Below are 72,089 nucleotides of genomic sequence, written 5' to 3'. Positions count from 1 at the left end.
CCAGCTCAGGCACTAGATGTGTGGATGAAGGAGCCTGTAGATGATTCTGATTCTCAGCTGTTTGCACCACTCTCCACCATTTGAGTCTTTTTATAAGAGCCTGTGGACATAGTGTCATGGAGGCCAGCAGTCCCTTCTGTGCCCTTCCCAATCCCTGATCCAAAGAATCTGTGACCTTAATAAGTTGGTGGTTGTTTTGTGCAATAATTTTGGGGTAGTTTGTTATATAGCGATGGATAACTAATGTCCTAACCCATCTTGATTGACCACATTCATCATTCATTCATTCATTCACTCACAAATTTTCATTGATAAAATAATATGTGCAAAATGCTAGGGATGCAAAATTGAATAAAAGTTTTTACCTATACAGTAAGGGAATGGGATTGTATGGTCTTTTAAAACTGTTCAGCTCTGAAATTCTATGACTGATGTGTTCACCACATTCCCTTGTACTCAGTCTGCTTGACATGTAAATTCTTGTGGATTCTCCACTGTGCTTTGCCCACCTAACCTGGGGTTGAGCTGGGAAGGCTATAGAACACATTCATATCTCTAACACCACTCTACAGCAATCAAACTAGATGAGACTGGTTTTGATTGGTACCACTCGTGGACCTCTCAACACCTCCCACTAACCACCAACTTTCTGAAGTTTTCCCAGGTCTTGAGAATTGATTCCCACCCTCGGGCACAACCAATTCAGTCTTTTATTATTATTTTAGTGCCACTGGCAAGAGGCTTCTTCCCACATTTTAATCAGGATAGTGAAGAGAAGGTATTTTAGGGGCTCTAGCTGTTTTTTTTTTTTAGCTGTTAGGTCCTGAGTGGTGAAAATGGTTAATGGATCGGATGCTGACTCAAAGGTTGGAAATTTGCATCCACTCAGAGGCACCTCAGAAGAAAGATCTACTTCTGAAAAATCAGTAATTGAAAACCCTATGGAGCATAGTTCTACTCCGACACACATGGAGCCTCCATGAATCAGAATCAACTCAATCGCAACTGGTTAGCTGTGAGGTGGAGGGAGGTGCCATCTCTATAAGAGAAAAGTTGAAGTCATAAGGGAAGCAGGGCAAGAGTTGGAGAGACTGAAATGCTGTAAAGACCTAGTGCCCTTCACAAATATGGCCTCCATTGCTCTTTATTTGAGGCAGGAAAGAATCTGAGTACTTTTGCTTCAAACACTAAGACGGCAATTTCAGTCACCTTGAATGGGAGCTTTGTCTTGGTTTCAATAATTTATTGCTACATACCAATCCACCCCAAACATGTTGGCTCAAAAGAGCAACTGTTCGTTATCGCTCATGACTGCGTGAGTTAACTGGGTTGCACTTCTGTTGGCTATGCTTGCATTTTTCATGCGGTTGCAGTCAAATGGTGGCCTGGACACTGGGACAGTTAGGCCTCTCCCTGTCCATGTGGTCTCAATGTCTCTCCTTCTCCACATGGCCTTTCCACATGGTCTTTCCATGTGGTTTTTCTACCAGGGTAGCTGGACTTTTTTTTCATGACTTTTCTGGGCTCTCCAAAGTGAACATTCCAAGAAATAAAGGCTGAAATTTCAAGAATTCCTTTGACCTTACCTTGGAAGTCATATAGCATCCCTTCTTCCACATCGTATTAGCCATTGTGATTCCCAAGGCCAGCTCAGATTCAAGGCGAAGGGGGCAAGAAGACTCCATTTCTCAGTGGGAAAACTTTTAGCATCTCACCCATTCTCTTCCTATGACTCCTGCCTGACTGTGAGAGAGCTCTGTCTCTGTCTGGACTACCAACAGCACAGCTCTACCCAGGGGATCTTTCATCACCAACTTAGTGATCATCTCTCCTCCCTACACTGAGCCCTGTCACTGTCCTCATTATTTTCCTAGTTTCTGATTTGAGCTAGCTATTAAGAGAAAATGGCTGTCTTAGTTACCTAGTGCTGCCATAACAGAAATACCAAAAGTGGATGGCTTTAATAAAGAGAAGTTTATTCTCTCATAGATGAGGAAGCTAGAAATCCAAATTCAGGGTGCCAGCTCCAAGGGAAGGATTTCTGTCTCTGTTGGTTCTGGGAGAAGGTCCTTGTCATCAACCTTTCACTGGTCTAGGAGCTTCTCAGCACAGGGACCTGGATCCAAAGTACACACTTAGCTCCTGGCTCTTCTTGCTTGGTGATAATGAGGTCCCCCTCCTCTCTGCTTGATTCTCTCTTTTATAGCTCAAAAGAGATTGATTCAATATACAACCTAACCCTGCAGATTGAGTCCAGCCTCATTAACATAACTGCCTCTAATCCTGCCTCATTAACATCATAGAGGTTAGGATTTACAGCACATAGGATAATCACATCAGATCATAAAATGGAGGGCAACCACACAATTCTAGGAATCATGGCCTAGCCAAGTTGATACACATTTTTGGGGGGATACAATTCAATCCATAACAATGGCCCATAATCATTACATTTCTTATAGTGCCTTACCATTTTCAGCCTCATGCCTCAGTGGTTAAGAGCTGTATGGCTGCTAATCAAAATGCTGGCAGTTCAAATCCACCAGCTACTCCTTGGAAACCCTATGGTGCAGTTCTACTGTGTCCAATAAGGTTATGAGTTGTAATTGACTCGATGGCAACAAATTTTATGTACTATCTCACTTAATCTTTTCTGTTATTCTATTTGCTAGCTGTACAATCTCAGACAATTCACTTCTTGGGCTTTAACTTGTTTATGTTTAAAATAGGAGTTATGATTATACCTGATTATCTAATTCACAGTTGTACTTTAATTTATTTATTCATTCAACAAAACTGTGTTGAGATTCTACTAGGTGCTGGGCCCTGATTTAGGCATTAGCAAAACAATGTTGAATGAGACAGATATGCATTCCTGGAACTCATATTCTATTGGACATTAAACAGATAATGTAATAACCAATTGTGACCCGTGTTACAAAGAGAGAAACCAAAGGACTGGGTAGAAGAATGGCAGAGCTGGCACAAGTCCCTTTAAATAGGATAGACAGGGAAGGCTTTTCTGTGGAGATGCTATTTAAGCACGGACCTAGAGAATAAGGGGCTAGTCCTTGAAGAGATGTGAAAAAAGCATCTCAGTTTCAGGGAATAGCATGTTCAAAGCCCCTGAAGCAATAAAGAGCTTGATGTGTGTGAGGAACTGAAGGGTCAATGTAACTGGAACATAGTGAGGGAGAGAGGAACTAGCTCAGGCATGACTACATAGGATCTTAGGCCTTGGTAAGGAATTCGACTGTTATTCTCATTGCAGGAGTATGACACATCCAGATCCGTGTTTTAAGATGACCAGTCCAGTTATGGAGAAAGTGAAGTCAAAAGTAGAATGGGAACAGCTCAGTGGCCCTAGGCAGAGATGATGGTTACTGGACCAAAGTAGTGATAGGGGAGATACAGATCTATTTTAAAGGAGAATCGTATAATTTCTTCCTAGAATGACTATTGGGTTTAAGGAAAAGAGAGGAATAAAAATTATCCCTCCTTACTTGATAAAGGTAGAAAACAAAGACATACACGTGTGAGGTATGGGTGTATGTGTGTGTGGGAAGGAATAAAGACTCTGATTTTGGACATACTATGCTTGAGATTTCCTTGAGACATCAAACAGGAATATTAAGTTAATTTTGGGATATTTGAACCTGGATGGCACAGGAAGGTTCTAGACTGGAGAAAGTTGTGTATCACTGGCTTAAGGATCATATTAGAATACATGGTTTTACGGTTGTTAGCTGTCATTGAGTTGGCGCCGATTCATGGCGACCGTATGCGTAGGTGAATGAAAAGTTTCCCCGTCCTGCACCATCTTCATGATCCGTTGCAGACCAAACTATTATGACCCATAGGGTTTTCATTGGCTGATTTTCAAAAGTAGGCTGCCAGGCCTTTCTTCCTAGCCTGTCTTAGTCTGGAAGCTCTGCTACAACCTCTCCAGCATCATAACAACACACAAGCCTCCACTGGCAGACGGGCGGCAGCTGTGCGTGAGCTGCACCTGTTGGGAATTGAACCTGGGTTTCTCACACGGAGGTCAAGAATTCTACCACTAACCCACCTTGGGAATGGTAACGGTGTACTCCTCAGAGTAGTCACCTTTATATATTGCATTATTTTCCCATGGCTGTTGTAACACATTAAAAAAAAAAAAAAAACACATTAACACGGATTTATTCTCTCACAGTTTTGGAGGCCAGAAGTTCAACATCAGTTTCACTGCGCAGAAATCAGGGTATCAGCAGGGCTGCGCTCCCCCTGGAGGCTCTGGGGAGAACCTGTTCCCTGCCTCTTCCAGCTTCCGGTGGCTGCCATCTTCCTTTTCCTGTGACCACGTCACCTGGATCCGCGCCTCTGTCTTCACATCACCTTCTCTTCCGTGCATGTAATTTCCCCTCCTTCTCTCTTCGAAGGACACTGGTGATTGGATTTAGGGCTCACCCGGATGATCCAGGATAATCTCCCCCTGTTAAAATCCTTAATTTAGTCACGACTGCAAAGACCCCCCCCCCTTTTTTTTCCCCTTGTAAGCTGACATTTATGTGTTCCAGGATTAAACCCTTTGCCATCGAGTCGATTCCGACTCATAGCGACCCTATGCACAGCAGAATGAAACACTGCCTGTCCTGAGCCATCCTTACAATCGTTGTTATGCTTGAGCTCGTTGTTGCAAAACGCTGTGTCAATCCACCTCGTTGAGGATCTTCCTCTTTTCCGCTGACCCTGTACTCTGCCAAGCATGGTGTCCTTCTCCAGCGACTGATCCCCCTGACAACATGTCCAAAGTATGTAAGACGTGGTCTCACCATCCTTGTTTCTAAGGAGCATTCTGGTTGTACATCTTCTAAGACAGATTTGTTTGTTCTTTTGGCAGTCCATGGTATGCATTTGGACTAGGACTATTCCTAGTTGTGTGACCATAGGCCTGTTTCTTAATTATCAGAACTCCAGTTTATTCATCAATAAAGTGAGAATAACTCTAATAACTCATTCTCAGCATTGTTGTTTAGGTTAAATGAGATCATGCATGTAATGTACTTGGTACATTCCTTGTTGTATAATATACCCTGGGCATCTGTTAGCTCCCTCCCTTCTTTTCAGGTTGGAACGGCAGATGTTGGAGGATATTGGTGGTGTCCCCTGTCCCTCACATCTCTCCCCAGAGGTGATCTGATTTGTTTAACTCTGTCTAAGGTTGATCTTAGACTTCAGGTTGGGGTCTTTTTTGGAAGAGACTTAGATGAAAAACACAATGATTGAAAACCCATGACAGGTTATCCAAAGTGACCTGCTGGCTTTCCACCAAGAGCTTCCGGGTGAGGAAAGGAGCTGGAGACTTGGGGGGCAGCCCATCTGGTGAGAATGGAGGGTGGCAGGAGGACCCGGTCCTGCAGGTTCCCTCTGCTAACAAGCGATGCGGCTGCCTGGAGCTCTGGCAGGTCGGTGCCAGCCTCACTGCAGACTCCTCCTGGGGGAGGGAGATGCTGTGAATTTGCCTGCTTGCTGAGTTTGGCTTTCTGCTCTCATCTTTCCATAGCAACAAGGGAAAGGGGGCCAGAACGTGGCATTCTCGGCCTGGAGAAGCGTGGGCTGTGCTGTGTGTAGGCAGCATGGCTAGAAGGGAAAACCTGAATAACAGCAGTCCTGATTCCAACCCAGCCCTTGACATCTGCCCATCACTTGGAAGCGTTCTCTTGTCATCCTCTGAGGGCGGTGTGGTCTGCCTGATTGTGCAGAAGACAGAGTTGAAACAGAAAAATTAACAAGGCATATGCCCCAAAGCACACAGATAGCTAATAGATTTGGGGCGAAAACAGGTTTCTGGCTCTGGTGGGGGAGGGGCACAGTGGGGAGTGACTTACCCATCAGCACTTCGCAAGGTGGTTCCCCTGGGCTCCTAGTCTGCATTCACTTCAGAGTCTACCCTCTGCTCTTATTGAGACTGCAGGGCAGTGACAACTGTCAGTGTGATACTGAGAAGCTTTTATGGGATCTGCACAATTTCAGATAATCCCAGGAATCCTGACGACATCTGCCCACCCTGGGTTCAACTCCCGTGCCGTGATTGAAAACCCATGAGAGGCTATCCCAAGTAAACTGCTGGCTTCCTTTTGTGGCATAAGTTTTTATTTTGGGTTCTACCAGTAAATATTTTACTAAGAGGTTCTGTGCTCTAAGGTAATGTTGCAAGAAGCCATCCTGCAGGGGGAAGTTTACCAGATCCTGGCCTCCTCCTCACCTACTTCGTTACACAACGTCACTGTCTGCCTTCCCTGTGTCACCCGGACTCTTCCCTTCCACTCCCCAGATCCTGGGCCTGTATTGGGGAGCACTTGAGTTTGGCGTAAAGACTTCAACAAAGGCCTTCTGTTACAGCTTATAGCTGCAGCTCCAGCCTGCTGAAAGCTGACCCTGCATCCTTTAGTTTGAGGTCTGGATCCAGCAAGCTGCCCCCTAAGCACTAAGTTCCCTCGGGTTCAAAGTTACCTAGTGACTGGTCCTCAACTGCTCCAAAGAAAGCAGGAAAGAGAGGAAGGATTGGGGGAAGAGATGTGAAGGAGGAAGAGGGGGAGGGAGAGAGTGAGAAAATGAATATTGTGAGCAGTGTCCTGGAACTCAACCAGTCAGCCATGCAGTGTTGGCTGAGACCTGCGCCGTGCCACGTGACCTTTCCAGAACCACGTGACTTCTCTCTGACTTGGTTTATTTATGATTTCAATTACATATTAAATTTTTACAGGGACTTCTCTTAAAAATGCAAGGTCCTGTACCAGGAACGATTACAATGTATAAATAATTTCTTCAAAGAGCATTTAAAAATACTCCAGTGTGGCAAATTATTACTAAAAGGGGTGGTTTGGAATGAGAGAGGAAAGAATAATAGAAAAATAGAGACAATAGAGTCCTAGAGATGGTAGGTAATTGTTTAGATAATCTCATCCAGTTTCTACTCTGCTGGTGCCAGTTCCCCTCTGACAGGTGGTCAGTCTGTCACTGCTTATCAGCCTTCTTGCTGGGGGAGCTCAGTGTCGCCACAATATTAGATTGTTGAACAGCTTTAAGGCCAGCAAATGCTTCCCTTTGTTGACTCCCAAGCTTTCCTGCACTTTCTATCTAGATTTCCTATTCTTCTTATTTGGACTCCACAGAGAAACAATTTTCTCCTTTTTTACAGGACAAAACCTCAGATATTTAAAGGCACCTGACATGCTATCCTCTGAACCTTCTGTACACAAGAAGTATGTCGTATAGGAAAGGAAATAGTCACAATGCCTCTCTAACTTTGGACCTCGTTTTCCAGTGCCCAAAGCAAGGTTCTGGTTGCTTTCTGGAGTATCATATTTATCTTTCTGGCATAAGATAACAAAGAGACTTGTCACTGAGAAACAGTCCAAGGAGATCAGGTAAGTTTCACCCACACAGAATACGGCTCCAAGGTATAAAAAAGAGGGAAGAAACCTCCAGAATACGGGATGTTGTGTCCCAGTGAGAATCCCAATGAGCTGAAGACTTGGAAATGTAGAATCACAATGTGGGAAAGAACCCCTGGAGCAATCTTGACTGATCTCCCACTAGATTCAGGGTTCATTCTGCAATAGTTCTGACAAGGGGCTCTCCACTCATTCTTGATGAAGCGTTGGTGATTGGGTGGTAGAATTCTCACCTTCCATGCGGGAGCCCTATGTTCAATTCCAGGCCAGTGCAACTCATGAGCTGCCATCACTCAACTGTCAGCAGAGGCTTGTGTGTTGCCGTGATGCTGAACAGGTTTCGGTGGAATTTCCAGACTAAGACAGACCAGAAAAAAGGCCTGGCTATCTACTTTCAAAAATCAGCCAGTGAAAACCCTATGGAACACAACAGTCCAATCCACAACGGATCATGAGGATGGCACAGGGCCTGGCAGCGTTTCCTTCCATTGTACATTGAGTCTTCATGACTTGGGGATGACTTGACAGCAGCTAACAACTTCTACTTGAATATCTCCAAGGACCGGTAATTAATTATTTACGAGGCAGTTTGTGTGTCCACCTCCATTGATGGCCAGCTTTATTTCTTTGAAAGCTATTTTTTATATCCTGCTGAAATCTGCTTGTAAATCGCTGCATGTTCTAGGTTAGCTTTTCCTGGCGTTTGTGCTCCTCTAGCAAAGCCTTTGGCTTCAGTTGCTCCAGCTGACAGAGTTGTGGGTGGAACAAATGCTACAGAGATTAGCCTTCTGTGCAGGGTCCCCTTCTCTGTAGTCAAAGGTCATCGAGTAGAAGGTGTAGGGAGGCAGATTTCAGTTCTACATAAGGGCAAGGCAAGAATACTCACGTGTACTGGGCGCCTTCCACATGCTAGGCTTGTGTAAGCACGTCCCACCTTTCTCTTTTTAAAGACCTTATTTTATTCTACATTTTCAGGTTGTCTCGGTTTCATGAAATAAATCTGAGTTTCTCATAATTGGAAGCCTGAAGCCTGGGTAGATTTTTCTTAAAACTCCGTCTGCTTTCTAATTAGTGAAGATTCCTTTAAGATTTTCACATTAATTGCTCATCAATCTTAATGTTTGGTGTTGTGAATTTTTCTTTGTGCCTGTGAATACGTAGGCATTTTAGTTGGGAGAGGTTGCTAGAAGCTAGGGACTGCTAGCCGTGGGCCACTTTCAATTAGGTATTATTTTATCTCTCGTTTTATTATTGTTGACGTTAGGTGCTGTCAAGCTGGCGGTGACTCATAGTGACCCTGTGTACAATAGAACCTAAAACCACTCATCCTGTGGCATCCTCACAATCGTTGCTATTTTTTTTTTTTAATAACTTTTATTAAGCTTCAAGTGAACGTTTACAAATCCAATCAGTCCGTCACATATAAGTTTACATACATCTCACTCCCTACTCCCACTTGCTCTCCCCCTCTTGAGTCAGCCCTTTCAGTCTCTCCTTTCTTGACAATTTTGCCGGCTTCCCTCTCTCTCTATCCTCCCATCCCCCCTCCAGACAAGAGTTGCCAACACAATCTCAAGTATCCACCTGATATAATTAGCTCACTCTTCATCAGCATCTCTCTCCCACCCGCTGACCAGTCCCTTTCATGTCTCATGAGTTGTCTTCGGGGATGGTTCCTGTCCTGTGTCAACTGAAGGTCTGGGGAGCATGGCTGCCGGGATTCCTCTAGTCTCAGTCAGACCATTAAGTTTGGTCTTTTTATGAGAATTTGGGGTCTGTATCCCACTGATCTCCTGCTCCCTCAGGGGTCCTCTGCTGTGCTCCCTGTCAGGGCAGTCATCGATTGTGGCCGGGCACCAACTAGTTCTTCTGGTCTCAGGATGATGTAGGTCTCTGGTTCATGTGGCCCTTTCTGTCTCTTGGGCTCTTAGTTGTCGTGTGGCCTTGGTGTTCTTCATTTTCCTTTGCTCCAGGTGGGTTGAGACCAATTGCTGCATCTTAGATGGCCGCTTGTTAGCATTTAAGACCCCAGACGCCACATTTCAAAGTGGGATGCAGAATGATTTCATAATAGAATTATTTTGCCAATTGACTTAGAAGTCCCTGCAAACCATGTTCCCCAGACCCCCGCACTTGCTCCGCTGACCTTTGAAGCATTCATTTTATCCCAGAAACTTCTTTGCTTTTGGTCCAGTCCAATTGAGCTGACCTTCCATGTATTGAGTGTTGTCTTTCCCTTCACCTAAAGCAGTTCTTATCTACTGATTAATCAATAAAAAACCCTCTCCCACCCTCCCTCCCTCCCCACCTCGTAACCACAAAAGTATGTGTTCTTCTCAGGTTTACTATTTCTCAAGAACTTATAATAGCGGTCTTATACAATATTTGTCCTTTTGCCTCTGACTCATTTCGCTCAGCATAATGCCTTCCAGGTTCCTCCATGTTATGAAATGTTTCAGAGATTCGTCACTGTTCTTTATCGATGCGTAGTATTCCATTGTGTGAATATACCACAATTTATTTACCCATTCATCCGTTGATGGACACCTTGGTTGCTTCCAACTTTTTGCTATTGTAAACAGAGCTGCAATAAACATGGGTGTGCATGTATCTGTTTGTATGAAGGCTCTTGTATCTCTAGGGTATATTCCTAGGAGTGGGATTTCTGGGTTGTATGGTAGTTCTATTTCTAACTGTTTAAAATAACGCCAGATAGATTTCCAAAGTGGTTGTACCATTTTACATTCCCACCAGCAGTGTATGAGAGTTCCAATCTCTCCGCAGCCTCTCCAACATTTATTATTTTGTGTTTTTTGGATTAATGCCAGCCTTGCTGGTGTGAGATGGAATCTCATCGTAGTTTTAATTTGCATTTCTCTAATGGCTAATGATCGAGAGCATTTTCTCATGTATCTGTTGGCTGCCTGAATATCTTCTTTAGTGAAATGTGTGTTCATATCCTTTGCCCACTTCTTGATTGGGTTGTTTGTCTTTTTGTGGTTGAGTTTTGACAGAATCATGTAGATTTTAGAGATCAGGCGCTGGTCGGAGATGTCATAGCTGAAAATTCTTTCCCAGTCTGTAGGTGGTCTTTTTACTCTTTTGGAGAAGTCTTTAGATGAGCATAGGTGTTTGATTTTTAGGAGCTCCCAGTTATCGGGTTTCTCTTCATCATTTTTGGTAATGTTTTGTATTCTGTTTATACCTTGTATTAGGGCTCCTAGGGTTGTCCCAATTTTTTCTTCCATGATCTTTATCGTTTTAGTCTTTATGTTTAGGTCTTTGATCCACTTGGAGTTAGTTTTTGTGCATGGTGTGAGGTATGGGTCCTGTTTCATTTTTTTGCAAATGGATATCCAGTTATGCCAGCACCATTTGTTAAAAAGGCTATCTTTTCCCCAGTTAATTGACACTGGTCCTTTGTCAAATATCAGCTGCTCATACGTGGATGGATCTATGTCTGGGTTCTCAGTTCTGTTCCATTGGTCTATGTGTCTGTTGTTGTACCAATACCAGGCTGTTTTGACTACTGTGGCTGTATAATAGGTTCTGAAGTCAGGTAAGGTGAGGCCTCCCACTTTCTTCTTCTTTTTCAGTAGTGCTTTGCTTATCCGGGGCTTCTTTCCCTTCCATATGAAGTTGGTGATTTGTTTCTCTATCCCCTTAAAATATGACATTGGAATTTGGATCGGAAGCGCGTTAAATGTATAGATGGCTTTTGGTAGAATAGACATTTTTACTATGTTAAGTCTTCCTATCCATGAGCAAGGTATGTTTTTCCACTTAAGTATGTCCTTTTGAATTTCTTGTAGTAGAGCTTTGTAGTTTTCTTTGTATAGGTCTGTTACATCCTTGGTAAGATTTATTCCTAAGTATCTTATCTTCTTGGGGGCTACTGTGAATGGTATTGATTTGGTGATTTCCTCTTCGGTGTTCTTTTTGTTGATGTAGAGGAATCCAAGTGATTTTTGTATGTTTATTTTATAATCTGAGACTCTGCCAAACTCTTCTATTAGTTTCAGTAGTTTTCTGGAGGATTCCTTAGGGTTTTCTGTGTATATAATCATGTCATCTGCAAATAGTGATAACTTTACTTCTTCCTTGCCAATCCAGATACCTTTTATTTCTTTGTCTAGCCTAATTGCCCTGGCTAAGACTTCCAACACGATGTTGAATAAGAGCGGTGATAAAGGGCATCCTTGTCTGGTTCCCGTTCTCAAGGGAAATGCTTTCAGGTTCTCTCCATTTAGAGTGATATTGGCTGTTGGCTTTGCATAGATGCCCTTTATTATGTTGAGGAATTTTCCTTCAATTCCTATTTTGGTAAGAGTTTTTATCATAAATGGGTGTTGGACTTTGTCAAATGCCTTTTCTGCATCAATTGATAAGATCATGTGGTTTTTGTCTTTTGTTTTATTTATGTGATGGATTACATTAATGGTTTTTCTGATATTAAACCAGCCTTGCATACCTGGTATAAATCCCACTTGATCAGGGTGAATGATTTTTTTGATGTGTTGTTGGATTCTATTGGCTAGAATTTTGTTGAGGATTTTTGCATCAATGTTCATGAGGGATATAGGTCTATAATTTTCTTTTTTTGTAATGTCTTTACCTGGTTTTGGTATCAGGGAGATGGTGGCTTCATAGAATGAGTTGGGTAGTATTCCGTCATTTCCTATGCTTTGGAATACCTTTAGTAGTAGTGGTGTTAACTCTTCTCTGAAAGTTTGGTAGAACTCTGCAGTGAAGAAGTCCGGGCCAGGGCTTTTTTTTGTTGGGAGTTTTTTGATTACCGTTTCAATCTCTTTTTTTGTTATGGGTCTATTTAGTTGTTCTACTTCTGAATGTGTTAGTTTAGGTAGGTAGTGTTTTTCCAGGAATTCATCCATTTCTTCTAGGTTTTCAAATTTGTTGGAGTACAATTTTTCATAATAATCTGAAATGATTCTTTTAATTTCATTTGGTTCTGTTGTGATGTGGTCCTTCTCGTTTCTTATTCGGGTTATTTGTTTCCTTTCCTGTATTTCTTTAGTCAGTCTAGCCAATGGTTTATCAATTTTGTTAATTTTTTCAAAGAACCAGCTTTTGGCTTTGTTAATTCTTTCAATTGTTTTTCTGTTCTCTAATTCGTTTAGTTCAGCCCTAATTTTTATTATTTGTTTTCTTCTGGTGCCTGATGGATTCTTTTGTTGCTCACTTTCTATTTGTTCAAGTTGTAGGGACAGTTCTCTGATTTTGGCTCTTTCTTCTTTTTGTATGTGTGCATTTATTGATATAAATTGACCTCTGAGCACTGCTTTTGCTGTGTCCCAGAGGTTTTGATAGGAAGTATTTTCATTCTCGTTGCTTTCTATGAATTTCCTTATTCCCTCCTTAATGTCTTCTATAACCCAGTCTTTTTTCAGAAGGGTGTTGTTCATTTTCCAAGTATTTTATTTCTTTTCCCTAGTTTTTCTGTTATTGATCTCTAGTTTTATTGCCTTGTGGTCTGAGAAGATGCTTTGTAATATTTCGATGTTTTGGACTCTGCAAAGGTTTGTTTTATGACCTAATATGTGGTCTATTCTAGAGAATGTTCCATGTGCGCTAGAAAAAAAAGTATATTTTGCAGCAGTTGGGTGGAGAGTTCTGTATAAGTCAATGAGGTCAAGTTGGTTGATTGTTGTAATTAGATCTTCCGTGTCTCTGTTGAGCTTCTTACTGGATGTCCTGTCCTTCTCCGAAAGTGGTGTGTTGAAGTCGCCTACTATAATTGTGGAGGTATCTATCTCGCTTTTCAATTCTGTTAAAATTTGATTTATGTATCTTGCAGCCCTGTCATTGGGTGCATAAATATTTAATATGGTTATGTCTTCCTGATCAATTGTCCCTTTTATCATTATATAGTGTCCTTCTTTATCCTTTGTGGTAGATTTAAGTCTAAAGTCTATTTTGTCAGAAATTAATATTGCTACTCCTCTTCTTTTTTGCTTATTGTTTGCTTGATATACTTTTTTCCATCCTTTGAGTTTTAGTTTGTTTGTGTCTCTAAGTCTAAGGTCTGTCTCTTGTAGGCAGCATATAGATGGATCGTGTTTCTTTATCCAGTCTGTGACTCTCTGTCTCTTTATTGGTGCATTTAGTCCATTTACATTCAGGGTAATTATAGATAAATAAGTTTTTAGTGCTGTCATTTTGATGCCTTTTTATGTGTGTTGTTGACAATTTCATTTTTCCACATACTTTTTTGTGCTGAGGCGTTTTTCTTAGTAAATTGTGAGATCCTCATTTTCATAGTGCTTGACTTTATGTTAGTTGAGTCGTTACGTTTTCTTGGTTTTTATCTTGAGTTATAGAGTTGTTATACCTTTTTGTGGTTACCTTATTATTTACCCCTATTTTTCTAAGTAAAAACCTAACTTGTATTGTTCTATTTCGCCTTGTATCACTCTCCATATGGCAGTTCAATGCCTCCTGTATTTAGTCCCTCTTTTTGATTATTGTGATCTTTTACCTATTGACTTCCATGATTCCCTGTTATGTGTATTTTTTTTTTAATTAATCTTAATTTGTTTTTGTGATTTCCCTATTTGAGTTGATATCAGGACATTCTGTTTTGTGACCTTGTGTTGTGCTGATATCTGATATTATTGGTTCTCTGACCAAACAATATCCTTTAGTATTTCTTGTAGCTTTGGTTTGGTTTTTGCAAATTCTCTAAACTTGTGTTTGTCTGTAAATATCTTAATTTCGCCTTCATATTTCAGAGAGAGTTTTGCTGGATATATGATCCTTGGCTGGCAGTTTTTCTCCTTCAGTGTTCTGTATATGTCATCCCATTCCCTTCTTGCCTGCATGGTTTCTGCTGAGTAGTCAGAACATATTCTTACTGATTCTCCCTTGAAGGAAACCTTTCTTTTCTCCCTGGCTGCTTTTAAAATTTTCTGTTTATCTTTGGTTTTGGTGAGTTTGATGATAATATGTCTTGGTGTTTTTCTTTTTGTATCAATCTTAAATGGGGTTCGATGAGCATCTTGGATAGCTATCCTTTCGTCTTTCATGATGTCAGGGAAGTTTTCTGTCAGGAGTTCTTCAACTATTTTCTCTGTGTTTTCTGTCCCCCCTCCCTGTTCTGGGACTCCAATCACCCGCAGGTTATCCTTCTTGATAGAGTCCCACATAATTCTTAGGGTTTCTTCATTTTTTTTAATTCTTTTATCTGATTTTTTTTCAGCTATGTTGGTGTTGATTCCCTGGTCCTCCAGATGTCCCAGTCTGCATTCTAATTGCTCGAGTCTGCTCCTCTGACTTCCGAGTGCATTGTCTAATTCTGTTATTTTATTGTTAATCTTTTGGATTTCTACATGTTGTCTCTCTATGGATTCTCACAACTTATTAATTTTTCCAGTATGTTCTTGAATAATCTTTTTGAGTTCTTCAACAGTTTTATCAGTGTGTCCCTTGGCTTTTTCTGCAGTTATCCTAATTTCATTTGTGATATCATTAAGCATTCTGTAAATTAGTTTTTTATATTCTGTATCTGATAATTCCAAGATTGTATCTTCATTTGGGAAAGATTTTGATTCTTTTGTTTGGGGGGTTGGAGAAGCTGTCATGGTCTGCTTCTTTAAGTGGTTTGATATGGATTGTTGTCTCCGAGCCATCACTGGGAAACTAGTTTTTCCAGAAAATCCGCTAAAAAAAAAATGCAGTCAGATCCCTATCAGAGTTCTCCCTCTGGCTCAGGCTTTTCAGATGTTAATGAAGCCGCCTGGGGAGGGTGGGGGAGGGAACAGAGAGATAGGAGAGTAGCATCTCAGAATATAGCCAGAGTTGCTTGTCTTGCTTGGAATGACTATTATATCTGAGACTCCCGCGGGGCGCTTCGCCTATGTGTGCTGGCTGTGTGGAGATTGCCCCCAGGGGGTCTGGCCCGCTGGAGTCACGGTCAGATCCTCCGCTTCCAGCCCCACGCCCAGCATCAAGGCTCCCCTACTGGGACGGTGCACTCTCGACTCCAAAATCAGTCGCTGCCTCCCGGGGACTTCTCGTCCCTCCAGCCGCGTGGCCATGCCGCCCCCGAGAACCAGTTGGGCCTCCTCCCGGGGTTAGTTCAGATGGGTGGAGCAGGTCCCCGTGCTTGTGCTGTGACCGAGTGTCCTGGCTGGGACGCTGTTCTCCCCGCTCCAATACCAGTCGCCGCCTCCCAGGGACTTCTCCTACCGGCTGCGTCCCACGCCGCCCGCGTGACCCGGCTGGTCCCCTTCCCGGGGTTAGTTCAGGGGGGTGGAGCAACTCTCCGTGTTTATGCCGTACCTGCGTCCAGTCCAAATCCATGCGGAACGGTTCCCCGGCTCGGACGCTGCTCTTTCTGCTCCAAGAGCAGTCACTGCCTCCCAGGGACTTCTCCTACCGGCTGCGTCCCACCCCGCCCGTGGAACCGGCTGGTCCCCCTCCTGGGGTTACTTCAGGGGGGTGGAGCCGCTCTCTGTGCTTGTGCCGTACCTGACTGGTACGCTGGCTCCAGGCTCTGGAAACAATCGCTGCTTCCCCGTATTAGTTCGTTCTCCGTCTCTAAGTCTGAGTTTGTTGTTCAGGGTTCGTAGATTGTTATGTATGTGATCGATTCACTTGTTTTTCCGTGTCTTTGTTGTAAGAGGGATCCGAGGTAGCATCTGCCTAGTCCTCCGTCTTGGCTCCGCCCCTCTCGTTGCTATGTTTTTTTAACCCATTCTTACAGCCACTGTGTCAATCTATCTCATTGAGGATCTTTGTCTTTTTTGCTGACCCTCTACCAAGCATAATGTCCTTCTCTAGGGACTGGTCCCTCTTGATAACATGTCCAAAGTATATAGGACAAAGTCTCTCCATACTTGCTTCCAAGGAGCATTCTGGCTGTACTTCTACCAAGAGAGATGTATGTGTTCTTACTTCTGGCAGTCCCTGGTATATCCAGTATTCTTTATCAGCAGCATAATTCAAAGGTGTCAATTCTTCCTCTGTTTTCTTTATTCATTGTCCAACTTTCACATGCATATGAGGCAATTGAAGATACCATGGCTTGGGTCAGGCTCACCCTCATCCTCAAGGTGACATCTTTGCTTTTTAACACTTTAAAGAGGCCTTTTGCAGCAGACCTGCCCAGTGCAAGAGGTCATTTGATTTGTTGACTGCTGCTTTCATGGGCATTGATTGTGGATCTGAGTAAAATGAAATCCTTGAAAACGTCAATATTTTCTCTGTTCATCGTAATGTTGCTTATGGGTCTAGTTGTGAGGATCTTTGTTTTCTTTATGTTGAGGTATAATCCACAATGAAAAACGTAGTCTTTGATCTTCGTCAGTAAGTACTTCAAGTCTTCTTCACTTTCAGTAAGCAAGGTTGTGTCATCTGCATATTGTAGGTTGTTAACGAGTCTTCCTCCAATCCTGATGCTGCGTTCTTCTTCATATAGTCCAGCTTCTCAGATTATTTGCTCAGCATACAGATTGAATAAGTGTGGAGAAAGGATACAACCCTGACACACACACACCTTTCCTTACTTTAAACCACATACACCAAAACCAAACCCGTTGCTGTTGAGTCAATTCCAGCTCATAGTGACCCTATAGGGCAGAGTAGAACTGCCCCATATGGTTTCCAAGGAGCGTCTAGTGGTTCAAACTGCTGACCTTTCAGTTAGCAGTCATAGCTCTTAACCACTATGCCACCAGAGTTTCCTTAAACCACATAATATCCCCTTATTCAGTTAGAAAGACTGCTTCTTAATCTATGTACAGGTTCAGTATGAGCACAATTAAGTGTTCTGAATTTCTCATGCTTTGCAATGTTATACGTAATTTTTATGTTCCACACAGTGGAATGCCTTTGCATAGTCATTAAAACACAGGTAAACATCTTTCTGATATTCTCTGCTTTCAGTCAGGATCCATCTGACATCAGCAATGATGTCACTCATTCCACGTCCTTTCCTGAATCCGCCTTGAATTTCTTGCAGTTCCCTGTTAATGTACTGGTAAAACCGTTTTTTTTTTTTTAAGTATCTTCAGTAAAATTTTACTTGTGTGTGATATTAATATTAATGATATCATTCAATAATTTCCACATTTGGTTGGATCACCTTTCTTTGGAATGGGCACAAATATGGATCTCTTCTAGTCGATTGGCTAGGTAGCTGTCTTCTAAATTTCTTGGCATAGATGAGTGAATACTTCCAGAGTTGCATCTGTTTGTTGAAACATTTCAATTGATACTCCATCAATTACTGGAGCCTTATTTTTCACCAGTGCCTTCAGTGTAGTTTGCAGTTCTTCATTCAGTATCATGCCTAGGCTATCGATCTTCAAGCATTCCATTCCGTTTTTGATGACTTCCAATTTTCCTAGAGTCATACTTTGTATATTCCACATTCTGGTTATCAATGGATGTTTGCAGCAGTTTTTTTTTTTCTCATTTTGAGTCATGCCACATCAGCAAATGAAGGTCCTGAAAGCTTGACTTTATCCACATCATTAAGGTCGACTCTAGTTCAAGGAGGCAGTTCTTCCCTGGTAGTATTTTGAGTGCCTCCTAACCTGAGAGGCTTATTTTCTGGCACTATATCAGACTGTGTCTGCTACTGTTTGTCAGGTTTTCACTGACCCTTTTTTTTTTTTTTTTCAGAAGTAGATAACCAGGTCCTTCTTCCTAGTCTGTGTTAGTCTGAGCTCCACTGAAGCTTTTCCACCATGGGTGACCCTATTGTTATTTGAAATACTGGTGGCATAGCTTCCAGAATCACAACAACATGCAAGCCACCACAGTAGGACAAACTGACAGATGAGTGGTGGCTCTTTTCATTACTTACGAGAAACCTATGAAGCGGGTTAATAACACAGTTTAATGTATGATGAAGAAAAGCTCAGAGCAGTTGAATATATTGATCAGGTCACATAGTAAATAGTGGCCCCAGGTTTCAGATCTGTCTGATTTCAAAGTCCGTGCTTTTCTCACTCCACAATGTGCTAATAATGAGAACCATTCTATCTCACTTTACAATGTGCTAATAATGAGAACCATTCTATCTGACTCCACAATGTGCTAATAATGAGAACCATTCTGAAAAGGGTCGAACGGCCTTGAGGGGTTGTGAGCTCTATCTCAGTGGAGGTGGGGTCTGGACCAGGAGAATGAAATATCCTTTGGAGCCTTGGACCCATTACTTCTCCCTCACCTCAGGGTTCTCATTCTGTGACTTCTTGCATGTGAATTTGCGACTTTTCCATCATGTGCACCCTGGTGGCATAGTGGCTAAGAGCTCGCCTGCTAACCAAAAGGTCAGTAGTTGTAATCCATCAGCCACTCCTTGTAAACCCTATGGGGCAGTTCTGCTCTGTTCTATAGGGTGGCTATGAGTCAGAACCGACTCAGTGGCACCTAACAACAACAACAACAGTTACTCAGAGAATGCCACAGATGGAAGGAGTCAATGAGACAGTCTAAAGCAAGCCTCTTGTTTTTAACTTGTTTTAAAGTTAATATTTATTTTAAAGTGATACATGCACATGTTTAAAAAAAACAGAGTTGTATATGTTGTGGAAAACATTAGTTCCTCACTCCTGATACTACCTTTTGGGGGACTAGCCACAGAGCAATATTCCTGACCTCTCGTCAGCCCTCACTCACTCCTCTCCGAACTGGATGATAATTTTATTTGGTTGATGAGCTTGAGATGAGGCCCTGGGCAGGTAAGCTTCAACTCTGCCCTCCTCTTTCCTCCTGGAAGCCTGCTTTCTATGATTGGCATATATTTTGATTTGCTTCTCTGTGACATGAGTTTGATAGGAGCAGGTCACTATGTTGGGAAGCCTGGGGTGTTCCAGGTTGTTTGTTCAGTTCTGGGTTCAGAATCAGAGTCTATGGTTGTTTCACCAATGATCCTCTTCCTCCAGCCTACCTGCGAATGTCTGACTCTAAGTTGGTTCCAGAACTCTGGTGGGAGTAGTACTCCAAAAATGGCAAATAGCTGATCATGAAAATAGCAGTTTCTCAGCTCATCTTTCCCCAGTCCCTGGTACAGCTCCTCAGAAACAACCACTTTCAACTCTTTAGCCTTTTTAAAAATTTACATTTATGTTCCTAACAGTATATTCTCATACAATAGATAGATAGATAGCTGCAGTCAAGTTGACTCCCTCTCATAAAGAAGAACTTACGTACAACAGAACAAAACATGGCCTGGTCCTGCGTCATCCTCACGATCACCAGCATGTTCAAGTTCATTGTTGTGGCTGTTGTGCCAATCCATCTCACCAAGGGTCTCCCTCACCCTCGTTGGCACTCTGCTTTACCACGCGTTATGTCCTCCTCCAGCAATTGATCCTCCTGATGGTGTGTCTAAAGCAAGTGAGTCAAACAATGTGCTATTGTGATCCAAAGGGTTTTCACTGGCTAATTTTTGAATGTAGATTTCCAGGACTTTCTTCCTAGTCTGTCATAGTCTGGAAGCTCTACTGAAACCTGTCCACTTTGAGCAAACCTGCTGATATTTGAAATACCAGTGGCATAGCTTCCAGCATTACAGCAACATAAAAGTCACTAAAAAAGAAAAAAAAAAAACCTGTTGCTGTCGAGTTGATTCTGACTTATAATGACCCTATAGAACAGGGTAGAGCTACCCCATAGGGTTTCCAAGGAGTGCCTGGTGGATTTAAACTGTTGACCTTTTGGTTAGCCGCCATAGCACTTAACCACTACACCACCAGGGTTTCCTGTAAGTCACTACAGTACAACAAACTTTCAGGTGGGTGGTGGTCTTATATATTACACGTTATCATATTAGAAGTGATCACTTGACTTACTAACATGGTAGGTAAAGATTTACTCTTTACACACCTCCTTCCTCTATATCTTATTAATGTAGTTATATGAAAAAAATTTTTTTTAATTATTCAGCATTTACCCCATTTTGACAGTGTAAATATTGTTCTCTACTGTGCTATGGAGTGCAATGATCACATGTCCTTTCTTGTGCTGCTCTGCGTGTCTGGGCAGGTACTGTTGTTGCCTGGGTGACTTTACTGTAGGAGGATCTGCTGCTAAGACAGCATTTTGGGGGGACGCTCCCAAATGTTGATATCTCGGGACCTTTTTCTGAGAACATCTAATTTGTTCAGAATAGAATCCTCTAGTCTCCAGCCTATGGAGCATACTGACAGTTGGCTTTGTGGGGAAGCCTGGCAGGGTTAATGGGGCAGAGGGCTCTACACTATGCAGATTTCCCAGCTCTGAGCCTTAAACTCTATACTCTGCTGGTGTTTCTGAGTTGGAAGCCTCTCTGGCTCAATTCCTTCAGACAATCTACTGATGGCCACCTCTGAGCATGTGGTTCTGGTGGGGTGAGGTGTGCAGAAAGGAACAATTTCCTGGTTGAGCTGGATAAGGATCTAGGGGTCAAATTTCCTGCCTCTTCATATCGAAACCTCTTGAATATGTTTTCTATTATCACTGTTTCTCTTTTCTCATCTCATGTTCTCTCCTCAATCCACCTTGTTTGGGCTTCTGACCTTAAATCTTCACTGTGGCTACCTCTGTTGGGGTACCACTGACCCTCATGTTGTAAATCCTAAAGCTCACGTCTCTGTTCTTACCTGACATTTCAGCAGTGCCCTCCTTCATAATAAACACACGTGGTCACTATTCAACAATGTACAGACGAAAAGTCTTCCTCTCACTTTCTTCAGCCTCCAGGCTTCCCATCCTCGTCGCAAACTCTGGGGCAACCATTGTCACTAAGTTTTTTATGCATCCAGGGACAGCCTCTGCTCATATACGCACATGGGTTTGCCTAATCCTTTTCCACAAGTGGTTATATACTGTAGACAGGCCATATCCTGAACTCTATTTTTTTTATTTAAAAATATATCTCAGAGATTGATCCATGTAAGTATAGATAACGCTACCTCATTTTTTTCTTGCTGTATAAAATTTCAATGTAGGGATATACTGTTCCATAATTTATCTACCCAGTCTCTTATTGACAGACGTTTAGCTTATTCCAACTTTTTGTCATGACAATGCTGTAATGTGCATCCTTGTATAAAACCATTTCTCATGTATGGGACTCTATCTACCGTACAGATTTCCAGAAGTGTAATTGTTGAAGCAGAAGAGATGTTCATTTTAAATTTTAATAAATATTGCCAAACCATTGTATGAATTTACACCCTTACCAATAACATAGCAAGTACCAATTTTTTTCTCACATTTTGATCCATGATGGATATGATACATTGCATCACGCATTATTCACTTCACCCTCCTATTAGAGTGCCTTCCTGTACAGCAGACGTTGGAAAACGAAAAACTACGTTTCCCCAAATCCCTTGCAGCTAGTTTTTCGGTTGTAGATCAGGTTCTGCCACTTTGATTGATGGGAAATTCGGAAGGCAGCTGGGGTAAGAGGCTATTTCCCTGCTGCGTGGCTGTTTTTGCAGACATGCAAAGTCAGCAAGTATAACGTTCTGTGCGGTTGAATTCAGTGTCCCTCACTACTTGTGCATATAAGGGGCCATCATGATGGTAGCAGCAGTCTCCTGGGTCAGAGGTAACAGCTTCTCTTGAGGGTCATGTTCTAACATTGCTCCAGCAAATATTCCTGCAGGTTTACCCTGAACAGAACCCCTCCTTATTTGTTGTGGACCCCTTTATGCTTAAAATTTCTAGAGTGGTGTGTATTTCCTGCAGATGGACCCTGATTATGATCACATAGTCACCATTCGTGTGAATGTGTACGTGTAACATGTACATCAGTGTATACAGGTATTCTCTTGGATATATATCTAGATGTGGAACTGCTGGGCAATATGGTACCTTCATGCAAATGGTTTCGGCTCAATTCATAGCCTAAAGGTTGGTGGTTCAAACCCACTTAGTTGTTCTGGAGATGAAAAGTACTGGAGATCTGCTTCCATTAAGATTATAACTAAGAAAACCCTATGCAGCAGTTCTGCTCTGTAACACAAGGGGTCACCATGAGTCAGAATCAACTTGATGACAGCTAAAAACAATAGCATAGTAACTTATGAGTAATTTTGAGGGACTTTCCTATGGGATCGCTATGAGTCCACTCCATGGCACACAACAACATATATAGTTTAAAGAGCCCTGGTGGCCCAGTGGTTAAAGTGCTCAGCCTCTAACTGAGAGGCCGGTGTTTTAAGCCTCTCAGCCACTCTGCGGGAGAAAGATGTGACAGCCTGCTTTCAGTCTGCTTCCATAAAGATTACAGACTTGGAAACCCTATGGGACAGTTCTACCCTGTCCTACAGGCTCGCTATGAGTTGGAATCCACTCAACAGCAATAGATTTTGGTAGGTTTTTTTATACACAGTTCTGGCCTTTTATTTTCTCACTCAAAAATAACTTGTGAAAATCCCTTAAACTTTTCTATTATAGCAAATTATTTTTAATGATTATTTAATGGTCGATGGGACAGATGTACCAGTTTTTCCTTCTTGTCTCCAATTCAAGGACATTTTCTTTACTTCTAAATCTTGGTTACAATGATAATGAGAGCCCTTCTACACTATTAATTCACTCAACAAACGTTTATTGTTGAATATACCCTCATATGCTGGTGTTTTATTTCTATTGGAGTTTTTAAGGGAATTCCCAACAAATAGCACATTTCTTCCCCATTCAGCACATTGAAAAAATAAATAAGAAAATCATTATGGAGGCAAATATCACCTTTATCACTGGTAACAGCTAAATTAGAGGATTTTACTTTAGGTCTATCAGCCCAGTAGGACTTCTGATGGAATGCAATAACTAGGCAGACTTCTCCACCCAATCACTGCAGCACTGGGCCCTGGTGGACCTTGGTAAGGCAGGGAAGAGACCGTAGTGTAGCAACAGAACTTTTGGACTTCACAGAGAGCTTGCTCTTAAAAGAAAGGGAGCACTGGCATTGGTGGTTCAGTGGTAGAATTGAGATGTTTCAACAAATGGATGCAGTGCTAGAGGTGCTCACTCATCAATGCCAAGAAAAATGGAAGACAGCTTCCTGGCCAACTGACTGGAAAAGATCCGTATTTATGCTTATTCCCAAGAAAGGTGATCCAACTGAATGTGGAAATTATAGAACAATATCATTAATATCACACACAAGCAAAATTTTGCTGAAGATCATTCAAAAATGCTACAGCAGTATATCGACAGGGAACTGTCAGGAATTCAGGCCGGTTTCAGAAGAGTACGTGGAACCAGGGATATCATTGCTGATATCAGATGGATTTTGGCTGAAAGCAGAGAATACCAGAAGGATGTTTACCTGTGTTTTATTGATTATGCAAAGGCATTTGGCTGTGTGGATCATAACAAATTATGGATAACATTGTGAAGAATGGGAATTCCAGAACACTTAATTGTGCTCATGAGGAACCTTTACATAGATCAAGAGGCAGTTATTCCGACAAAACAAGGGGATACTGAGTGGTTTAAAGTCAGGAAAGATGTGCGTCAGGGTTGTATCCTTTCACTATACCTATTCTATCTGTATGCTAAGCAAATAATCCGAGAAGCTGGACTATATGAAGAAGAATGGGGCATCAGGATTGGAGGAAGACTCATTGGCAACCTGCGTTATGCAGATGACACACTTTGATTGCTGAAAGTGAAAAGGACTTGAAGCACTTACTAATGAAGATCAAAGACCACAGCCTTCAGTATGGATTGCACCTCAGCATAAAGAAAACATAAATCCTCACAACTGGACCAATAAGCAACATCATGATAAACGGAGAAAAGATTGAAGTTGTCAAGGATTTCATTTTACTCGGATCTACAATCAACAACCACGGAAGCAGCAGTCAAGAAATCAAAAGACGCATTGCATTGGGCAAATCTGCCGCAAAGGACCTCTTCAAAGTTTTGAAGAGCAAAGATGTCACCTTGAAGACTAAGGTGCGCCTGACCCAAGCCATGGTATTTTCAATCACATCATATGCATGTGAAAGCTGGACAATGAATGAGGAAGCCCGAAGAAGAGTTGACGCCTTTGAATTGTGGTGTTGGCAAAGAATATTGAATATACCATGGACTGCCAAAAGAATGAACAGATCTGACTTAGAAGAAGTACAACCAGAATGCTCCTTAGAGGCAAGGATGGTGAGACTGCATCTTATATACTTTGGACATGTTGTCAGGAGGGATCAGCCCCTGGAGGCGGACATCACACTTGGCAAAGTTCAGGGTCAGTGGAAAAGAGGAAGACCCTCAAAGAGGTGGATTGATACAGTGGCTGCAATAATGAACTCAAGCAGAACAATGATAGTAAGGATGGCACAGAACTGGGCAGTGTTTTCGTTCTGTTGTGCATAGGGTCGCTATGAGTTGGAACCGGCTGGATGGCACCTAACAACAACAGTAAGGGGTTAGAACTGAGCTAATTATGCTGGTTACTTGTTCCTGATGTACTAGAAAAGTCTTCTCTTTGCTGCAGGTGGGGGGTGAATAAAAGGCCAGAGAATGTGCTTAGGAATCATCCCACTTCAGGATAGAAATAAAAAATTATTTCCTTCTCACCTTTTCTATGGGCTAGGTTCCTGGAAGTGGAATCAGAAGGAAAAGAGTACATATTTAAATATAACTTATTGCCAGACAGCTTTCCAAAGGCACATGGCATTTCCACCAGCGATGTCGGAGTGTCCCCTCACACTTAGGGCAGGATTGTAGATTCTTTCAGCTTTGTTTGGTGATGGATATAAAGCAGTATCTTCATGTTACTTCCGTTAGCTGTTTTTTTTTTTTTTTTCTTTTTTCCGTGAAATATTAGTAATTTTTGTGCCTTTCTTCTTGAAGCAATTTCTTTTTTTGGCTTCCAAGGCAACACACTGTTTTCTTCTCCTTTCTCATTGATTGCTCCTTTTCAGTCTCCTTGTTGGTATCTCCTCTTATGATCAGCCTCAAACACTGAAATGTTTTTTGAGCTTTGTCCCTAACACGCCTGTCTTTTCTTTTTATGAACTCTCATTGGTGACCTCATTCTGCCCCATAGCTTTAAATCCTCTGATGACTCCAAGTCCATACCTCAGGTCCTGACCTCTGTACTGGACTGTAGACTCCTCTCCAACCCACTATCTGACATCTCCACATGGGGCTGTAATAGGCATTTCAAATTCAACTTTGCCAAAATAGAATTTTTATTACTCTTCTCCGACCAGTCTGTCCTCTAATCTTCTTCGTCTCAGCAAATGGCACCATGACTCATCTAGCTTCTCAGACCAAAATACTGTGTGTTCGCCAAGATTTCTCTCCTTCACTTCTCACATCCAATACATAAGAAGTTAGGCTGACTTACATCCAAGCATGTCACAAATCCATTTCCTTCTCTCAAGTGCCACTGCTACCACAACAATATAAGGCACTGTCATTTGACCCCTGAACGATTATAATAGCCTCCAAATTGCTTCTTTCTTGACATTCTTTCTGTCTGTCCCAAATGTGACCTGCGACTTAGGACACTATCTCCTGCTATGGAAGCTGGGAATGTAGACCCTTTTGTGTCAGCCTCACCTGCAGGTAGAACATGGGCTCCATTAGTCAGAGACAGCCTCCTGGACTTTGAGAAGAAGGCCGTGAACGACTGAAGAGAATCCACGCCGGTGTGGGTGGTGGTAGTGTCAAGGTAGAGTCTCCGGAGTCGCAAGGACAAGCAGTTGTAGTAGTAGCCTCAGGGTTCTGGTCCTGGCCAGTCCAGTGCTCAGCTGGACAGGACCATTACTAAGCCAGGTCTGAGGCACAATTTGGAGTATCATTTCTGGTTTCGTTGTTTCTGAGCCTGGTTCTTCAGGCTCCCTGGTGATGGTGATGGTAAGTTACCCTTATCCTTTTAATGAGTGCTTGTTAAAATTACAACACCTGGAGTTGCTTTATGTTGCTTACCACCATGAACCGTGACCGATACTGGCAGTCTTGCCTCACGGACCCCTTTACACTCTATTCTCCAGACAAAGGGATCTTTTTAGAACATGGTTAGATCACATCACCTCACTTCCTTCTTTCATTTAGTATAAAATTGCACCTGTTTTCCCCGGTTTACAAAACTCTCCATGACCTGAGCCCTGCACAGCACTTTGAGCTACTTGCTTACAGCCTTACCCACCCCTGACCTGCAGCCACACTCACCTTCTCGCCGATCCATGAGCTGACTGAGCACGCGCTTGCTTTAGGGACTTGGCATTCCTGTTCCTGCTGCCGGAGTTACTAGGCTCCCTGATTTCTACATAGCTAGCTGGCCTCTTCCTTCCAATTAATCTTGTCCTAAATGTCACTTCCTTCAAGAGGCCTTTCTTAACTACCCAGTCTAAACCAAATACTCACTCCCTTAGAAATGTGAGTTCCTGTCCTGCTAGAGCCGTCTGTCTTTGGGATCTTTCCTTTTGCCTTTAAAACTGTATTTCCCACCCAGATACCACCCTTTGAATTGTCTACTCAGCACTTATCACTATCTATGCTTTTCTTATTTACATAGATATTTGTTTATTATCTAATTTTCCCAGCTGGAATATAAGCTCTGAGATAACAGATACCTGCTGTGTTCACTACAGCAGCAGCACTACACAGAGCATTGCCTGGGAGAGCGTAGGTGTGGGCTTTAGAGCCCTGTGGTACTTCCAGCCCTGTGCCTCACACCTGTCTTCCATTCGCCAGGCTCCTCCAAGAGCTCAGCCTCTCTGGCTTTCTTGGTGGCAGATTGGCTTGGCTCACTTTTCATCTCTGTCCTATCTAAAGGTACTTAAGGTTTTCATCTCTTTTCCTCTGTTAACTAGCTAAATCTCCTCCATCTCTTTTCATCTTCCAAAAACTTCTTGAAATCTCTTGTCCACTCAGGTCTCTTTTTTCCTTTGCCTTATACCTTTGTGCTTTTTAGAAACTCCTTTATGGTTTCAGTGAGGTTTTGATAAAGAGAGGAGTTAGGCGTATGTGGTCTCTCTTCCTTGTTAAACTGGAATCTTAACTACTTCATTTCGTGGAGAAGGATATAGGGTTCAAAGGCAGAAAGTGAAGATCTCAAAGTCATTCAGCCAAAGCAGGACTGGAGCTCAAGTTTCTAGAGTTCTGGACCAGGGCTCTGTCCACTGTCTTCATACCTCTACCACAGATTTGGATAACATTCTAGGGTCTTCAGGTCATGCCCCACATACACTGTTTGAAGGCCACTATAAGTCATGGGACTCATGTCCTAGTGCAGTCAGTAAATACCTACTTTATCCAAGTGCTATTCAGTAAAGCTATTGCAATGACAGAGAGGTGCCACTTTATCCTGAAGGTGTCCTACTTGACTGAAGCCCATACGTAGTTCAGTGGCTGCGTAAAAAATGTAGCAGGCCCTGGGCAGCAGGAAGGCTGAGAATTCAGCCCACAGGGGACAAAGGTGTGGTCTCTTCTCAGGCCTCCTTCTTACGTGCTTTCAAGTCCTGCTTCTCCCACTTACTAGCTAAATGGAAATGAGAATGGAAGTCAGATATATTTTGATGATATTGACACCTTAGTGCTATTGCTATTTGATTCTAAACTGTGATGATGAGGAGGAAAAGCAGTATTGGAAGGGTGAGTTTTTACTCCCAAATAACACACCTTAGGAAATCTACCATCAGCCCATGCATCATCCTGACTCTCCAGGAACATAGCCCACAGGTCAGGTCCTCCAGCAGCTGGATTGCTTTCCCAGTCTTCTCCAAGGTACATGCTTTAGAATCTGAGGTGTTGGGGCATTACCTGGGACCTTGAGGAGGAGGACTCTTCCCCCACTTTCCCATTTCCTGATGCAGCTTATTTTTTACTCTGTCTTAATGAAAGCCTGAGGCTCTGTTCTCAATAATCTTTCCAACTGGGCTGCAGCCACTCATAGGAGGGAGGCAGAGCAGTCTGGATATTTGCTTCCCAAGGTCATTAGGGTGATTCTAGGTTCAACGGGAAGCCAAGGACAGCCAGGTTTGTCTTTCCTACTGACCTGGCTACAGCTCTGAGTGCTCTCACCTTCTCCTCTTGACTTAGGAATTGTGTTTGTACTAGAAGTCCCTATAAAATGGGATTCTGCTAACAGCTAATGAAAAAGATTGGGAAACCATGGTGCCAACATCATGCTGAGACTTGCTTGGTGAATAATTTCTTTTCTACATTATGGGAAAGTTATTAATCTATTTAGAGCCCCTGGGCCCCACTTACCTGGCTAAGATCTGGGTAGGAGCTGGCCCTCATTTCTTACTTGGATGTAAAAAAGAAGGCTAGTCATTTGTCCAAGGCTGGTCATACTCTTGTGGATAAAATAATCAAGTCTTCTTAGGTATAAAATTCAATACCCGTAAAACTCTGTCACTGTTGAGTTGATTCTGACACATGGCAACCCTATGTATTACAGAGTAGAATTGATCCATAGAGTTTCCTTGGCTCTCATCTTTACGAAAGCAGATTTCCAGGCTTTTCTTCTGTGGACTGGCTAGGTATGTTCAAACCACCAACCTTTATATTAGTAGTCAGGTGCAAACCGTTTGCTCCAATCTACTTAAAATTAAATGCAAACGTCATAAAAACACATTTCAAAACCTCAGACAGGTATATTCAATGATTCTATGGAAACAACAGAATCAAAATCATCTATCGGACCACGAGATTACAATTTAGTTGAGATGAAAAATCACTAAACCACAGAGGCTTGAGCTTGTCCTTCATTAGAGTACATAGTTCCAGTTCTAATGTTTCAATTAGTCAAAATATTTGAAAGGAGGGTGTTTCATCTGGAGATTAGAAGTGTAAAGAGGTGTGGCCACTGTCTTCCCATAAACGTTGCCCCAAGGAAGAGAGGCAAGATTTGTTCTCTGTTTTTCCCAAGAGACAGCAAAGGACGGTGAGGGAAGCCTCAGGGAGGTTGGCTTCAGTTCAGCATGAAGGATACTTTAGCTGCCAGAGGTGTGCAGGAAGAGTGGCCGTCCCAAGAGGTATTGTAGGCAGAGGCTGGGGGGCTGCTCGTCAAGGCTAATGTAGCAGGCTGTGAAATCTCGGAAGGGAGGGTTGACTAGATGGTTCCCAGAGTCCCTTCTAACCCTGAAATTTATAAATACAAGTCACCTCTGAATCTCTGCTCTAAATTAGATGAATAGCATACCCAACTCTTTTTTCTCTGAGGGCAACGCCAAGAGAATACAGGTTCCTCTCATTAGCACATTCTCAAAGGGTTAGGTAGTTAACATTGTTTGAGTCTCTCACTCTCAAATTTATCAAAAACCATTTCAAACAGAAATTACTTTTTTTCTCACACCATACAATCTCTCAGGAGTATTTCATGCTGTAAGGGAGATAAAAGGAGAAGCAGGACTTACTGATCACCCTAGGGTCTTACAGACCATGTGTAGTATTTGTCATCATGTTCGCTGTGAGATCCTGTGGGGTACGGACAGTGTGTATTTGTCTTCTTTGCCTTTTTCACCCCAACTGCTAATAAAAAAAAAAAAAAAAATTTTTTTTTTTTTTTTATTAAGAATCTATAAATTAGTGGTTACCGGTAATTATTTCTTAAATATTGACTGAAGCAATTCTTACTACAAGCTTGTAAGGCTGTAACTAGTAAGTTTTGGATTTTACAGATGCCTCTAAAAGCTCAGGGAAGTTAAATAAATTTCTCATGTTCATAACGTCCATGGAGCCCTGGTGGTGCAGTGGTTAAGGGTTCAGCTGCTAACCCAAAGGTCAGCAATTCAAATCCAGCAGGCGCTCCTTGGAAACCCTATGGGGCAGTTTTACTCTGTCCTGTAGGGTCACTATGAGTCGCAGTAGACTCGACGGCAATGGGCTTTGGTTTTGGGGATCATGTCCATATGTGACAGAACTTGGATTTGAACCTAGTAATGCTTAACCCCAGGAAACCCTGGTGGCGTAGTGGTTAAGTGCTACGGCTGCTAACCAAAGAGTCCGCAGTTCAAATCCGCCAGGCGTTCCTTGGAAACTCTATGGGGCAGTTCTACTGTGTCCTATAGGGAATCGACTTGACGGCACTGGGTTAATGCTTAACCCCAGGTTACACTCTTTTCAACACATTGTGCTAGTCTGTCTATAAAGAGAACTTAAGTTTATTTGTCCTAAAACGGTCTCATTTGGGTTTCAAAGAACGCTTTCATGTCCTGGTGCCCCTACAGTCTTGGTAAAGTAGTTGACTTGGACATAGTCCTTGTCGCTCTTTATCTGACTAGTAATTTTAAGATAGTCACGTGAGAGACGGATGCCATTCAATTCAAATGAACAATTGGACCCTGTATTTGTTCCTATCGCTATGTAACAGTTATCCAAAATTTAGTGTCTTAAAACACAAAAATATTCATTATCTCAGTTTCTGCGAGTTGGGGATCCAAGCATGGCTCAGCTGGGTCCTCTGGCTCAGGGTCTCTCACCAGGCTGCAATCACGGAATCAGCCCAGGGTCTGGGGTCAGTCAACTCCAGGCATGGCTAGGGTGGGATCCTCTTCCACGCTAACTCATGTGACTATTGGGCAATCCTCAGGTCCTGGTGGGTGTTGGCTGGAGACATTAGCTTCTTGCTATGTGAATCTCTCTGTTGACTACTCACAGTATGGCCACTAGCTTTCCCCAGAGTGAGGGGTCTGAGAGAGAGACACAGCAACTAGTGACAAAGACAAAAGCCATCATATTTTTGTAACCTAATTTCAGAAGTGACATCCCATCACGTTTTACCATATTCTGTTCATTAGAAGTAAGTCACTTGGTCCACCCCACATTCAAGGGGAGGGGACTACTTAAGGGCGTGAGTACCAGCAGGCAGCAATCACTGGGAGCCGCTGTCCAGACTGCTTACCGCAGGCACCTGCTACGTGCCAGGCACTGTTCTAGGCCTTGTGTTACAAAGATGAATATATAGTTCCTGACATCAAGGACCTTATAACTGAGTAGGAGAAGCAGATAAACAAATTTATTTTGATATAGTATGATATGCACAATAATACAAATATTTAAGGTGTAGTACAGCAGCCTGGAGAAAGAATGATTCGACTCTGTTGCCAAAGAGTGGAAAGAGAGAAGCCAGGGAAGGCTTCCTGGAGGAGGTAAAATATGAGCTGATATTTGAAGGATAAGTAACTTCTCACCAGTCCTGGCAGAAGTTCTCTAAGACCAAATTGCACACAGAATTGGCTCAGCTGGCAGCCCCAGAATTATGGGGCTCCTTTCCCCATGGTAAATGCCTACATTTACTCATCAAAATACCCTAGAGGAATGTTTCAGCATCAGAAGTACAGGGCACCATGGTCTACTCTGACAGCAGTATTAATATTAAAAGTAAATATGAGGATTGTTTCAACATTGTGTCCCAGTCAGACTGCATTATGCTCTTGCCAGAATAGCCTTGTAAACATCAAATTTCGAGAAAGTGAAGGAAATTATGTTAATCATATTCCTAAGAGCACTCAAGCAAAAGGGCTGTTTATTGAAAATATTGATGTGATGGAAAAAAAAAAAAAAACTGTTAGAGTGATCATTCCTTTGGGGCTTACTGGGATGTCACTGAGGGAATTTAAAGAGACTTCCATTTGATGTTGGGATGGATTGACAGATTAAGGATGTCAGCAGCATCAAGCCAGGTCAGCAAGTGAAGGACGTGCAGTGAGAACTTGATTAACGCACCTTGGCAGGAAAAATCTTCCACAAGTCAGTTAGGGCCCTTGCCGGGCGAGTAGATAGCATTGTCCAGGATATAGGTGAGCGGGGGCAGAAATTGAAAAGGAAAGGGCAGCTCAGATACTGACCCTCAAGTGGGAGGGTCTGGGAATCCTGGCCAAAGAGAAGCTGAGTTTCCAGGGCTCCCAGTGCTTGCTTGTGTGGCACATGCTGGCAGAAGCCACTCTGTCTCAGCCCCTTTGTCCCCTGGACTTCCCACCCTCCGGTCCCCACTCCACCTACCTTGCATCGCAAGTCTTTACCATTCTGGCTTCCAACTAAACCCTGCTTCCTCGGGGGCTTTGTCGGTGTTCGCCACAGAGTTGGGGCCGCCTCCTGGAACCTTAGTATAATGGAATAAAATGTTGCCCTTCTCATGACTGTTGGTGTCTTTGAGTCCATTGTTGCAACCACTCTGTCTATTCATCTCATTGAGGGTTTTCCTTGCCTTCACTGGCCCTCCACTTTACCAAACCGGATGTACCTCTTTAGCAATCAATCCCTCCTGATGATACGTCCAAAGTCAGTAAGTCAAAGGCATGGACAATATTCTGTGATCCACGGGGTTTTCATTGGCCACTTGTCAGAAGTAGATTGCCAGGCCTTTCTTCCTAGTCTGTATTAGTCTGGAAGACCCTCTGAAACCTGTCCATCATGGATGACTCTGCTGGTGTAATACCGATGACATTGCTTCCAGCATCATAGCAACATAGCAACACGCGGCATCATAGCAACATGACAAACTGACAGATGGGAGGTAATGGACCTTGGGGGCGGAGGCTCTATAATTTTATCACTAATTATTTGGGTCTGGAATGATGTCTGGCAGAGTTGTTACTTAGTAAAATTTTACTGAAAGCTTTTGAATGGACAGAATGTTCCAGAAATAAAGATACTTACTTATATCCATGGACATAGTTGCTGTTATCAATTGAGCATACAATTTGGAGGATTGCTTCTGGAATCAGGCTCCCTGAGTTTGAATCCCAGTCCAATCACTTCCTGGCTTTTTGACCTTGGCCAAGTTAGTTCATTGCTCTTGAACTCAGATTCTTCAGCTGTGGAGAAATGGAAAGAACAACAGAACCCGCATATGCTGTTGCATGTTGTGCTAATGTATGTAAGGAGCTTAGATTTGTGTAAAGCATATGGGAAGCTCTAAGTAATAGTTAACCATCATCACTAAACTAGACCTACTACCCGTTGCTGTCGAGTCAACACTTACTCATGGCAACCCACGTGTGTCAGAGTACAGCTGTGCTCCAAAGGGCTTCCAATGGCTGATTTTCTGGAAGTAGATTGCCAGGCCTTTCTTCTGAGGTATCTCCAGGTGAACTCAAACCACCAATCTTTCAGTTATCAGCAGAGCATGTTAACCCTTTGCACCACCCAGGGACTCCAACCAGTTGCTGTGGATTTGATTCCGACTTATGTCACATTCTCCAGTATATAATTTAAGACTCTACTGGCTGCAAGTTAACAAAACCTAACTTGAATTATCTTAAGAGTAAAAGGGTTCCCAAGAGCAGTAGCAAGTGTAGGCTGGATCAGATCTGGGAAAGTGACAGGAAAATACCTCAACGGATGATCTCTCAGGTGGTCTCCCAGCCCCATCTCTCCTTTCTCTCTTTGTGTCAGCTTGTTCTTCTCTCCCTGTGACTTGCTTTCTCCGCTTCTTTGTACACATGGCGGAAGCAGACTACTCCACTGCCTCTGATATCATAAAAGCCAGTTGAGGAGAGAGAACCTGGTTTGGCACATTCGGATCCTATGTCCCCATCCCGGGTCCAATCAACGGTGGCTGTGTCATGAGTCGCTTGCATAAACATGTCTTCAGAGACCTATGTCTCTGAATGGGGAAGAACAGTTCTCAATAAAACAGCATCATTGTGCTTTGGGTCCACATCCCAGAAAAGGTCCGCTACACATCGAATTAATCCTTCATGGCACATAGTGTGGGTTACCCCCAATTGACATCGTGTTCAAGTTACCACGAGCCGCACTTGCGACCATCTTTTTTTTGGCACATCTTGTCATTATCATTCTCAGATGCTCACTCACAGATGTTCAAAGATTGGATTTCTAAAGATACTGATAATAAAATGCAATAATTATGAAAACTAAAAAAAAAAAAAAAGGTATCTGACTTACGTCAGAGCTGACCTATGAAGGAGCCTTCATGATGGAACCCCGTTTTAAGTTGGGGACTATCTGTACTCCCATTTTGAGTTAAGGAAACTGAGACTCAGAAAGGTTTATTGTTATTTTGAGGTTTTAGGGTAATGGGTGTCTTGTGTTTCCTTCTTGATGCTTTTCCCTGTATTTCCTCAATTTTCTTCCATGAGCAAATATATAAAAACAAAACTTTATCAAAGTACTTCTTTAGATGTAAGCTTCCTGCATTATAGCTCCCTTTGGGGCTTCCAGGAGATGATACTTCAGAGGCACAAACACAACACTAGTAACTTCTGAGAGAGTTGTGTGGGAGTGATAACATAACAGAGGGGTGGGCCAGGCGTATGGCCACCTACCTAAGTGAATAAGTGTGCATCAGGACACTCAGGCTTTATCTTGGTTAAAGCATTCAGCTGATGCATTTTTGTGGGTAGATCATTATGACTTGTTTAAAAATACTCTATTTGTACCAATACAATGACCAGTATTTAAATTTATTTAAAAATAGCTTCTTCATTATGAAAGAATCTAAAAAAAAAGAAAATGCCCTAAAAGTTTTAAGAAATATATAAAGACGTTTGCAGAAGTGGTTAATTATACACTCTGCAAAGCCATTATGGGCATATTTATTATTTTGTTTTAGGAATTAGATGCAACATTCTTGAGTGAGAATAATAGCAAATAACAAAAGCATCAGGAAAGAAATCAGCACAAATGGAAAAAAAATAATCTTTTTTTTTTTTTTTTTAAAGGATTGTGTAGAAGGAAGAGATGACACAATGTCTTTGGGGCCCGGGGGATTTGATCTGAAAGAGTCTCCAGCGCTTTGTATGAGGGTCCTGGAAAGGGTGAATGTAACTTGATCGTGGGATATAGTTGTTATGTTTGGTTACCCTCTGTTTCTCTGGCTCCAGCCCCCACTTCTTTTCTTTTTTATGAATTCTGCTGCCTGTAAAATTTCTCCTGAGTATTTTATTTTCTTTGGCATCCCCTGGGCATCTCACTTGAAGTAGCATGCCGACTTAGGCAACATGCTGGTCACTGTTTTCTTCCTGGCTCATCTTCTCCCTCTCCTACCCTGGGTTCCCCTGCATTCAGGAAGTACTCTTCCACGTACTCTGGTTACTCCCGTGCCTGCTGGGCTCTGCTACCTTTACCGGCCACCCTGCCACTTCACCTGGATTCTAGCATAGCTGGCAGGCACTCCCACCTCTGCTGGGCGCTGGCCCCCGCTAAACACTGCTGTCCGTGCCAGGCAGCCCCGCCATGCTGCCCTGGTCCCCTGTTGACATACAGGAGCTCTCAGACTGTAAAAGCCAGGTGACGGTTGGTGATAAAGCCAGGAGACAGCCATCTCCTGTATCTTTCAGAGGTTTTAGTGAACTAGATTTTTTTTCTTGTATTTTGTCTCCTGACCGTAGGACTCACTGTATGTCGGTCTGTGAGGCTTTGAACCTGGAGACAAATTTGAGCAACAATGTCATGTAACTTGTTCCCTTGAACTCCCCGTCCTCTTAGTATGCTTCTTTCCCTGGAGATAGCTCTGTCTCTCATGCAAGCAGAATTAGGCAGGTCTGCTCTGCCCGTTCAGTAAACATGCCCCAAACTAACACCCACTGCCATGGGTTAGATTCCAACTCATAGCAACCCTACAGGACAGAGTAGAACTTCCCCATTGGGTTCCCAAGGCTGTAACCTTTACAGAAGCAGAATTCTACATCTTTTTTCCACAGAACGGCTGGTGGGTTGGAACTGCCGACCTTTCAGTTAGCAGCCGAGTGCTAACCACTGTGCCACCAGTGCTCCTTACTAAATCCGAGTGGCCAATGTAGCTTAGACTCACTCTGGCGTCTGCATCACATTTCTATAGGCTTACACTGAATCTGAAGTATGAGACTTAACCTCATTCTGTAAGCCACACACTACGTTCAAATTCAAGATTGATTTAACATCTATTGGGCATTTGCTCTACACTGGACACTGTTTTTGTGTGCCCATGTTTTCCTTTTACATTTGTTTTCTCGACATTATTCTCACAATAGAGCCCCCCCCCTTTTATAATTATCAAAATAAGATTTAGAATGATTAATCATTTATCAACTTAGTTGTTAGGTGCCATCAAGTCAGTTCTGACTCATAACAACCCTATGCACAACAGGACAAAACACTGCCCGGTCCTGAGCCATCCTTAAAATTGTTGTTATGCTTGAGCTCATTATTTCAGCCACTGTGTCAATCCATCTCGTTGAGGGTCTTCCTCTTTTCTGCTGACCCTGTACTCTGCCAAGCATGATGTCCTTACCCAGGGACTGATCCCTCCTGATAACATGTCCAAAGTATGTAAGACGCAGTCTCGCCATCCTTGCCTCTAAGGAGCATTCTGGTTGTACTTCTTCCAAGACAGATTTGTTCATTCTTTTGGCAGTCCATGGTATATTCAATATTCTTCGCCAACACCACAATTCAAAGGCGTCAACTCTTCTTCGGGCTTCCTTATTCATTGTCCAGCTTTCACATGCATATGATGTGATGGAAAATACCATGGTTTGGGTCAGGCGCACCTTAGTCTTCAGGGTGACATCTTTGCTCTTCAACACTTTGAAGAGGTCCTTTGCAGCAGATTTGCCCAATGCAATGCGTCTTTTGATTTCTTGACTGCTGCTTCCATGCTGTTGATTGTGGATCCAAGCAAAATGAAATCCTTGACAGCTTCAATCTTTTCTCCGTTTATCATGATGTTGCTTATTGGTCCAGTTGTGAGGATTTTTTTTTTTCTTCATGTTGAGGTATAATCCGCACTGAAGGCTGTGGTCTTTGATCTTCATTAGTAAGTGCTTCAAAACTTCTTCACTTTCAGCAAGGAAGGTTGAGTCCTCTACATAACACATGCAGGTTGTTAGTGAGTCTTCCTCCAATCCTGATGCCCTGTTGTTCTTCATATAGTCCAGCTTCTCGGGTTATTTGCTCAGCATACAGATTGAATAGGTATGGTGAAAAGATACAACCCTGATGCACACCTTTCCTGACTTTAAACCACATAGTATCCCCTTATTTTTTTAGAAAGACTGCCTCTTGATCTATGTAAAGGCTTCTCATGAGCACAGTTAAGTGTTCTGAATTTCCCATTCTTTGCAGTGTTATCCATAATTTATTATGATTCACACAGTTGCATGCCTTTGCATAGTCAATAAAACACAGGTTAACATCCTTCTGGTATTCTCTGCTTTCAGCCAAGATCCATCTGACATCAGCAATGATATCCCTGGTTCCACGTTGTCTTCCGAATCCGGCCTGAATTTCTGGCAGTTCCTTGTTGATATATTGCTGCAGCCACTTTTGAGTGTTCTTCAGCAAAATTTTGCTTGCATGTGACATTAATGATATTGTTTGATAATTTCCACATTTAGTTGGATCACCTTTCTTGGGAATAGGCATAAATATTAATCTCTTCCAGTCGGTTGGCCAGGAAGCTGTCTTCCATATTTCCTGGCATAGACGAGTGAGCACTTCCAGTGCTGCATCTGTTTGTTGAAACATCTCAATTGATATTCTGTCAATGCCTAGAGCCTTGTTTTTTCACGAATGCCTTCAGAGCAGCTTGGACTTCTTCCTTTAGTACCACCGATTTCTGATCATATGCTACCTCTTGAAATTAGTAGGATGAATAAATAGTACTGTAACATGAGCCAGTTCCCAGCTGCTATCCTGTCGATTCTGACTCATGGTGACCCCATGTGTTGCAGAGTAGAACTGCTCCATAGGGTTTTCCAGGCTGACCTTTCAGAAGCAGATCACCAGGCCCTTCTTCAGAGGTGCCTCTGGGTGAGTTCAAACCTTTGGGTTACTAGTCGAGCACTTAGTGGTTTGTGCCACTCAGGGTTCAAGACAACATGGACAGATAATCAGAATAATCTCAAATTAACATGGCCAAATCAATTCTTCACAGACCTTTTTTTTTTTTCCTTACGTGTCACCATTCTCAGGAAGTGGAGCTACCAACCACCAGATGCTTAAACTGGAAATTGAGTCACCCTTGATTTCTCTGTTTACTGTGTGCACCTCGATAAGGGCGCCAACAAATCCCATTGTCCCTACCCCCCAATGCCTTGCATTCATCCAACGCTCTTTATTGAGTCTTAAACGGAAGTCAGTATCAACTTTTGTTACTGCTACAGTCTGCTTCTACTCACCAGAGAAATCTTTTAATAATATACATGAGATCATGTCACTTCTCTGCCTAAATCTCTTTGATGCTTTTCCACTGCTCCTAGAATAAAATATCAAGTCTTGTAAGCCCCTGCTTCATCTGGCTCCTCCTGACTCACAAATCTGATCTCATTCCACTCCCCCTCTAGCTCCTTTGCTTTAGCTACTTGGAACTCCTTTCTGTTCTTCAAATATTACAGCAAGCTCTTTCCAACTCCTGGCTTTTGCATTTGTTTTTCCTTCCTGGAATTTTCTCTCTCCAGCTTGTCACATGATGGTTTCATTATTTTCTTTATGCCCCAGTGCAAATGTCACCTTGAAGGGGACTTCTCTGACCGCATTATCCTTAATTGTCTCCATTGTTTGCCTGCTCCCTCCCCTTCTTTTTGCTGGTGTATCGGAAGCTTTCTGTTTCTTACAAACTACCCCACTGCCCAAAAATCAAAATGATTGAAAGGAACCTCGAATTTACTGGCTCCTGTAAGTGGAGAGTCATAGCTGAATCTGGGGACTCAGGTGTGAACATCAGAACAGTCTTCATCTTTCAGCCTGGTTCTCCCTACATGTTGGCTTTATTTTCTCCTATTTCAAGTGAGCTTCCTCCCTGTGGTCAGGACCTGTGACCATCAATAGCTTTATGTTTGCATTATTCTAGATCAGCAACTGATGTAAAGAGACAGCCACATGGAAAATGAATACAGGAAAGGTTGAACTCTAAGGGAAAAGTATGAGACTGAAGAATCAATGTTGGGCAGGCAGAGGTTATAAATACCACAATGCCAGTCACTCTCTGTGTCGTTATCCTATTTACTTTGTCCATGAAACATAATAGTCTAGTGTTTTCCCTTTATTTGTGTTCTTTTTACTGTCTATCTTCCCACTGGGATATAAATTCTATCAGAACAGGTGTCTTGATTTTCTTTCAGAAAGCTAGAATATGGTTGGCAATAAATACCTATTGAATGACTGGATGCTGAAGGAAATGCAGTGGCAGGACAGGGATTTAAACCCAAGTTCTTTAAGCCATATTCACTCTTCTCTCCACCACATCACACTTCTTAAAGTCATCAGGTCAAAACCTCCCTCTGAGCTTGCAAGTTCCTCAAAGACATCCATCTTGGTGAAATGTAGTAGCATTAATGAAACATTTGGGTTTGTTATTGATCAGTCAGTACTGCCAGAGTTCTTCTCCATTATAATTTGGCTCTCTCTATCCTTACCACCCTGATGGCATAGTGGTTAAGAGCTATGGCTGCTAACCAAAAGGCTGGCAGTTCAAATCCACCAGGTGCTCCTTGGAAACCCTATGGGGCAGTTCTACTCTGTCCTTTAGGATCACTATGAGTCGTAATTGACTTGATGTCAACGGGTTTGGTTCTTTGGTTTTATCCTTACCATATAGAATAATGTGTAACACAGGAGTTGCCAAGTAGATTACTGAATGAGTAAACTAATGAATTCAATTCAGGAGTTTTTAGTCTCATTTTTTCTGTAGTTACACCTCAGTGCATTGTAACTTGTTGCCATTGAGTCGATTCCAACTCATAGTGACCCTATAGGACAGAGTAGAACTGCCACATAGGGTTTCCAAGGAGCCGCTGGTGAATTCAAACTGCTGACCTTTTGGTTAGCAGCTGATCTCTTAACCACTATGCCATCAGGGCTCCTAATACATTGTACAGTTTCTAAATTCATTTACTAAGAGTCTCCATTTTATCATCAGTGACATACTAATATTGATCGACCTGTTTCATAAGGCTGTTTGAATATTTATTAAGTTTTTCTTGCAATGTAAACATATTCATTTGCCACCTGTGATTAGATGAAGGGAGGACGTCTGTCTCCCTGATTTGGCTGAACAACTCTGGCAGGGATTTCTGGCTGTTCACTGAAGTTCACGTTTTCTTCTCGCCAGGCACACAACTGGACTACGTTCTCCAATGTCCATTTCAATGAGTTGAGACGATGTGACTTAATTCTAGCTAATGGAATATGAGTAAAGTACTCAGTACTGAGTAGGCCTGGGCCATGAAAAACCTCTATACATGATTTTCCATGTTCTTTGTCTCTTCCTTTCACTGACATGGAGACAAGTGTCTAGCAACCTTAGAAGCCACCAGTTGACAAAGGCAGAGTCTCCATCAGCTTGAGTCCCTGGTGGCTGTACCTGACTGACCTGTTTACCCTTCAAGTTCTGTTACATGGTTAAAGAAATAAATTTCTATTGTGTTTGAACTATTATACCTTTGGTGGTTTATTTGTTAGAACAATTGTTGTTGCTAGGTGCTATCAAATCTGCTCCGACTCACAGCCACCCTATGTACAACAGAACAAAACACTGCCCAGTCCTGCGCCATCCTCAAAATCATTTCCATGTGCGAGCCCATTGTTGGAGCTTATGTGTCAAGCCTACCTTAAATAATATAGCAAATAGGCCAACTGTTTTTTTCTTATCCTTACATCCTGCCATGGTTATTTCTACTTGATTTATTTAGTGTCTATTGGAATCTGACTAGTTAAATTCACTAGATTTTGTTATATATTTCCTTTGTTCCATGTAACTCTTCTTCTTGATAGGGAATAGACATAAAAGCTTTCCTTTGAGCATAACGACCTTCCCTCCATACCACAATAAGGAGACCGCAAACATAGTGTCTTATCTGGACCTCAGAAGATTCCATGGTCTGTCACATCCTAACAGAATTTCATGTTACATGATGGTGGTTTCTGTTCTTAATATGTTCTGAAGAAAAGTTGTAATTCTGTATCACAGAACTTTCATAACATGCTCTCTTAGTCGGCAAAGAAAACACCATTTTGTTGATGCCTGCCTACTTTCTTTCTTTCCTTCCTTCCTTCCAACTTTACTAAAGGGTGTGAGAAATGGCCTAGACACACGGGATGCAGAGATATTAGATTGAACCATATGAAATTATTACGTTTCTATGTTTAAAAATGATAAAATATTGTCAATTTCTTGTTATTTACCTTTAAAAGAGTTTGTGTACTAACATTACTCCTGGCTTCTTATTTCTTCACCTTTATTTTTACTTCAAGCTCATTTCTTCAGTGAATTCTCAGCTGCATGTATATCTGTAAAAAAAAAAAAAAAAGCCACCTCAAATAGTCTTTGAGATGAATAGGATACTTACATACATACATATATATGTACGTTTGTGTGTGAGTATATATATATATATAAACACTTAAAAAAACCAAACCCAGTGCCGTCAAGTCGATTCTGACTCATAGTGACCCTATAGGACAGAGTAGAACTGCCCCATAGAGTTGCCAAGGAGTGCCTGGTGGATTCCAACTGCTGACCATTTGGCTAGCAGCTGTAGCACTTAACCACTACACCACCAGGGTTTCCATATATATATATATATATATAAAATTAATACAATACAAAGTTACTGCCCTCAAGTAATGCATAGCCTTGTGGGGAGATATACAACAAGTAAGATAAAAATAATACAGTGTGAGAGTGATAAAAGTAAGTACGGGGTACTATTAGAACACAGAGGAGGGGTATTTAACTCAGGATTTGATGTATGTAGATAGATGTTTTTCTGGAAATTAGATCTAGGATTTCTTCTATGAATTTGGGCTTAAGGTCACTTAGGGTGACCATTCATTAGCCCCAAAAAGGCCTACTTTACACTTGTCATCTAGAAGCAATTACAATGACGATCTTTCAAGTGTTGTGGTTTGTATGATAAATTATTGATTTACTCTGCCTCAGCTTTAATCTAGGCTTATACCTCTTCCCGCTACCATAGCCTCTGGCAGAGCCCAGTCAAGCCAGTACTGGGGAGTTAGAGAATAAATATTAATACTCCCTTCGTTTATTTCCACTATGTATGCGTGATAATGGTGATCATAAGCCAGTAGAAAGAATGGCTGTCAACCATTTGTAATAAAGAATTAAAGACCTTGGTGAAAATAAACAGCATGTGACTATATAAACATAATTTTAAAAAATGGTTATATCAGGTAGTTCCTACCTTTACTCCATGACACCGTGTCACCACTAATGAAATCTCCATAATAATCAAATGTCATTCTCGGTGTGATAAACCTAATTTTGATGGAAATTTTAATGCCGTCTGCTGAGAAACGGAATTGTTAAGCTCCAGAACCCAAGGAAAGGCAGACAATGGAAAATGTAATCAAATGACCAGATGCAGTATTGTTCTTAATCTGTCTACACCAGTGGTAATAACAGCTGATTAGAACCAGGAAATCTGGACTAAGCACTGTGCCAGGCACTTTCATGTATATAGTGCTTCTATTTCTGCAGCTACTTACAATGGGTGTGTGTGTTTTCTCTTTTTGTGTGAGGAAACCATAGTTAGGGAGGATGAGTAAACGTACGTGGGCATACAGCTAGGATATGGTAGAGCTAAGATTCAAAGTCTAGTGCCCCTGGCTCCAAAGCTTGAATGTCTTCACTGGCTTCAATGTAATTTTTCACATATGGCAGAAGCATAAACAAAGGCTAGGCTTCCTATCACAAAACAGCTAACCATTCATTCATCACTACCTACTGAACACTTTTTGTGTACCTGACACTTTGGTGGGTACTGTGAATAAACAGAGAATACAAACATTTGAGAAAAGCATGAATTTCTAGAAGGAGAAGTTCTGTGCAAAAGCCTTTTAGGCAAGCTCATCAATGTTAGAGGTCTCCCTTCTGCCACTAGCTTACCCGATACTTCCGGTCAATTATAAAAATTTTGGCTTTTGTTTTCTCATCTACAAAATAAGAACCACAATCCTTTCATTACTCATCTTGCAGGGCTAGAAGGAAACAACCAGATAATGGAGATAGAAGTGATTTGAGAAGGGCAAGACACAACATAAGGGTCAATTATAAGTGTTAAGAAAACCCTGGTGGTGAGTGGTTAAGTGCTATGGCTGCTAACCAAAAGGTAGGCAATTGGAATCCACCAGGCACTCCCTGGAAACTCTATGGGGCAGTTGTTTTCTGTCCTATAGGGTCGCTATGAGTTGGAATCGATACGATGGCAAAGAGTTTGGTTTTTGTTTTTTTTTTGATAGGTGTTAAACCCTGTCAAAAAATTCCTGTCTCTTTATTAGATCAGAACTGCTCCCGGAGCCCCAAATGGGCCACAGCTGCAAGACACCGACCTTCCTTTCCAATGGGAAAACACTTACGACAATCTTATTTTCAGATGACATAGAGGTGGGAGGGAATAGCTGATGGATTGGTAAACACAATGAGAATAGAAAAATCAAAGATAACAAAACTTCAGAGAATAAATTTAACAAAGAAAATATTTTCTAAGTAAAAGCTTTTCATACTGTAAATACTTGGTTAACCAGAAACCAATTGGCCAACATTCTGAATAACCATTTCTTTTTTTTTTTTTGTTCTCAGTTTTGTGGTCAAGACCGAATTAAACACACTTTTTGAAATCAGAGATTTGGTCTTTAAAATCCCAACAACTTCTTGATAAGAGTGTAGACTTAGGATGCGTCCACTGGCTGCATGACCTGCAGAAAGGTGACCCCGAGGCTCTCAAAGATCCTCTGTCATGAGTCTCAGGCTGAACTGTATTAGCTAGATTCTATTAGTGAGGCACCAAAAGGATCTTAAAGTTTTTTAGAATAGTTTTCAGTAGTTACTTCCATGCTCTACCTTTCATCTAAATGCTTTCTCTAGGGTTTTTGTTGTTGCTTTGTCTCATTTTGCTGGTTGAAGATTGGACAACTTCCATGAATAACTCTGTTAGGTAGGAGGTTTCAAGCCACTGGGATCAGTTTGTTGATTCTTAGACGTCTGCCCTTCATCCCCTGTCTCCTCCTCCATAACTCATGACAGTGTATATTTTTATGAGACATGTTGAAATTAACAACTTGGTGAAGTAACAGCTTACTGCATTTCATTTACTTTCTATCAATGCCTTATGATATGTGGCAAAAAGAAACGATGAAAGATCATTTTTTAATGTATATGTGTCAACAGTGTTTAGAGGCTGATTGAGTGAACAGAACTATAGAATTATATAGAAATATATTTCAATGACTGCGGATAGCAAGTAGAAATGAGATGGTATATACTCGTAGGTATTATATCTACCTATCTATTCATTTGTACATATATAGATCTATATTATTATGCATGTTAATATATAAGATTATATAATACTCCAACTGATTTCCAAATAATAAAATCTGAGAAGACCAATTATCAAAAAAATCATACTTCAAAAACTAGCACCGTATTCTTTGAAGCTCAAGTTCAACACTTTCCAACACGATTAATTGGAATAATGGCATAAAAGGTGGTAAAAACTAAAATATATATTTTTTTAAGTGGTGTTAATGTGATAATTAAGCTAACTAATTAAGAATGTTTAAGGCCTCAAGTTTCAAATCCTAGTTCCAAAGACTGAAAGAGATGGCAGGTGGGATCTGAAGGGCCTTATGTCCTTGCTATTTAGGTCATAGTCGGGTACAGCCAGCCAAGTCAGGAGCTCCTCCCTCTCCCTGTTTGAAGTACAGCTTTATTCAGGAACTTACCCTATGGCTTGGCATTGATGCAGCCTAGTGTCTCCTTAAGCCAGCCTTATCTCAGAGGGCCTGAAAGAACAACAGTTTCTTCAGGACAAGCTCAGGGCTGAATGCAGACTGTGAATGGAAACTGGAGATATGATAAATTTTAGAACAGGGGTTGGCAAACTTTTTTTAATAAAGGACCACATAGTAAATATTCTAGGTTTGCAGGATATGCGGTATTTGTTGAAATTACTCAAGCCTCTTGTTGTAGTGTGAAAGTTGTCATGAACGATAGCCACTGATCTAGATGAAAAGCTGATATAAATCGAGCACTTAGAACGTGCCAACCACTCCTCCAAGTACTGTCCACGTATAAAGTTATTTAATCCTTTCAAAAGTCCTCTGAGAAGAAGGAGAGCCAGGGATAGGAGGAGGATATGGAATGTGTGGCTATTTGCTTCTACAAAAAATTGCCTCCCTTGCCATGAGACCAGAAGAACTAAACATTTTGATCAAAGATTCCATAGAAGAATCTTGATCAAAAGGAGGGAAATGTAGAACAGAATTTAAAATTCTCCTGGATTCCAGACTTGAAGCTTGAATGAACTCCTGAAATTATTGCTCTGGGTTCTTTATACCTCAAACCAAAACTATGCCCTGAAGTCTTCTTAAAAGCAAGAAGAGTTTAGTTTAACTAGTAAAAATTGTCTTCCTTGAGCATCATTCTCTTTTAAGAACTATCTATACAGGATCAAAATGACAATAGCAACTTGAAAGATTAGACAGAAACTTACAGGATCAAAGTGACAATAGCAACTTGAAAGATTAGACAGAAACTTTAGGGGGCAATAAATTTATGTTAATGGAGGGGAACAACTCAGAAAAGAAGAGTAAAGATGTTTATAAAACTAGAAGAATGTAATCAAGTCACTAAATGGTACATGTAGAAATGGTTGAATCAGAGTATGGTTTGCTGTGAATATTCTCAACAACAATGAGAAAAATAAAATTACATTAAAAAAATACTCTAAGAAAACTGAGGCACAGACGAGCTGACAATCTGCCCTAGATTAATAGCTACTTAGTGGTAGAACTAGTACTCAAATCAGGCATTATGATTCCATTACCTGTGCCCACCAAGATATACCAACTCTCTCTGAACTGTTCTGTTCTTGCACACAGAAAAACTAGGGGGAGTTCAAGCAGGTACAACAAACTGGGTATTATTTTCATTTTTACTGATTCTTTGGTTATGGATCACTGTAAGATAGGTAGCACCATCTATTTTTTGGAGGCATTTCTCTTCTTTGGAGTCTAAAAACAACTGCTATAGTAACTTTGTTTCTATAAATATTTCTCCATGTTTGACATGGGAGAAGGGGTATTAATATGTATTGTGTGTTCCAGGATGTGCCAGTCACTAAGCTAACAACTCTAATTTTTTTAAATCATTTAGTGCTCACCAATCTCTCTGTGATGTTATTAACTCCATTTTCCAGACAGGAAACCAGCTCAGAATAACCAAAAACCAAACCCGCTGCCGTAGAGTCAATTCTGACTCATAGTGACCCTGTTGGACAGAGTAGAATTCCGACTCACAGCAACCCCACAGGACAGAGTCAAACTGCCCCACAGGGTTTCCGAGGAGTGCCTGGTGGATTCAAACTGCTGACAGTTAGGTTAGCATCCAAACTCTTAGCCACTGTGCCTCCAAGGTATCCAGACTCGGAATGGTTAGGTGGTATTGCCATCTACTTAACTGATGGAAATTCAGCCTAAAGCTGGTGTGTCTCCAGGACGGGTGCTTTCTCTAGGCCACCTCTACGCAGCGCACATCAGATTGTTACAATTAATCAGAGCTCCAATGAAGTCTTGAAGCCCTGGTGGCACGGTGGTTAAGAGCTGGTCTGCTAACAAAATGTCAGCAGTTCAAACCTAGCAGCCGCCCCTCAGTGACCCTGTAGGGGCAGTTCTCCTCTGTCCTGTGGGGTCACTATGAGTTGGAGTCAACTCCATGGCAACGGGTTTGGGTTTTTGGTTTATAATAAACTTTTAGCTCAATGTCATTGAAGACTATTAAATGTTTTTCTTTTTTTGTTGTTAGTCGCCATCGAGTCGGCTCCAACTCATGGTGAGCTTCCGTATCACAGGACGAAACAATGCCCAGCTTAGCGCCAGCCACACGATTGTGGGTAGGTTTGAGCCCAGTTTTGAAACTGTAGTGTCAACCCAGCTCGTAGAGGGTTTCCCTCATTTCTGTTGACTCTCTGTTTCACCAAACATGATGTCCTTTTCTAGCGATGGGTCTTTCCTGTTGATAGGTATGAAGTAAGAGTGTCCAAGTCTTGCCATCCTTGCCTCTAAGTGACACTCTGACTCTACTTTGTCAAAAAGAGATTTGTCTGTCCTTCTGGCGGTCCACAGCATATTCTGCTTTTAGCCAAGATCCGTCTGACATTAGCAATGATATTCCTCATTTCACGTCCTCTTTTCACTCTGGTGTTTTTCTTTTACCAATAGTTATTCCCATGTCAAAACAATCCAATCGATCATTATTACCATTGTTATTTTCACCAATATCATTTCAAGACCTATTAGTTCTGTAGCGGTCATGCGTTGTTACACTGGAAAACATTGTCGCAAATACCACTCTTAGTGATAAGTCACTACCTCCATTTTGGATCCCATTAATTTCTTGACTCAGAATCTACTCGATGGCAAGGGTTTGGTGTTTGGTTTTAGTTTCTAGAAGAAAAATTACAATAACAACAGAAAATTCTGAAGGTTTTTATTTTTCAGAACTCATTCAGCCTTAGAACTGATACACTGAGCAAGTCTTCCCAAATGCAAAAATACTCTGACATCTGAACTCCTCAAAGGTGTCAAACAGCAGGATGCTAAAAAAATAACTCTCAACATAATTGTTATTTTGATCAGATGTGAATTGAGCCTAAGAAATCTGACAGATGCTGGTCACAATCTAAAAATGTGGTAGCACCTGTGCCCTGGGCTCCCACTCAAACATGGACATAAAAATATGACAGAAAAGGAAGTTCTATGCATGGACCAGATGTTATAAAATGAATTTTCAATATTCAGTCAAAGATAATTGAGGGACAATTCTCTTCAGGCAGTAAAAGTGGTTAAATATTACCTGGTACTAATAACTAACAACTAAGTTACACTTGCATAGTGCTTTATAATTTAATGTACATTCACATCATGAGCTCATTGAATTTCACAGCACCCCTCACATTGGTCTCTTCCCCAAAAGGACAGCTGAGGTTCAGAGAGATTAATTGACTTGTATGTGATTATGTAGCAATTAAATGCCTGGTCCAGGATTTGAACTTTAGTGTCTGGATAGAGACTTTTTTTTACTTTATTTGTCACAGCTTTTAAAAATTCTGTCAGCTCTTGTCGTTGACCATGTAAGATGATCATCAATGCTAACATAAGGGTTGAAAGGGAAGACTGAAACGAGTCAGGAAAGGTAAAATAGGATTTCTGGGGTGGAATTGCCACGGGTGGCTGTGTTGTTTGTGTACTGCATAAAGACCCCTGCCAGGGAGAGGGGTGTTCAGTGAAGGCTGAATACCTGCCACGTTCTACTCACCTAACTGTAGGCTTTTGGTGCAGCCGTACATGCCCCAAGGAAGGGAAACTCTTACCTCACCCAAAGGCAGCAGGTACTAGGCATTCTCCCTCCACCTTTCATTTTGATTCACACAAAGTGCAGAAGAAGTATGATGGTTAATTTTATTCATCAACCTGGCTAGGTTACAGTACCCAGCTGTTTGGTCAAACACTAGTCTAGATGTAGCTATGAAGTATTTAAATGTGAATAGCATTTAAATCAGCTGGCCCTAAGTAAAGCAGATCACCTTTCGTAATGTCAGTGGGCCTCATCTAATCTGTTGAAGGCCTTAAGAGCAAAACTGGAGGTTTTTAGAGGCAGGATTCTGCCTCTAGACCATAAACATTCTGCCAGAACCCCTCACTCCCCTATTGCCTGCCCCATGGCAGTCTTGGGACAGGAGACTGCTGAATTTTCAGCCTGTCATCTGACCTACAGATTTTGGACTTGCTAGTTCCCACAATCACACAAGCCAATTCCTCAAAACAAATCTCTGTCTATCCATCCATCCATCTACCTACCTACCTACCTATCTATCTAATCTACCTACCTACATTCCTATCTATCTAATCTACCTATCTACCTACCTATACCTACCTACCTACTTACCTATCTATCTAATCTACCTACCTACCTGCTTGCCTCTCTATCTAATCTACCTACCTACCTACTTACCTATCTAATCTATCATCTGTCTGTCACCGATTCTGTTTCTCTAAAACAATAGATTTATTGTGGCTCTGCTCTGGGCTTTAGACCTAATGGAGACACTTATTTAAGGAACAGGGTTGAAGATGCTGGTTCCCAAGTAAGAGAATGACTCAGGTCATTTTAAGGACTCTTGGATTAGAAGAAACTCTGAGGTCATTTACAAGTCCCCATCCCGGCTGTCTTGTTCATCCTCTAGGGGACTGAGAATCACCACCACTCATGGCGGAACATCACCTTTGGGGACAGCTGGGATTGTTAAAGACCTTTGTAGTTTTTAATGAGGTATTGAACCAAAATCTGTCTCTTTGAAGTTCTACTCACTGGTTCTAGAAACCCTCTCAGGAGTAGTATGAAAATGCCAACTCTTTCTATGATTCCACAGTGAGATGGATCAGGAGAGAAGATAGCAGATATCACTGGAGACTCGTGGGTATACCACAGAGTAGCATCATGTGATATCTTCCACGTTCTTTCTCTCCTGATCCTAGATTATCCCCAAGTCCCTGGCAACTTTAGCCTAAACGCTTACAACTTTTTCCTATGCCTTCCAGTATAACCAAACCTCAGACCAAATGTGTTGCCATTGAGTTGATTCTCACTCACAGCTACCCTGTAGGACAAGTAGAACTGCTCCATAGGGTTTCTAAGGCTGTTAGTCTTTACAGAAGCAGGCTGCCACATCTTTCTCCAGTGGAGCGGCTGGTAGATTTGAACCGCCAACCTTTTGGTTAGTAGCCCAGAGCTTAACCACTGTACCACCAGGGCTCCTTGTCTTCTGGTATACAAGATATTAAAATACATCTTTCCAAGTCTCACTTTCTTAAACAACAACAACAAAAAAAAACCAAACCTACTGCTGTCGAGTCGATTCCGACTCATAGCGACCCTATAGGACAGAGTAGAACTGCCCCATGGAGTTTCCAAGGAGCGCCAACCACTTGGTTAGCAGGCATAGCACTTAACCACTACGCCACCAGGGTTTCCTCTCACTTTCTTAGGGCCCTGCTAATTGGAGGAGCTAAAGTGATAATGTAAGGTCAGCACGCCTAGATGGTTCCCCGGCCCAGACAATACCTATGTTTTCACAGTAGCCATTAAGTCCCTAAAATGAAGAAAATTCACACAGGTATCCCTAACATTGTGATAGGCTGCTGTGGGAAATCTTGGTACTAGAGCTTTTGTTGCCCCTGAAATCACATATATACTCACATAAGCAGATACCTCATTCCATTGCCCATAAAACCAGCTTTGATTATACAGTTGGGATCCATTACATTCCTGTGTGGGACATTCTCATTCTTTTATCCAAGTCTCAAAAGTTTATCTAGTGCCTCCTTTGTTCCAGAAACTTGGCTGGGCCCTGGGGCCACAGAAACACCAACCCCATGCTAATGGAGCTCACAGCTTGGTGGGAAAGGCAAATATACTTCTGTGTGGTTCACTGGGGCCAGGTGCCATGATCCAGGTAAGATATTAGGCACTGTGGGGGTCACAATGGAGGGAACCTAGGGAGGCTGAATGGGTAATAACTGCCAGGTGAGCAAGCGGAGGAAGGGCATAAAGTTAGAGCAAAAGAGCTGTGCAAAGGTGCGGAGCTGTGCAATAGCATCTGCAAGTAATTCAAAATAGGTAGCGCAAGGAGATGGTTGTGGTGACGAAAATAGAGGATACAGAACCACAAAGAGGCAAGATATTAAAAGACTTTCACGGTAAGCCTAAACTGGAGGGTTTGGCTTTTATGTTAGAGGCAATTGGAAGTGATTGAGGGGTTTTTAAAAAGTGAGTGACAATCAGATTTGTATTTTTAGATATATGGCAATGACACAAAATGGATTAAAAGAGGGGACCAGGAGAGACAGGGAGATGGGTCTGAAGACTGCTGTAGCGAGGCACGTAAGAGATCCAACCCGGGCAGTAACCTGAGGACGGGAGAGAAGGCCGCACAGGGAGCTTAAGGGGGAAGGATCAATAAGGATTAGTGAGGAAGACAAAAGTGCAGGGAAGGTTTTTAGTGTCCCCCAGGTTTAGGATTCTATTCCTTGAAATAAAATCTTTTTTGAAACTTCTAACCTTTGTTCCTAAATATCTCCCTTCCCCAAGCCATCTGTTTATAACTGAAAACAAGCATTTTTTTCCCCTCCTACCCCCCCTCCAACATCTATAGGTGAAACCACTTCAATTGCCATAGAACTAGGCTACTAACCAAAAGGTCGACAGTTCAAATCCACCAGACGCTCCTTGGATGCTCTTCAGGGCAATTTTACTCTGTCCTATTAGTCGGAATAGACTCAATGGCAATGTTTTTTTTTTTTTTTTTTTATATACCCTATGGAATGTGACCTGTATCCCCTCAACATTCATTGACACCCCCCCATCTGAATGGCTATAGATATTCTCTCTTCCAAAAAAAACCATTGCCATGAAGTCGATTCTGATTCATAGCGACCCTGTAGGGCAGAGTAGAACTGTTCCATAGAGTTTCCAAGAAGCGCCCGGTAGATTCGAACTGCTGACCTTTTGGTTAGCAGCCATAGCTCTTAACTGCTATGCTACCAGAGTTTCCATTCTCTCTTCAGCTATCTATAAATGAGGATATATATTCAGAGAGTCTTCTTCTTCCTAGCCATTGGATACGATTCTTTTCAGACATGTCACTCTTGCATTTAATAAATTAGATTTCTTTGTGTCAAGGATGATAATGCTCATCATTGTTACTGCCAGGAGCTTCTTTGTGAGGGAGGTGAGTGAGAGGCTCTGCAAGGTCAAATGACCCTTCTAAAGACTCAGCAGAAGTAGAAAGATCTAAGTGGAGACTTTCTGGCGACTACGGTTCTGGCCCTTTGTCCATCTCTGAGCTTTGAGCTGTGCCTCAAAATGAATTACAACCCGCCCATAACGATGATTGGTTCCCATTCACCCTCAGACAGGGCTTATGAGAGTGTGGCTGCCCCTGAACTTCTATCTGTCATTGTCAAACAGCAGCCGATGTAAGTTGGGTTCAGCTCTGGAGTCTGGAGTCTTTTTAAGATTCAGAACCCAATGAGGCTCCAGCCGTGATGTATACTGTAAGTAATGAATTATCCATGATTAATTACAATTAACTGGTTCTCTTTCTTCCCCAGGCACTCGATCTAAAAATTTATGAGAAATTCCGATCAGATGTTCACTGCCCAAATTAATATTATTTCATCTGAAAATCCAAGAGTGTTTTCATCCAAAATCAGCTGTTGTTTTGAGTCCAATCAGCATATTGTGAGACAAAACATAATAGAGGAAGATGTTGTACAAGTGACTCATAATGTGGCTGGTAAATTACAAAGAAGGGCAGCGCTTAGGTGAAAATCAGATTCTAACCTCATAAAGTTTCATCTGAGAGTCCAAAATTGCTTTCCCTCTGATACTACCTCTCACCCCACCCTCTCAGCAATGTGAACTGGATGCTTGGAGGTTTCTTTCTCCTTCCCCTGAAATATCAACACAGTTCCTGCTGTGCAACACACTGGAGAAGGAGTTTCGAAAAGTGCTTTAAGAATGCAGATGGCTCTGGTCAGCATGGCAGTCACAGGAGAAGGGTAGAGATGACACACGTTTGCTTATGCTGAAGATGGTGAATTAGGCTTAGGAACCTCCACTGAACCTGGATATGCCTACAGCGTGTAAGACAGGGACAACATAACTGAAGGTTGTTTGGAGGGCTCGACGTACTGACTGACATAGAATAAGTGCTCCATAAATAACTATTTACCTTTTTATTACAACCTTCGCTCAATTGCTTTTCAAATAAGAGTGGAGACCAGGGAGGGAAAGACTCAAATTTCTCTTCCTATTCAGAGCACATCTGAGGTTTGGTAACTGAATAGATTGGCCACTGAAAAGGCTCTGAAGGTTGTGGTACATCCAGGCCTAGGCAGACCTGAGGGGTCGGAATCGTCTGTGTTACCTCCAGAGCTGTGCGTTTACATACGCAACAACTCGTGTGTACAGTCATCCCTGAGCGTCAGGTCAGGGAACCCACGTATTTGAAAGACCACGAATGTTGCCCATCTCTCCTCCTCACCCTTTTCCTGCTCCCCTGCTTCCTTCAACATCCAACATCCTTGCGGGTTCCCTAAGGGTAGGTCGTGTCCTAGGTTAACCCTCAGGACCCAGACCAGCATAAGAATAGACAGATGAATTAATGTGTTCTTCTTTCTCTTCTCATCAAAACTAACTCAGGAAGTAATTTTATTTTTGTCACATCTTTATGTGAACTGAATCAGTGTGTCTCCTTTACTGGGACATCAGCAATCCTGTCTCCTGAGGGCATCATGTCAGAGAGCTAAGCTGCCCTGGGGTCCAGACATTTACTTACGCACCATCTTCCTGTTTTTTGATGCCAGTCTTGTTATTTGCCCTATATTTTGTTCTTGAAATTGATTTTTTTTTTTTTTTTAAAAAAAGCTAGTCCTAGTCTAAAGCAATAATCAGAGGCATAACTAGGCTACAGCAGTTACGGCAGGTATTACACCAGCCCTGGGGGTGCGGCACCCCTGAGCGGTTTCTATTAGCCTGGTGTGGCCAGCAGTGTATCTACGGGAAATGGCGCCTATGGCAAGCACCGAAATTGCACCCCTGTTTTTTTTCCAAACATCTGACACCCCTCTTTTAGGTAACGTTACCGTAATACCAGCTCCTTAATCTTTCGATGAACACATTACTGCATTCGAGGAGAGACTTTGGGCCTTGCGGGTTAATGCCCTAGCTATGCCACTGATAACACCCATGGGAGTTTGACTGGCTAGTTAGATTTTAACTTTTTGGAAATAACTCTTAAATACATAATTATTATTATTATTTAGTTTATCCATGCCTTGCCCATAATGCTGTTTTGTGTCTTCTGTGCTGTGTGGATCGTACTTTCACTTACGGCCAGAGCATGGGGTTTGCAGTTGTCAGATCTAGGTTCATGTCTTAGCTCTGTCTTATTACTAGCTCTGTGACCCTGGCAAAATTACTTACCCTCTCAGATCATTAGTTTTCATGAATATTAAATGAGAATAATAAGAACCAAGTCCCAGGAACATTGGGAGGATAAAATGAGATCAAATATGTGAAGTGGGTGGCTTGCTGCCTTGAGCCAATAGGATAAAAGGGCTGTTTTTGAGTACAAAATGTTACTAACAATGCGCAAACACCAGAAGAGAAACTAGATAACTGGGAGCTACTAAAAATTAAACATTTGTGCTCATCAAAAACTTCACCAAAAGAGTAAAGAAACAGCCCACAGACTGGGAAAAAAATTTTGGCTACAACATATCCAGTCTGGGTCTAATCTCTAAAATCTATAAGATACTGCAAAACCTCAACAACAAAAAGACAAATAACCCAATTGAAAAATGAGCACAGGAAATGAACAGGCACTTCACCAAAGAAGACATTCAGGTGGCTAACAGATACATGAGGAAATGCTCGTGATCATTCTTCATCAGAGAAATGCAAATCAAAACTACAATAAGATACCGTTTCACCCCAACAAGGCTAGCATTAATCCAAAAATCACAAAATAACAAAGTTGAAGAGGTTGTGGAAAGACTGGAACACTTATATACTATTGTTGGCAGGAATGTAAAATGGTATAACCACTTTGGAAATCTGTTTGGCGTGTCCTTAAAAAGCTAGAAATAGAAGTACCATACGATCTGGCAATCCCACTCCTTGGAATATAACCTAGAGAAATAAGAGCCGTCACATGAATAAATATATGCATAACCATGTTCACTGCAGCACTGTTCACAAAAGCAAAAAGATGGAAACAACCTAGCTGCCCATCAATGGACAAATAAACAAATTATGGTATATTCACACAATGGAATACTAAGAAATGGTAAAGAACAACAGTGAATCCCCAAAACATCTCATAACATGGATGACTCTGGAAGGCATTATGCTGAGTGAAATTAGTCACAAAAGGACAAATATCCTGAGAACACTATTATAAGAACTCAAGAAAAGCCTTAAACACAGAAAAAAACATTCTTTGCTTGTTACAAGGGTGGGGAGGGAGGGAGAGGAATATTCATTAAATACATAGTAGACAAGAATTATCTTGGGTGAAGGGAAGGAAAACACGCAGTACAGGGGAAGTCAGCACTGCTGGATTTAACCAAAAACTAAAAAGTTTTCTGAACACAACCAAACACTTTGAGGGACAGAGTAGCAGGGGCGGAGGCCTGGGGACCATGGTTTCTGGAGACATCCAGGTCAACTGGCATAACGAGGTTTATTAAGAAAATGTTCTGCATCCCACTTTGGTGAGTGGCATCTGGGGTCTTAAAAGCTTATGAGAGGCCATCTAAGATGCATCAACTGGTCCCACCCCACTTGGAGCAAAGAAGAATGAACACCAAAGACACAAGGAAAATATTAGCCCAAGAAACAGAAGGGCCACATAAACCAGAAACTCCATCAGCCTGAGACCAGAAGAACTATACAGTGCCTGGCTACCACCAAGACCGCCCTAACAAGGAACACAACAGAGTGTGCCTGATGCAGCAGGAAATAAGTGGGGTGCAGAACTCAAATTCTAGTAATAAGACCAGACTTAATGGTCTGACTGAGGCTGGAGGGAGCCCAGAAGACATGGCCCCAGACTCTCTGTTAACCCAGAACTAAAACCAGTCCCGAAGCCAACTCTTCATACAAAGAACATACTGGACTATAGACATAAAAAGATAGTCATGAACAGTATGCTTCTTGGTTCAAGTAGATACATGAGACTAAATGGGCAGCTCCTGTCCAGAGGTGAGATGAGAGGACAGAAAGGGACAAGAGGTGGTTGAATGGACACAGGAAATCTGGGGTGGAAAGGAGGAGTGTGTTGACATAGGGATAGCAACTAGGGTCATATAACAATGTGTGTATAAGAAACTATGTGTGTATGAGAAACTAACTTGAGCTGTAAACTTTCACTTAAAGCACAATAGATGAATAGATGAATGGATAAACAAAATGTGGCATATACATACAACGGAATACTGTTCAGCCATAAGGAGAAATGAAGTCCTGATGCATGTTACAACATGGATGAACCCTGAAAACCTTATGCTTAGAGAAATAAGTCAGTCACAAAAGGTCAAATATTATATAATCCCACTTATATGAATTTTTTTTTTTTTTTTTATATGAAATATCAGTGCCTAAGCATTTGGCTGCTAACCAAAAGACTGGCAGTTCAAATCCACCAGCCACTCCTTGGAAACACTAGGGGGCAGTTCTGCTCTGTCCTATAGGATCGCTATGAGTCAGAATCGACTCGAAGGTAACCCACCAAAAAACCCACTGCAGTCGAGTCGATTCTGACTCATAGCGACACTATAGGACAGAGTAGAATTGCCTCATAGAGTTTCCAAGAAGCTCCTCGCGGATTCAAACTGCCGACATCTTGGTTAGCAGCCGTAGTACTTAACCACTACACCACCAGGGTTTCCCTCGAATGTAATGGGTTTGGTTTTTAGTTTTATGTGAAATATCTAGAATTCACAAGTGTATAGAAACCAAAGTTTATTGGTGGTTGCCAGGGATGGGTGGGAAGGAAGGGAGAAAGGAGAACACTGGCAATGCTTAGGGGACACTGAGCTTTTGTTAAGGATGTTGGTATAATTTGGGACCATATAAGGGTGATGATTGAACAACATGGTGAGTATAATTAATGTTGCTGAATTATACACGTGAAGATTGTTGCAATTCAAATGTTTTGTTATACGTACATTTACTACAATTAAGAGAAACAAATTAATTTTTTAAAAGTGGCTAATTTCTGAGTTAAGGCTTCTGTGATTGACTCTTACCACACAACTATTCGTTGTTCGACATTTTGCATTTACCACAACTTTGAAAAACTTCTCAGGCAGTGCCTCCAAAGGTCCCTTCTTGGGCCACCTTGAATGATATACCAGAGGCTCAGGTGCCAACTTGGTCATACAAGGGATGGTGGCCCACTGACCATGGGACACCTTCTCTCGTCCACCCGCAATGTCTCGGTCAATGGCGGAATGACATGAGGTTGCTGGTAGGCAGGGGGAGGCCGGACAAGGCCTGAAGATGCCACGGAAGTCAGTGGAAAAGGGGCAGAGGTGGGAACTGGAGAAAAGGGAAGGAGGCTGCCCTGGGCTGCTAGGCAGGGCAGACTGAGAAGGTCTCTGCCCAGGGCAGGCGGTAGGGAAGGCCTTTGGGTAAGCGGGGCCTGGCCTGACATGTGTATCCCAAGACTCGATGCCAGGGTGCCCCACCAGTGATGAGCTACTGGGATTGGTGGGAGAACACTCGTGCTGACAGCTCATCTCTCACATAATGACCCAGTCTTTGGAACCTAACCTTGTTGATAAGCGAGGAGTGGGTGTATCATCCTTGTTCTCTCTCCCAAATAGCACCTAATTTGGTTCCGGTTTGTGGTGGCTACATCCTCTAGGGAAGCTGGGCTTCTTCCCAGCCTCAAGGGGATGATCACTGTTGGTCTTGATCAATTCCTGTAATTCCTTTCCCTTTACTTCGGGCTCTTTTAAACAAAAAACCTGAAGCCATAGTGTCGATTCTGACTCATAGTGACCCTATAGGACAGAGTAGAACTGCCCCATAGGGTTTCCAAGGAGTGGCTCGTGGATTTGAACTGCAGACCTTTTGGTTAGCAGCTGTAGCTCCTAACCATTGGGTCACTGGGGCTCCTGGAGCTCTTTAAAAAAAACAAAACAAAACAAAACCCACTGCGGTCGAGTCGATTCCGACTCATAGCAACCCTATAGGACAGAGTAGAACTGCCCGATAGAGTTTCCAAGGAACGCCTGGCGGATTCGAACTGCTGATCTCTTGGTTAGACAGCCGTAGCACTTAACCACTAAGCCACTAGGGTTTCTGGAGCTCTTCTTAGACAGGGCTTTTTTAAACATAATCCGACCAGTGGAGGGATTGGAGTTCTCTGCAGGGCTTCTGAGAAGGGTTTTTCCTGAAGATGAAAGAAGATGCTGAGGAATCAGTGCCCCTTTTTCTGTTTCTGAATGTTGCCATCAACATGTGTTATGTGGAACTGCCGTGGTCTTCCTGTCATCTCAAGGGAGCCATCCTGAGATGACAAGCCACAAACCAGGGTGGCAGAAGGACAGGTAGAAAGGCCTTATAGCATCATTGAGCTGCTGACACCCTTCACCTGGAACTGTGATACAACCAATATTTTTGTTATGTGAAATACAAAATATTCTTTATTGTACAGTCATATTTTGGTGGGTTCTTGTTGGTTGGAACAGGAAGCATCTTAAATGATACAGTTTCCTTTCCATCCAATGTGGGGTATTCTGAGTACTTCTGAAATCACATCATTTGAGTGACCACCCTATATATCAAGGAAAGAGCCTAATCTTTGCTGTGGAGTTGATTCTGACTCATAGAGACCTATAGGAAGAGTAGAACTGTCCCATAGGGTTTCTGAGAGTGGAATCTTTATGGAAGCAGAATGCCACATCTTTCTCCCACAGATCAGCTGGTGGGTTCGAACTGCCGACCTTTCTGTAAGCAGTGGAGTGCTTAACCACTGCACCACCAGGGCTCCTTGAAAGATCCTAAACACAAACCGAATCCATTGCTGTATAGTCAAATCTGACTCATAGTGACCCTGCAGAACAAAGTAGAACTGCCACATAGGGTTTCCAAGGCTGTAAGTCTTTACAGAAGCAGATTGACACACTATTCTCCCTCAGAGTGTCTGGTGGGTTCAAACCTTTAACCACTGTGCCACCAGGGATCTCTTAGAAAGAGCCTAAAACAAACCAGTTGCCGTGGAGTCAATTCCGGCTCATAGTGACCCTATAGGACAGAGTAGAACCATAACCTGACTCTATGAATGCCAGTAAATTTCCATTGAACTAGCCCAAGCCAGATTTGGCCCACCTGGCATGTGCAGAAGGGCCAGCTGTGACCGCTAATTGATCTCAACAGAGGACGTGGCAACAGGAGGAACGAATCAGAAGGAAAATCATCACCTGGACGCTATTCTGAAGGCCTGACAGGAAGCATGTCACCTCTTGTTTCCTGGCCACCTTTTAAAATTTTTCCTCCCCGGTATGCCTGCATGGCTACCATCTTGCTGCCCAATTCATATAAGCTTTGCTTCCCCGTAGGTTGGGGAATCGGACCTGAGGAACTACCGGCTTCTTGCTCTGCACATTGCAATAAAGTTACTTTCTTTTTTTGAAAGACTGGTATCCAGATAATTGGCAAGTCTGAGTGCCCCTGACAAGGACCTACCTTCTGGGGTTCAGTAACAGAACTGCCTTATAGGGAGAAACTGGTGAATTCGAACGGCTGACCTTTTGGTTAGCAGTCTTTAGCTTTTAACCACTGTGCCACCACCCTCCAAAATGGCCTGCAAATGCAGCTTACCTCCCATTCTGCCTCTTTGTCTTTCGCAAGTGGTCTGACCTGTTGTTAAAAAGAAAAGCACACCAGTTTTATAGATTGAATTGTGTCCCCCAAGAACATGTGTGTCGTTTTGGCTAGGCCATAATTTCCAGTACTGTGTGATTATCTGCCATTTTGTCATCTGCTGTGATTTTCCCATGTGCTGTAAATCCTTTCACTAAGATGTTAATGAGACGGATTTGTGCCAATCTCTTTTGAGATATAAAAGAGAAGTGAGTAGAAAGACTTGGGGACAGCATACCACCAAGAAGGCAGCACCAACAGCAGAGCGTGTCCTTTGGACCCGAGGTTCCTGTGCTGAGAAGCTCCTAGACCATGGGAAGATGATGACAAGGACATTTCCCCAGAGTCAACAGGGAGAAAAAGCCTTCCCCTGGAGCTGGCACCCTGAATTTGGACTTCTAGCCTACTAGACTGTGAGAGAATAAACATTTGTTTGTTAGAGATATATCCACTATGGTATTTCTGTTACGGGAGCACTAGATGACTAAGACAACCAGGCTAGTGTATACCAAAAGGGAGAGGGTTCCAAATCCTCACATGCTTCCTTTGTCTCAACTTATAGTACTTTTTTTTTTTTTTTCTTCCTTGCTGTACCTCTCCACTCTTGCCATCTCTCGTTTCTCCTAAAGGGACATAGGATTTCTGCAGTGTGCCATGTGTAAAGGCTACGACTCTGTTTCACTGAGGAGAACCACTGTCTCCTAGTGCAATGGTTGTCAAAGTTAAGTAGGTATAATAATCACATCTGGAGGCTTTTCTTTCTCGTACAAATTTCCATGCTCTTCCAGAGATTAACGCGGTAGAGCTGGTATAGATCCCTGGAAACTATATTTTTAACAAATTGCAACAGAATATTCTGATACACCTTTTTCAGAGGTCAAAATATGAGAAACACTGGCCTCAAGTCAGCTCGACAAATTTCTTCAAGACTTCAAACATGTTTTTACCAGAGTCAACTGGCCCCTCAGGAGATATTTGGCAATGTCTGGAGATATTTTTGGTTGTCACCCTGAAGGGATGCTACTGGCATTCAGTGGGTAGAGGTCTGCGATGCTGCTAAACACCCTACAATGCACAGGGCAACCCTGCACAGAAAGGTTTGTCTGGTCCAAAACATCAATAATTGAGAAACCGAGGTTGAGAAGCCCTGGGTTGACCTAAGGTTGAAGGAGCAGAAAGGTTCCTATCTCTGATATATGCTCCATGCTTCTTCCAAACACTTGTGAAAAACCTGCAGTCCCAAGAAACAAAAGTGGAGGAATGAAGTGAAGGGTGAAGGACTTCAGTGAAATATAGAAACCATTTTTAGCTTAAGCGCTTTAATCAGAGCTTCCCCATAAAACTGTCCCAAAAGAGCAGGAGTTATAAGAAAGAGTCCAAATTAAAGGACTTCTTTGAGAAAAGAATAGATGCCATAGGGTAACATTGACTGTATCAAACATCAGGAAGGAGGAAGAAATTATTGTTGTTGTTAGGTGCCGTTAAGCTAGTTCCGACTCATATCCACCCTATGTATAACAGAGGGAAACACTGCCTGGCCCTGGATCATCCTCACAATTGTTGTTTTGTGTGAGCCCATTGTTGCAGCCACTGTCAGTCTATCATGTTGAGGGTCTTCCTCTTTTTTCTGACCCTCTACCTTACCCTGGTGGCACAGTGGTTAAGAGCTTGGCTGCTAACCAAAAGGTCGGGAGTTTGAATCCACCAGCCCCTCCTTGGAAACTGTATGGAAACTGTATAGAGTTGCTATGAGTTGGAATCAACTCATGGCAGTGGGCTTCTACCTTACCAAGAATGATGTCCTTCTCCAGGGACTGGTCCCTTCTGATAACATGTCCAAAGTACGTGAGATAAAGTCTTGCTATTCTCACTTCCAAGGAGCACTCTGGCTGTATTATTTTTTCCAAGACAGATTTGTTTGTTCTCCTGGAAGTGCATGGTATATTCAATACTCTTTGCCAACACTACAATTCAAAGACATCAATTCTTCTTCAGTCTTCCTTATTGACCAGCTTTCACATACATATGAGGCAATTGAAAATGCCATGGCCTGGGTCAAGTGACTCTTAGTCCTCAAACTGACATCTTTGTTTTTCAACACTTTAACAAGATCTTTTGCAGCAGATTTGTCCAAAGCAATACATGATTTGATTTCTTGACTGCTGCTTCCATGGGCGTTGATTGTGGATTCAAGTAAAATGAAATTCTTGACAAATTGAATATTTTCTCTATTTATCACAATGTTGCTTATTGGTCCAGTTGTGAGGATTTTTTGTTTTCTTTATATTGAGGTACAATCCATATTGAAGGCTGTAGCCTTTCATTTTCATCAGTAAGTGCTTTAGGCCCTCGTCTCTTTCAGCATGCAAGGTCGCGTCATCTGCATGTAGGAGATTGTTAATGAGCCTTCCTCCAATTCTGATGCCCCGTTCTTCATTGTATAGTCCAGCTTGTCAGATTATTTGCTCAGCATGCATATTGAATAGGTATAGGGAAAGGATACAACTCTGATGCACACCTTTCCTGATTTTAAACCACGCAGTATCCTCTTGTTCTGTTTTAATGACTGCCTCTTGGTCTATGCATAGGTTCCACGTGAACGCAAGTGTTCTGGGATTCCCATTCTTCTCAATGTTATCCATAATTTGTTATGATCCACCGTGTGAGCCCAAACTGTGTATTGTTGTTAGTTCGTTGTTAGTTGCTGTCAAGTTGATTAGCAACCCATTGTAACAGAGTTGAAGCCCCATAGGGTTTTCTTGACTGTATCTTTATAGAAGCAGATCACCAGGTCTTCGTCCCATGGAGCAGCTGGTTGGTTTGAACTTCTAACCTTCCAGTTAACAGCCAAGTGCTTAACAGTTGCACGACCAGGGCTCTCTGCAGAGGAAGATACTTTTGGCAAAGGAATGTTATGTGTTAACTGAAATGTACTATTTTCAGCATCACATTTTTATTAATAATAAACAATCTAATATAATTTTACTTTTTCTAACTCTTCAAAGATTAGAATGTGGGCTTTGATTTAATACATGTAGCACCATGGACAACACTGATTTATCAAATTTTGTGCAGTGATGCCCCCAGGAACCAAATTTGTTCTAAATTAAATGAGTTCCACCCTCCTCGACTGTCTAAAGTAGAAATTCTAAAGTTTGCGTATCTCCTTTCTCTTCCTTGCAACTGCCGTTGTGATTGCCACGTCTGCTGTATGTCTGTCTCCATGTTTAAATTCTCTCCCCACAGATTAGTATCTGGTGTTCAAGAAAGCTCAGGACACCGAGAGGGTTCATCCACGTTGGATCCTTTGGACAAGGCAAAGTTTAAAGGCCAGTGGAGGCCAGGTACAAACACCATCACCATTAGTCCAGAGGCTGGACAGAGTCGAATCCAGAGTTGAGAGCAGTGAGTTAGGAAGGAGGGTTTCGAGTGACAACAGATCAGAAGTGAGTGAAGGGGATCCTGGGGCATTGCTGTGGATACTAACTTATGTTTTCAGAAGCATGAATAGGTTTATTAGTTTAACGAGCGGACACATGGGACTCCTTAAATGTTTGTATCTTTATTTTGGTATGAAGGTGACTGCCCTTCTATCCTATTCGGAAAAATGCATGAACTTACTGTCAATGTTTATTGTAGTTGTTCAGAAGCCCTGTTACTTGCAAAAAGATTTGTCACTCTGTCCAGAAGGCTACACTTTTAGGAGGTTTCCATAGGTAAGCTGGGGATTACTGTATGAATAAGTGAACCACAGCCAGGTATGCCCATGTACATGTGAGGTTTTTTTTTTTTGCTCTGTTTGTCCACTTCTCTGTCCACCCATCTGATTCAGTCAGCTTCTACTGTGATAATGCTTCATAGTAAACAATGCTCAAACTGGAGAGGCTTACAAAAACAAACACTTATCGTGTGGGGTTTGAGGGTAGGTTATGTGGTCTGGGCTCCAGGCTGTGAGTGGGTCCCTGCAAGTTGTCCTCTTGCCAGAAGACTGGACAAAGAGTCCAAGCCAAATCTGACAGCTATATTTAAAGCCTCCGCTTGGACAGGGCATGAGCATGTTTGCTTATATCCCACTGGTCAAAGCAAATCCACAGTCAAGTCCAACATCATTGGGGTAAGGAAGTATGCTCCTCCCGTGGAAGGGTGACAGGAGAGTATTTGTTCGACAATAGTATAGTCTCCATTCCATCGCTTCTTAGTTCTACGTTTTAGGTAGAAAATGTCAGAGACTTCAAGTGGTTCCTGTGGCCACCTTAGGTTTTTAAGTGTCTCTGACTATGGAGAAAATATTCATGAATGTTGAAATATGAGTGCTTTCCTGGTAACCATGACTCCAAAAAAACCATGTGCTTACAATCTATTCTAATTTGGATTTAAGAAACACCAAAATTTTCATGGATGTTAGAGGGTAGAATAAGGATAAGTAAGTTCCAGGTGGAGTCCATAGGTGCAAAAGGTTAAAACACTCAGCTACCAACCCAAAGGCTGGAGGTTCAAGTCCACCCAGGAGTACCTTGGAAGAAGGGCCTGGTAGTCAACTCCTGAAAAATCAGCCACTGAAAATCCCGTGGAGCACCATTCTACTCTGACATGCATGGAACCCCCATGAGTCAGAGTCAACTTGACAGCAACTGGTGATAAATAAATCAGGTCCCTTATTCATTTGTTGTAGTTCACGTTCTCTTTTAATTCTTCTTGGTCTAATAACACCATAGAAAAAAATAAATTTAAATAGATACATTTTAAGGTCAGGTTCTAGATGCTCACTCTGGTCAAAGAGGTGCAGTAGAGACACTGTGGCCTGTGAGTGCGGAGCCCTGAGGTCTATTGATGGTTCTGTCACAAAATCACCAGGGATCCAAGGTCAAGCCACTGGGCATTGCTGCCTCTTTTTTGTCACCTAGATTGAGCGAGTTGGTCTAAATGGAGAAGAAGCCCCCTATCCATCAGTTTTAGCATTCTGTAGTTGTTGGTTACTGGGCTAAAAAAATGATCTCAACAATCAGAAAACCAGGCGCTAAACTAGCATTTTAGGTAAGAATTTTCGTAAGGGCTTAAAGTGAGTTTATGAGATTCAGCACGTCTGCAAAAAAAAAGTGCAGTCATGATATAACCTGTGACTACTACAATTTTTTTTGTTGTTGTTGTTCATTGAAAAGGCTTCTTGTTGGAATGCACTCCTAGGCCCTTCAGGTCTCCTGAACATTGTGTCTCCCATAGCCTCTCCCAGCTTTGATAAGAAGAATAAAAAATCACTTGGATATTTCTTCTTGTGCTTAACAATGGGTTTTGCAGCCTGGGGAGACCTGATGGTGAAATGGTTAAGAGCTCAGCTGCCAACCAAAAGGTCGGTGGTTCAAATCCACTAGCCACTCCTTGGAAACCCTGTGGGGCAGTTCTACTCTGTTCTACAGGGTTGCTATGAGTCGGAATCAACTTGACTGCAACACGTTTTTGGGAAGCAAGCTTGGTAGATACTAGTTAACTATATTTGATTTATGTGTAGTTTACCACGTATATTGAGCATCTTACTAATTTGAACTAATTAATTAGTCGATAAATATGTAACTATTTTGAAGAACTTCAGCTTTGTATCTTTGAAGTGAATTCTGAAACCTCCAGCCACAGCACGGGAAAGCAGCATTGGTATTGGGATCAGAAGGCCATTAAAAGGAATTCAAATTTAGTCTAGATTTCCCTTATTACTGGTTGTATAATTTTGAGGAGGTAGGATGATCTTGTCATGGCTTGATTTTTTGATCTGTGAAATAAGGATAATAATACGTGAGGTACCTGTCTAAGTCACTGTAAAGGTGCAAGTGACACTGGATATGAAATAAAGGGATTATTAATGGCCAATAGCATTTCCAGGTAGAGACCCTAACAGAGCAGTGTCAATGAGTAGATAGTCCTACTTTGTATTTCAAACACTAAACAAATGCTGCTAAATTCCTGCCTTCCCTCTTGCCCCAGTTAGAAAACAGCTTCTTTCATAAAGCCCGAGAATTTTTCATAAAACTTGCCAGATGTTTTTAAAACAGCCTCACTCAAGAAACCTCGTTAAAGACAATAAGGGATACAAAGAGGAGGAACACCGGGGCCCATGCCCTGAAGGAAACGGTGTTGGAAATCTTGTTCCCATTACTGATTTGCTTAGCGAATCCTTTTTCATGGAGAGTGAGTCTCAGCCCAAATCATGTCTGAATTATCACAGTCTAATGTTTGCAGTCCACAGGAATGAGACTTTCCTCGCCTCTGTTTCATTAAATCAAGGAGCAAGTGCTTAGCCTATTTCTGATGTTGATAGGAGCATCTAAATACCCACTCGCGGGTCCAATTAAAAATAACTGCTAGCATAATGCCCTTAGAGATAGAGACCAGGCTGAAAATGGAGCCTCGTGCTTTCCTGACAGTTGGGTGCTGCGCTGGGTCCCAGATTCTGATCATCAGATTGGCACGGCTCACGGTTTGTGCATTTCTTACAGGAAGCTCTGCAGGGAGCGTGTCTCTCTTTCTGACAGGCCCCTCCAACAGACACTTCCAGCTAATGAATCCTGAAATGAGGCTCAAACTGTTCTCTTCTCCATTCCCGCTCCCACCCTCTGGCACACACACTGCTTCTAATTGCTTGGTTGGTGGATTGTATTTGATTCTTCATCTTCTCTAATGCAAAGCCTCGTCAGTGTGCAGGTATTCATTAACATTTATTGAGCAACTACTGTGTGTCAGGCCTCTGCTAGGCCCTTGGACAGATAATGGAGAATAGTGTGAGGCCCTTGCTGCTCTAGGAAATGGTCAAATAACCGTGTCACATCACATGGCATGGTCCAAAAAACCAAAACAAACCCATTGCCTTCGAGTCGATTCCAACCTGTAGCAACCCTACAGGACAGAAGAGAGCTGCCCCCTCGGGTTTCTAAGGAGCAGCTGGTGGATTTGAACTGCTGACTTTTTTTTGGTTGGCAGTCTAGCTCTTAACCACAGAGCCACCAGGGCTCCTCACTGTATGGTATGCAGGGAAAAGAGCTAAGTTGAAGAATTCTGGGGTGCCAGAAGAGGGAGCTATTCTGCCGGGGTAAAGGAATGGGAGGCTTTATCAGGAGGTGATGGTCAGGCTGGTTCTAGCAGACGGTGTCAGTATTGTTTTTCACAGAGAGGACAAAGAATGTGTTTTGGCAGGGGAAAATATGTTCAAAAGCACAGAGGTGTGAAGCTGCATATTCTGTTCAGAATAAAGCAAGTGGCACCCTTGACTGAGATGTGCAGTAATTGGTAGGGTGAGAAAGGGAAGAATAAGAGATTATGAGAAGACTCAGGCCATGCAGAAGAGCTGGGCCTTGATCTGAGGCATGAGAAAGAGGACCGATTTGATCAGATTGGCTAACCTTCTGGTCACATGGTCTTGCTGTCTGATGCCCTGCTTCTTAGGCTAGTATCTGGTCACTCTTTGTTACAAACTGTAATGCAAACCTACCTACTGGTATTTATCAGTTGATTTTTTGGAAGGAAATCCACAAATCAGAAAGTAGAGCATACCTTCCATTTTCCCAGGCCACTGCTGCTACTATGAGAAAAGAATGATCTCTACCTTCTCAGGTTACTTACAGTCAGTCCACGGCTGGGAGAGAAGATGGACTTGCATGAAGCAGATACAAACCAGAGTGGCTGCGACTGAATGCTCTGGAGTTCAAAGGAAAAGAAACCCACTGAGGGCTTGTTTTATCAGCCAAGACTTCCTAGAGGAAGTAAGCCTGGCTAAAATTAAAGGATGCATTATGCTTAGAGAAAAGAGAGACGAAAGGCAGGTGGGAAGAACTAGAAGGGGGTCCCAAGGATGGCCATTATGGCATAGGACCAGGTCAGTGGGGGCAGGACTGCCAGCAGAGCTAGTGTCCCAGAGGGAAGACATGTGGCCTCATCAGAGCATAGTCTTCCCTGCAAATCGAGGCATCATGACAATGAAGAGTTGGTGGCACAAAAGTGGTTCTGTAATGAAAGGAGGAGCACAGTGAAACCCAAGCACTGGGAAAGGCAAGGCTCTTGAGAGCTGTGTTCTTGAATGAAAATGCTGCATTTCTCTTACCAGGAGCACAAGTGCCACAAAACAAGTGCATCCTCTGTTGGCTGAGAATTAGGAGCCAACGTGCCTTCTGGAAAGCAGTCATTTCCATAGGTTCTTCCATACTGCAAACCTTTGTGTTATTTTCATTCACCCTGAGTCACTTTTCATTTAGGTGTATGCTGCAGAACCCTTTTCCACCTGGGAGTATCATGGAGGAACTTTGCAAAGTTTCAATAACTGACAGTCCTAGAGTTATAAGGTAAAGTTTTAGTCAATTATATCCAGGCCAGAAGTCACTTGTTCATTCATTATTTCAATGAAGGCATGTTAGTCCAAGTGTGTGAAAACTTGATGACAGCTCCCAAAAAAGCTACCAGGAATTGTTAAGTGAAAACAGCACTTTCTATCTAATGTTGTTGTTAGGCGCTGTTGAGTTGGTTCTGACTCATAGTGACCCTATGTACAACAGAACAAAACACTCTCCTGTCCAGCGCCATCCCCACAAATGTTATGTTTGAGCCCATCCTTGCAGCCACTGTGTCAATCCGTCTCATTGAAGGTCTTCCTCTTTTGGGCTGACCCTCCACTTTACCAAGCATGATGTCCTTCTCCAGGGACGGGTCTCTCCTGATAACATGTCCAAAGTAAGTGAGACAAAGTCTCGCCATCCTTGCTTCTAAGGATCATTCTGGCTGTACTTCTTCCAAGACAGATTTGTTTGTTCTGGCAGTCCATGGTATATTCAATATTCTTCACCAACACCATAGTTTAGAAGGCATTAATTCTTCTTCGGTCTTCCTTATTCATTGTCCAGCTTTCGCATACATATAAAAAAAAATTTATGTTTTTTAAGGCAATTGAAAATACCATGACTTTGGTCAGGCACACCTTAGTACTCAAAGTGACATCTTTGTTTCTCAACACTTCAACACTGTAGGGAGGTCTTTTGCAGCAGATTTGTCCAATACAATATGTCTTTGATTTCTTGACTGCTGATCCCATGCGTGCTGATTGTGGATCCAAGTAAAATGAAATCCTTGACAACTTCAGTATTTTCTCTTTTTATCATGATGTTGTTTATTGGTCCAGTTTTGAGGATTTTTGTTTTATGTTGAGGTGTAATCCATACTGAAGGCTGTGGTCTTTGATCTTCATCAGTAAGTGTTTCAAGTCCTCTTCTCTTTTCACCAACAAGTTTCTTATGAGTACCGTCAGTAGGAGGTCCCATGAATGGTTCATTGTTTTTTTGTTTTTGTTTTTTTGCATTGAGCAAATTTCCAAGCACATTTTCTTCAGACATCTGAAACACAAATTGTATATTTCTGGTAATGGATGGATCTTCTAGAGGTAAAACTTACAGTAAAATTCAATTGAGTTTAATTCCTTAAGTCAGTTATTACATAATGAATGTCTGCCATGTGTTCTTCATTATCCTTTAGCCAGAAATGATATTTCTCATCTTCCTGTAAATACAACATTGCTTTGTGCCTCTATTCAGAGCATAAAAGTACAATTCCCTGAATTTTTCTTAATTTGCTATGTGTTTCATTCTTTCTTATAGACCATAAACTCCTTGTAGCCTGGGACCACATCTTACCTCCATATTCACACGATATCCACACGTATGCCTTCCACATAGTAGGCACTCAATAACTGTTCACACAATAATTTTATAAGATCTACTACTTTTTCATTTATTTTTGATCTAAAAAAATGAGGTGGAAAACTGGTTCATGGTATAGTTGACAGAAAATATGTTATCTGTCATGTTCAGATAGGCCATCCACCAGTTATTTAAGTTATAAGATTCTATCACCTAAATAAGGTCATTCCTTTCGGGAGATTATGCGGGCAGTTGAGGTCAATAGAGTGAGGCTAGCTTGGAAGCCCTAGGTGCTATCACAGGGATATGGTAGACTGATAAGGCACCCCAATAGGAAACAGAATTGCTCACTGGAACTCTGGCAAATGGAATTTGGAAAACAGATTACTGCCCAGGTCATCATCTGAGGCTGAAATAGGAACCTGCTTATCCACCTCCCTGTAGCTTCCCCCCTCCACGTGATAGAGTTTCAATTTATCAAAGGTAAACTCCCTCTGAGTTTGATAGCTTTGATGCTGGTCTTAAAGTCACCAGTGTCATAGTCACTTGGGCAATTGCCTCTTTTCTAAGGTTACAAGCTTTGTCTTTCTAATTTAAAGAGTTAGGAGAGCAGCAATAAGGCAGGGCAGGCATACTCCCAACTGCATACCGCAATGTGTCCTAAAGCACGAAGGAAGTGAATGGTTGTGGCATTTTTTCTTTTAGCCCCTTGACAGCTGTGTAATAAGAAGCATGCAATGAGATTAGAAATCTCACATTCACTCTGCGTGGGCTTTTGACTTGTTTCATTTTCAAGCTAGCCTTAGAATCCCAAGCATTTAGACCTTTGAGACCATCTCTTCCAGAGCCCTCATTTTTGCACATGAGGAAGAGAAGGTCCGGAGAGGGGTTGTGACTTCACGGAAGGTCACCAGTGGTCAAATCACTCTTGAGTAAATAATTCCATCTTGTGTCTGAACAGCATTTATATGTTTTCAAGGGCCTATTGCATTCACTCAAGATTTTTCTTTTTACAGAGCACTTAGGTGTTTTTTTTTTTTTTTTTTTTTTTTTCTTCTTAGCAAGGAAGCCTTCCTTGAACCTCCCCTACACTGAGTATTAATTCTTACTGCTGTGGGCTTTCCTAACACCCATACATTTTTTAAATCCTTTATCAGTACAACATTTTGCTTAGCTGACTGTCTCTTTGGCTGGAGTCTAAGTTCTGAGAGCAGTTACCAGATCTATCTGGCTCTCCTTGGTATACCCTGCACCTAGCTGAATGCCTGGTCAGAGTAATTGTTCCCTAGACAGATGGATATTGAATACATCAAACTGAAAAGAGTTTGTGCTTGAGAGTCAGGCAAACCTTTTTGACTCAAATCTCGGCTGTGCTACTTACTAAACTCTGACCCTGGCCGAGTTACCTAATTTAAACTCAGTTTCCTCATCTATAAATTGGAGGTGACATGAAGATTGAATGACGTAATGCATGTAAATCACAAAGCATGGGGACAGCCAATGCGTTCTTAATCAGCATCCGTTCCTTTGTGTCCCTCTGACCGAGAGTCATCCAAAGACATTCGACATGTTCACTCCAGAGCCAAACTTAAACTCAGAACTCATTATTTGGCATTTCACCCTACCACTCAAACTCTGTCAGGGGTACACTTTCATCATGACAGTAGTTTTGTATTTCTTGCTTAGTTATTGGTGTTCTTAGCTGCTGTCAAGTTGGATCTGACTCATGATGACTTTATGTATAACAGAATGAAACATCGCCCACTCCTATACCATGGGTTTAGTTACTGGTCACCCCATAATGGGAATCGTACTGCACAGTTAATAGAAATTTGGTTGACTATAACAAAATGGGCCTTCTAAGTAATGGAATATTTTGAAAGTTAAAGGGTTCTCTGGGGGTGGGGGTGTAGGGGTAGAGAGAAGCATTTCCTTACTATCACTGAAAAATCCTGATAAAATACATACTATTATAGTAATAAAAATAACTAACAAAGTAGGTACATATGATTTATTAGGCCCTTTGATAGCAACAGCCTTGGTTTTTGGAGCCCTGGTGGTACAGTGGTTAACAACTCATCTGCTGACCAAAAGCCCAGCAGTTCGAATCCACCAGCTGCTCCTTTGAAACCTCGTGGGGCAGTTTTATTCTGCCTATAGGGTCCCTGTGAGTCGGAATTGACTCAACAACATCAGGTATGGTGCTAAATGCCTTGGATGCACTGTTTTATATAGTCTTCATGGCAGCTTTTCTCTTGTTTTTATACATAAGAAAACAGATGTAAACAGGCTACATAGTTTTCCTGAAGTCACATATAATGAACCCTGGATTTGAACATACATTTGTTTGATTCTAGAATCTCACTTTTAAGGAGATCTGGTGGTACAGTCATTAAACACTTGCCTGCTAACCAAGAGACTGGCGGTTTGAACCCACCCAGTGGTTTCACCGGAGAAAGACCTGGAGATCTGCTCCTGTAAAGATTACAGCCTAGAAAATCCTATGGGGCAGTTCTACTGTGTCACGTGTGATTGCTATGAGTCAAAATCTGCTTGACAGCACCGAACGACAACGACAGAGCCCAATTTTTAACT

Source organism: Loxodonta africana, chromosome 12, assembly GCF_030014295.1.
Source record: "Loxodonta africana isolate mLoxAfr1 chromosome 12, mLoxAfr1.hap2, whole genome shotgun sequence".
Lineage (NCBI taxonomy): Eukaryota > Metazoa > Chordata > Mammalia > Proboscidea > Elephantidae > Loxodonta > Loxodonta africana.
The sequence above is the reverse complement of the archived record's forward strand: the minus strand, read 5'-3'. Positions refer to the sequence as shown.